At 40.3% G+C, this 72,089-nt stretch overlaps 1 protein-coding gene across 1 annotated transcript; it reads right to left on the bottom strand.

The window, feature by feature from the left end:
- Positions 1-19,630: 19,630 nt before the first annotated feature.
- LOC108435279 (POU class 2 homeobox associating factor 1) lies at positions 19,631-47,883 on the bottom strand. Its single transcript, XM_017711011.2, has 5 exons — positions 47,778-47,883; positions 28,013-28,128; positions 20,682-20,724; positions 20,222-20,505; positions 19,631-20,133 (listed from the first exon to the last, which is right to left on the bottom strand). Exons 1-5 carry the CDS (start codon positions 47,791-47,793, stop codon positions 19,810-19,812), a joined length of 783 nt encoding a protein of 260 aa, XP_017566500.1. The 5' UTR covers positions 47,794-47,883; the 3' UTR covers positions 19,631-19,809.
- Between the last annotated feature and the right edge of the window lie 24,206 nt (positions 47,884-72,089).

The raw sequence follows: 72,089 nt of genomic DNA, 5'->3' as shown, positions 1-72,089 counted from the left end.
TTATCAGTCTACTCAGACTTTAGCAGAGCTCAGTAACACTGAGATTAATAACCGATCACATTGATTTATCAGTCTACTCAGGCTTTAGCAGAGCTCAGTAGCGCTGAGATTAATAACCGATCACATTGATTTATCAGTCTACTCAGACTTTAGCAGAGCTCAGTAACACTGAGATTAATAACCGATCACATTGATTTATCAGTCTACTCAGGCTTTAGCAGAGCTCAGTAGCGCTGAGATTAATAACCGATCACATTGATTTATCAGTCTACTCAGGCTTTAGCAGTTTGTAACAATGCTATAATCACGGTCCTCTTTAGATTGTCTAGTAAGCATGTTTACTGATTTGTGTTTCTTTTGAGGTGATTTTTTAGTGGCTACATATATTAAAAGCATTCTAGTAAAATATGGATGTAATTGCTTTCTGAATTCTACCTTCAATTCTACCTTAAAAATTGACAGAAAACAGATACTTAATTTTTGCATTCTGATACAACCCAAAGCAGATTTATTATCATTATTATTATTATTATTATTATTATTATTATGTATCAACTGCTTCCTTTCTAGTTTCTGGCCTGTTTTGCTCTTGATAATGCACTCTTGAATGGTCCGATGTTGTTGTTATCAATATAATTATAATAAGTAACGTTAATTATAAAAATTATGATGTGACATAATTATAGGCTATTAATTTTATAATATGACAAGTATAATATATGCAGTTACGCACTGGAGTCTGTAATTTGGGTGGGCCAGTGTTAGTCATCAGTGCCGAGATTCCACTAGGTATTATGCAAGAGGGCACTGACTTCTAACTGATTTCATTTATCACAGTTTTAATAGTGATTGCTATGAACTATATTTTTTTTATATTTACTCTAAATATTTCTGTATATTCTGTATATTCTGTATATTATGTTCAGTGTTTTGTCTGATTCTCTGTGCTGTGATTCCCATTTTTGTAAAGCTGCTTTGTGACAACATCAGTTGTAAAAAGCGCTATATAAATAAATTTGATTTGATTTGATTTGAAATACATTATGTGTTTATTTAAATGGGAACAAAATCCTCACAATTATTATAACAAAGTGTCTTGGATTTGTCAGTCGATTGTTTGATTAATGACAGAGTAGACTGGGACATAGCAGTGAACATCTTTCATAAGTTCAGTGATTCTTCAAGGTTTCTGAGGTTTTTTGGGGGGAAGGGGTCAAATATGTGCATCACCCCTGATTTCACACAAGCAGGTCAGAGAAGACCTTCCATCTCTCATGATTGCAAATAAGGTTACATTTTTTTACTCAGTAAAAACACCTGTCTTCAATTAACTTTTACAAGTTAAAATTTATTCAGTTTAACTTTGTATGGGTTAATTCAATGAGTTAATTTTTAAACCTGATTTTACTTTGTACCCTCAGTCCTTATAAGGCTGAGGATGACTGTCCCTAATCCTCAGAGTTTCCTGTTAAAACCTCGCTCGGTTAAAATGAATGAAGAAATAGGTTCAGTGGACATGTTTCTTTCCTACTGCAACGTCTGCCTGAATTACTGAATGTCACCGAGAGGCAAAGTCACTCATAGTATGTTGATGTGAAACGGTTCATTGTAGAGAAACTTGCAGACTCTGGTTTCTTTACAGTGGTGGTGATAGGAACCAGGAGTCAAGAATTGTGAAAAAAGCTTATTTTTCATGCAATAATTTTTACTGTAATTTCTACTGTAATAAATGTAACAGCATTAAACTCCTAGGACATCTGGTTCTTCTCACCACTCTGAGTCACTAGATGTTTCTAGAACTGAGTATTTTATATTAAACCACTCTCAGGTGACAAAGTGAGAGAGGATGAGGTGAGAGAGAGTGAAGTGAGAGAAAGTGAGGTGAGAGAAGGTGAAGTGAGAGAGGGTGGAGTGAGAGAGGGTGAAGTGAATCATTAAAATAATAACCATTAATAACTGCTCATGACATTGATTTATCAGTCTACTCAGATTTTAGCAGAGCTCAGTAACACTGAGATTAATAACCGATCACATTGATTTATCAGTCTACTCAGGCTTTAGCAGAACTCAGTAACGCTGAGATTAATAACCGATCACATTGATTTATCAGTCTACTCAGGCTTTAGCAGAGCTCAGTAACACTGAGATTAATAACTGATCACATTGATTTATCAGTCTACTCAGGCTTTAGCAGAGCTCAGTAACACTGAGATTAATAACTGATCACATTGATTTATCAGTCTACTCAGGCTTTAGCAGAGCTCAGTAACACTGAGATTAATAACCGATCACATTGATTTATCAGTCTACTCAGACTTTAGCAGAGCTCAGTAACACTGAGATTAATAACCGATCACATTGATTTATCAGTCTACTCAGGCTTTAGCAGAGCTCAGTAACACTGAGATTAATAACCGATCACATTGATTTATCAGTCTACTCAGGCTTTAGCAGAGCTCAGTAACGCTGAGATTAATAACTGATCACATTGATTTATCAGTCTACTCAGGCTTTAGCAGAGCTCAGTAACGCTGAGATTAAAAACTGATCACATTGATTTATCAGTCTACTCAGGCTTTAGCAGAGCTCAGTAACGCTGAGATTAATAACTGATCACATTGATTTATCAGTCTACTCAGGCTTTAGCAGAGCTCAGTAACGCTGAGATTAATAACCGATCACATTGATTTATCAGTCTACTCAGGCTTTAGCAGAGCTCAGTAACGCTGAGATTAATAACCGATCACATTGATTTATCAGTCTACTCAGGCTTTAGCAGAGCTCAGTAACACTGAGATTAATAACCGATCACATTGATTTATCAGTCTACTCAGACTTTAGCAGAGCTCAGTAACACTGAGATTAATAACCGATCACATTGATTTATCAGTCTACTCAGACTTTAGCAGAGCTCAGTAACACTGAGATTAATAACTGATCACATTGATTTATCAGTCTACTCAGACTTTAGCAGAGCTCAGTAACACTGAGATTAATAACTGATCACATTGATTTATCAGTCTACTCAGACTTTAGCAGAGCTCAGTAACACTGAGATTAATAACCGATCACATTGATTTATCAGTCTACTCAGGCTTTAGCAGAGCTCAGTAACACTGAGATTAATAACTGATCACATTGATTTATCAGTCTACTCAGACTTTAGCAGAGCTCAGTAACGCTGAGATTAATAACTGATCACATTGATTTATCAGTCTACTCAGACTTTAGCAGAGCTCAGTAACGCTGAGATTAATAACTGATCACATTGATTTATCAGTCTACTCAGACTTTAGCAGAGCTCAGTAACACTGAGATTAATAACCGATCACATTGATTTATCAGTCTACTCAGGCTTTAGCAGAGCTCAGTAACACTGAGATTAATAACCGATCACATTGATTTATCAGTCTACTCAGGCTTTAGCAGAGCTCAGTAACACTGAGATTAATAACCGATCACATTGATTTATCAGTCTACTCAGGCTTTAGCAGAGCTCAGTAACGCTGAGATTAATAACTGATCACATTGATTTATCAGTCTACTCAGGCTTTAGCAGAGCTCAGTAACACTGAGATTAATAACCGATCACATTGATTTATCAGTCTACTCAGACTTTAGCAGAGCTCAGTAACACTGAGATTAATAACCGATCACATTGATTTATCAGTCTACTCAGGCTTTAGCAGAGCTCAGTAACACTGAGATTAATAACTGATCACATTGATTTATCAGTCTACTCAGGCTTTAGCAGAGCTCAGTAACGCTGAGATTAAAAACTGATCACATTGATTTATCAGTCTACTCAGGCTTTAGCAGAGCTCAGTAACGCTGAGATTAATAACCGATCACATTGATTTATCAGTCTACTCAGGCTTTAGCAGAGCTCAGTAACGCTGAGATTAATAACCGATCACATTGATTTATCAGTCTACTCAGGCTTTAGCAGAGCTCAGTAACGCTGAGATTAATAACCGATCACATTGATTTATCAGTCTACTCAGGCTTTAGCAGAGCTCAGTAACACTGAGATTAATAACCGATCACATTGATTTATCAGTCTACTCAGACTTTAGCAGAGCTCAGTAACACTGAGATTAATAACCGATCACATTGATTTATCAGTCTACTCAGGCTTTAGCAGAGCTCAGTAACACTGAGATTAATAACTGATCACATTGATTTATCAGTCTACTCAGGCTTTAGCAGAGCTCAGTAACACTGAGATTAATAACTGATCACATTGATTTATCAGTCTACTCAGACTTTAGCAGAGCTCAGTAACACTGAGATTAATAACCGATCACATTGATTTATCAGTCTACTCAGGCTTTAGCAGAGCTCAGTAACGCTGAGATTAATAACTGATCACATTGATTTATCAGTCTACTCAGACTTTAGCAGAGCTCAGTAACGCTGAGATTAATAACTGATCACATTGATTTATCAGTCTACTCAGACTTTTGCAGAGCTCAGTAACGCTGAGATTAATAACTGATCACATTGATTTATCAGTCTACTCAGACTTTAGCAGAGCTCAGTAACACTGAGATTAATAACCGATCACATTGATTTATCAGTCTACTCAGGCTTTAGCAGAGCTCAGTAACACTGAGATTAATAACCGATCACATTGATTTATCAGTCTACTCAGGCTTTAGCAGAGCTCAGTAACGCTGAGATTAATAACTGATCACATTGATTTATCAGTCTACTCAGGCTTTAGCAGAGCTCAGTAACGCTGAGATTAAAAACTGATCACATTGATTTATCAGTCTACTCAGGCTTTAGCAGAGCTCAGTAACGCTGAGATTAATAACTGATCACATTGATTTATCAGTCTACTCAGGCTTTAGCAGAGCTCAGTAACACTGAGATTAATAACCGATCACATTGATTTATCAGTCTACTCAGGCTTTAGCAGAGCTCAGTAACGCTGAGATTAATAACTGATCACATTGATTTATCAGTCTACTCAGGCTTTAGCAGAGCTCAGTAACACTGAGATTAATAACCGATCACATTGATTTATCAGTCTACTCAGACTTTAGCAGAGCTCAGTAACACTGAGATTAATAACCGATCACATTGATTTATCAGTCTACTCAGGCTTTAGCAGAGCTCAGTAACACTGAGATTAATAACTGATCACATTGATTTATCAGTCTACTCAGACTTTAGCAGAGCTCAGTAACACTGAGATTAATAACTGATCACATTGATTTATCAGTCTACTCAGACTTTAGCAGAGCTCAGTAACACTGAGATTAATAACCGATCACATTGATTTATCAGTCTACTCAGGCTTTAGCAGAGCTCAGTAACGCTGAGATTAATAACCGATCACATTGATTTATCAGTCTACTCAGGCTTTAGCAGAGCTCAGTAACGCTGAGATTAATAACTGATCACATTGATTTATCAGTCTACTCAGGCTTTAGCAGAGCTCAGTAACGCTGAGATTAATAACTGATCACATTGATTTATCCGTCTACTCAGGCTTTAGCAGAGCTCAGTAACGCTGAGATTAATAACTGATCACATTGATTTATCAGTCTACTCAGACTTTAGCAGAGCTCAGTAACACTGAGATTAATAACCGATCACATTGATTTATCAGTCTACTCAGGCTTTAGCAGAGCTCAGTAGCGCTGAGATTAATAACCGATCACATTGATTTATCAGTCTACTCAGACTTTAGCAGAGCTCAGTAACGCTGAGATTAATAACCGATCACATTGATTTATCAGTCTACTCAGGCTTTAGCAGAGCTCAGTAGCGCTGAGATTAATAACCGATCACATTGATTTATCAGTCTACTCAGGCTTTAGCAGAGCTCAGTAACGCTGAGATTAATAACCGATCACATTGATTTATCAGTCTACTCAGGCTTTAGCAGAGCTCAGTAGCGCTGAGATTAATAACCGATCACATTGATTTATCAGTCTACTCAGGCTTTAGCAGTTTGTAACAATGCTATAATCACGGTCCTCTTTAGATTGTCTAGTAAGCATGTTTACTGATTTGTGTTTCTTTTGAGGTGATTTTTTAGTGGCTACATATATTAAAAGCATTCTAGTAAAATATGGATGTAATTGCTTTCTGAATTCTACCTTCAATTCTACCTTAAAAATTGACAGAAAACAGATACTTAATTTTTGCATTCTGATACAACCCAAAGCAGATTTATTATCATTATTATTATTATTATTATTATTATTATTATGTATCAACTGCTTCCTTTCTAGTTTCTGGCCTGTTTTGCTCTTGATAATGCACTCTTGAATGGTCCGATGTTGTTGTTATCAATATAATTATAATAAGTAACGTTAATTATAAAAATTATGATGTGACATAATTATAGGCTATTAATTTTATAATATGACAAGTATAATATATGCAGTTACGCACTGGAGTCTGTAATTTGGGTGGGCCAGTGTTAGTCATCAGTGCCGAGATTCCACTAGGTATTATGCAAGAGGGCACTGACTTCTAACTGATTTCATTTATCACAGTTTTAATAGTGATTGCTATGAACTATATTTTTTTTATATTTACTCTAAATATTTCTGTATATTCTGTATATTCTGTATATTATGTTCAGTGTTTTGTCTGATTCTCTGTGCTGTGATTCCCATTTTTGTAAAGCTGCTTTGTGACAACATCAGTTGTAAAAAGCGCTATATAAATAAATTTGATTTGATTTGATTTGAAATACATTATGTGTTTATTTAAATGGGAACAAAATCCTCACAATTATTATAACAAAGTGTCTTGGATTTGTCAGTCGATTGTTTGATTAATGACAGAGTAGACTGGGACATAGCAGTGAACATCTTTCATAAGTTCAGTGATTCTTCAAGGTTTCTGAGGTTTTTTGGGGGGAAAGGGTCAAATATGTGCATCACCCCTGATTTCACACAAGCAGGTCAGAGAAGACCTTCCATCTCTCACGATTGCAAATAAGGTTACATTTTTTTACTCAGTAAAAACACCTGTCTTCAATTAACTTTTACAAGTTAAAATTTATTCAGTTTAACTTTGTATGGGTTAATTCAATGAGTTAATTTTTAAACCTGATTTTACTTTGTACCCTCAGTCCTTATAAGGCTGAGGATGACTGTCCCTAATCCTCAGAGTTTCCTGTTAAAACCTCGCTCGGTTAAAATGAATGAAGAAATAGGTTCAGTGGACATGTTTCTTTCCTACTGCAACGTCTGCCTGAATTACTGAATGTCACCGAGAGGCAAAGTCACTCATAGTATGTTGATGTGAAACGGTTCATTGTAGAGAAACTTGCAGACTCTGGTTTCTTTACAGTGGTGGTGATAGGAACCAGGAGTCAAGAATTGTGAAAAAAGCTTATTTTTCATGCAATAATTTTTACTGTAATTTCTACTGTAATAAATGTAACAGCATTAAACTCCTAGGACATCTGGTTCTTCTCACCACTCTGAGTCACTAGATGTTTCTAGAACTGAGTATTTTATATTAAACCACTCTCAGGTGACAAAGTGAGAGAGGATGAGGTGAGAGAGAGTGAAGTGAGAGAAAGTGAGGTGAGAGAAGGTGAAGTGAGAGAGGGTGGAGTGAGAGAGGGTGAAGTGAATCATTAAAATAATAACCATTAATAACTGCTCATGACATTGATTTATCAGTCTACTCAGATTTTAGCAGAGCTCAGTAACACTGAGATTAATAACCGATCACATTGATTTATCAGTCTACTCAGGCTTTAGCAGAACTCAGTAACGCTGAGATTAATAACCGATCACATTGATTTATCAGTCTACTCAGGCTTTAGCAGAGCTCAGTAACACTGAGATTAATAACTGATCACATTGATTTATCAGTCTACTCAGGCTTTAGCAGAGCTCAGTAACACTGAGATTAATAACTGATCACATTGATTTATCAGTCTACTCAGGCTTTAGCAGAGCTCAGTAACGCTGAGATTAATAACCGATCACATTGATTTATCACTCTACTCAGGCTTTAGTAGAGCTCAGTAACACTGAGATTAATAACTGATCACATTGATTTATCACTCTACTCAGGCTTTAGCAGAGCTCAGTAACGCTGAGATTAATAACTGATCACATTGATTTATCAGTCTACTCAGGCTTTAGCAGAGCTCAGTAACGCTGAGATTAATAACTGATCACATTGATTTATCAGTCTACTCAGGCTTTAGCAGAGCTCAGTAACACTGAGATTAATAACCGATCACATTGATTTATCAGTCTACTCAGGCTTTAGCAGAGCTCAGTAACACTGAGATTAATAACTGATCACATTGATTTATCAGTCTACTCAGGCTTTAGCAGAGCTCAGTAACACTGAGATTAATAACCGATCACATTGATTTATCAGTCTACTCAGGCTTTAGCAGAACTCAGTAACGCTGAGATTAATAACCGATCACATTGATTTATCAGTCTACTCAGGCTTTAGCAGAGCTCAGTAACACTGAGATTAATAACTGATCACATTGATTTATCAGTCTACTCAGGCTTTAGCAGAGCTCAGTAACACTGAGATTAATAACTGATCACATTGATTTATCAGTCTACTCAGGCTTTAGCAGAGCTCAGTAACGCTGAGATTAATAACCGATCACATTGATTTATCACTCTACTCAGGCTTTAGTAGAGCTCAGTAACACTGAGATTAATAACTGATCACATTGATTTATCACTCTACTCAGGCTTTAGCAGAGCTCAGTAACACTGAGATTAATAACTGATCACATTGATTTATCAGTCTACTCAGGCTTTAGCAGAGCTCAGTAACGCTGAGATTAATAACTGATCACATTGATTTATCAGTCTACTCAGGCTTTAGCAGAGCTCAGTAACACTGAGATTAATAACCGATCACATTGATTTATCAGTCTACTCAGGCTTTAGCAGAGCTCAGTAACGCTGAGATTAATAACCGATCACATTGATTTATCAGTCTACTCAGGCTTTAGCAGAGCTCAGTAACGCTGAGATTAATAACCGATCACATTGATTTATCAGTCTACTCAGGCTTTAGCAGAGCTCAGTAACGCTGAGATTAATAACCGATCACATTGATTTATCAGTCTACTCAGGCTTTAGCAGAGCTCAGTAACACTGAGATTAATAACTGATCACATTGATTTATCAGTCTACTCAGGCTTTAGCAGAGCTCAGTAACGCTGAGATTAATAACTGATCACATTGATTTATCAGTCTACTCGGGCTTTAGCAGAGCTCAGTAACGCTGAGATTAATAACTGATCACATTGATTTATCAGTCTACTCAGGCTTTAGCAGAGCTCAGTAACGCTGAGATTAATAACTGATCACATTGATTTATCAGTCTACTCAGGCTTTAGCAGAGCTCAGTAACACTGAGATTAATAACCGATCACATTGATTTATCAGTCTACTCAGGCTTTAGCAGAGCTCAGTAACACTGAGATTAATAACTGATCACATTGATTTATCAGTCTACTCAGGCTTTAGCAGAGCTCAGTAACACTGAGATTAATAACCGATCACATTGATTTATCAGTCTACTCAGGCTTTAGCAGAGCTCAGTAACACTGAGATTAATAACTGATCACATTGATTTATCAGTCTACTCAGGCTTTAGCAGAGCTCAGTATCACTGAGATTAATAACTGATCACATTGATTTATCAGTCTACTCAGGCTTTAGCAGAGCTCAGTAACACTGAGATTAATAACCGATCACATTGATTTATCAGTCTACTCAGGCTTTAGCAGAGCTCAGTAACGCTGAGATTAATAACCGATCACATTGATTTATCACTCTACTCAGGCTTTAGCGGAGCTCAGTAACGCTGAGATTAATAACCGATCACATTGATTTATCACTCTACTCAGGCTTTAGCAGAGCTCAGTAACACTGAGATTAATAACCGATCACATTGATTTAACAGTCTACTCAGGCTTTAGCAGAGCTCAGTAACACTGAGATTAATAACTGATCACATTGATTTATCAGTCTACTCAGACTTTAGCGGAGCTCAGTAACACTGAGATTAATAACCGATCACATTGATTTAACAGTCTACTCAGGCTTTAGCAGAAAGAGGATGAAGTGAGAGAAGGTGAGATGAGCGAATGTGAAGTGAGAGAGGGTGACGTGAGGTGAGAGAAGGTGAAGTGAGAGAGGATGGAGTGAGAGAGGGTGGAGTGAGAGAGGGTGGAGTGAGAGAGGGTGAAGTCACTGATGGAGAAGGCAGATAGTCTACTAGGCTGGGCCCACTGCTATTTCCAAACGCTGTCTTTTGTTGCGGGTAATGTGAACAGGAGATATGGAAGATATCTGATCATTCCTGTCTGACATTCCAATAAATTAGCAAGGTGGGATCATTAGTGCAAACAGAGGCAGGTTGAGCTGCACAGCTTAATAGAACAAATCAGCTGATTTGAAATAGCAATAGAATAAACAAACAGTATTAAACTAATGACTGAATATGAATTATTGTGCTGCATGAGTGCACTGGTTAGGTTACAGAACAAATACACACGTGTGTGAATAAGAGGGAGGCAGGTGGAAAGGTGAAGATGCAAGGAGTAGAGGTCGTAAAGGTGGACTTCAAATATCTTGGGTCAACCATCCAGAGCAATGGACAGTGTAGAAAAGAGGTGAAGAAGAGGGTGCAGGCAGGATGGAGTGGGTGGAGACGGGTGTCAGGGCTGATGTGTGACAGAAGGATAGCAGCAAGAGTGAAAGGGAAGGTTTACAAGACAGCAGTGCGTCCTGCTATGATGTTTGGTTTGGAGACTGTGGCTCTGTCTAAAAGACAGGAGGCTGAGCTGGAAGTGGCGGAGATGAAGATGCTGAGATTTTCATTGGGAGTGGACAAGATTAGAAATGAGCAGATCAGAGGGACGGTGAAGGTGGAGCAGTTTGGAGATAAAGCCAGAGAGGCCAGGTTGAGATGGTTTGGACATGTGTTGAGGAGGAATAGTGGATATATTGGTCAAAGGATGTTGGAGATGGAGCTGCCGGGTAGAAGGAGAAGAGGTAGACCTCAGAGAAGGTTTATGGATGTAGTGAAGGTGGACATGGAGATGGTTGGTGAGAAAGTAGAGGAGGCAGTGGATAGGGCAAGATGGAGGCAGATGATCCGCTGTGGCGACCCCTAAAGGGAGCAGCCGAAAGAAGAAGAAGAAGAAGATCTATTATTGTTTTGCAATCATTTGTTCATCTCTAGGGCCTGTCAGAAAGGTATTTGTGCAGAGTGCGAGGGCGAGTCGCAGCACGTGTTTTTATTTGCTTGCAGTTTAGGCATTTCTTTTACTTTTTCATTGTGTTACATTTTTTCTCACAGCTTTTTTTGCCAGGATGGATTGGCCTGAACCTGTTCGGAGTGCATTGAGAAATTTAAGCACGTTTCCTTCCTGCTTATCTGTCACTGCTGTTCCCTTTAAACACGTGTTCAACATTACTGGCTAGTAGACTGTAAAATGTACTATGTACATGTACTATGAACTACATGAAGCCAAGAAAGTGTTAAGGAGACTAATGGGAATTTAAGATTGCTCCATAAACAACACTGTGTAAGCTTTAGTCCACTCACGACTGTAGAATGGAAAGAGGTGGTCCGTGCGACAGGTCTGGTTCAGACTTCAAAAACATGTGGCTTTGTTGACAGTGAGGGCCAGTAAAATAGCAAGATCGCAGAATAGATGGATTTTATCTCTTTCCCACCTGTTTTCTGGCATCAAGTGCTAGGATTGGCTAGTAGGATGCTACTACTGACCAAGAAAAGGAGATGGCTTGTCGGAATAACAGTGGGAAAAATGTAATGAAAAATTTCTAAATGGCTAAATACTAAATATACTTAAACGTATTCAATACATAAAAAAAAACCCATTCAGAATTTTATTATTATTATTTTGCACTGTTCCTCACTGTTACTGATATAATTATTCTACTTCAGTCTACTGCTGCTCCCACAATCCCCTGAGCAGGAGTCCAGTACAATACTGATGCTAAATTTATCACTCATAAACATGTCAACTCCTATTTGGAAGTTTGAACATCCCCCAAAATAGCTCAGTAACGCTGAGATTAATAACTGATCACATTGATTTATCAGTCTACTCAGGCTTTAGCAGAGCTCAGTAACACTGAGATTAATAACTGATCACATTGATTTATCAGTCTACTCAGGCTTTAGCAGAGCTCAGTAACGCTGAGATTAATAACCGATCACATTGATTTATCAGTCTACTCAGGCTTTAGCAGAGCTCAGTAACGCTGAGATTAATAACTGATCACATTGATTTATCAGTCTACTCAGGCTTTAGCAGAGCTCAGTAACGCTGAGATTAATAACTGATCACATTGATTTATCAGTCTACTCAGGCTTTAGCAGAGCTCAGTAACGCTGAGATTAATAACTGATCACATTGATTTATCAGTCTACTCAGGCTTTAGCAGAGCTCAGTAACACTGAGATTAATAACTGATCACATTGATTTATCAGTCTACTCAGGCTTTAGCAGAGCTCAGTAACACTGAGATTAATAACTGATCACATTGATTTATCAGTCTACTCAGGCTTTAGCAGAGCTCAGTAACGCTGAGATTAATAACCGATCACATTGATTTATCAGTCTACTCAGGCTTTAGCAGAGCTCAGTAACACAGATTAATAACCGATCACATTGATTTATCAGTCTACTCAGGCTTTAGCAGAGCTCAGTAACACTGAGATTAATAACTGATCACATTGATTTATCAGTCTACTCAGGCTTTAGCAGAGCTCAGTAACACTGAGATTAATAACCGATCACATTGATTTATCAGTCTACTCAGGCTTTAGCAGAGCTCAGTAACGCTGAGATTAATAACTGATCACATTGATTTATCAGTCTACTCAGGCTTTAGCAGAGCTCAGTAACACTGAGATTAATAACTGATCACATTGATTTATCAGTCTACTCAGGCTTTAGCAGAGCTCATTAACGCTTAGATTAATAACTGATCACATTGATTTATCAGTCTACTCAGACTTTAGCAGAGCTCAGTAACACTGAGTTTAATAACCGATCACATTGATTTATCAGTCTACTCAGGCTTTAGCAGAGCTCAGTAACGCTGAGATTAATAACCGATCACATTGATTTATCAGTCTACTCAGGCTTTAGCAGAGCTCAGTAACACTGAGATTAATAACCGATCACATTGATTTATCAGTCTACTCAGGCTTTAGCAGAGCTCAGTAACACTGAGATTAATAACCGATCACATTGATTTATCAGTCTACTCAGGCTTTAGCAGAGCTCATTAACGCTGAGATTAATAACTGATCACATTGATTTATCAGTCTACTCAGAAATGGTGCAGTTGGTTTGTCAGTTCAGCACCAAACAAATAGGTATTCAGCCCAATTAACTTATAATGCAAAGCAAATTAAATGTCACATGCCAAAAAGCAATATATCAACATGTAATCATTCCACCATGTTAAATATATCAATTTACTGATCAGCTTTTACACTGACCACAGACAAGCTGCTTTTGAACTTCACATCAGAATTTCTGTCATTTTAATACATTGCAAATACCTACTTTCTAAGCTTAAGTTCACGAGCTGGGTTTTTCCGTCTGTCTTTTTTTTACCAGATAGACTGGTTTATTTCCTCTAAGAAAAAGAAAAATCCTGCTTTTTATTGCAACACGATATAAGTGCCTTGACCTCTGTCTTCAGTGTTAAATCTAAGTGTAACTCACAATAGGCACATTTTATTTGTCTAAGCTTTACGCTTCTTGCTGAGATTTGTCTTTTACGTCAGACTTTCTGATACAAAGTGAAGCGAAAAGGGAGAAGGTTGGCTGGACTGAAACACTGAAACCTATAAAAATCTTTCAGCTCAACTCTCAGATGTGAACGAGGGTAAAAAGCACAAACTCTGAGTCAGTGTCACAGCACCTTATCAGATTATACATCCTGCACCTGCATTCCATATTATCTGAAAACTACTCTCGGGGAGGTGTCCCTGCGATGTTTCAGGTGAGGCACAGAGTTTCACAGCACTCTTATACGATTAATTATTCATTTACTGGGGTTCAGTTCCTCCTCTGGGCCAGCACCCTACACTACACAAATAAGGCAATAAGTCCCTGGGCAAGACTCCTAACACTACTACCTACTAACTAACTTCTACCTGTGTAAAATGATCAAATCGCTGCTGTCAGAAGAAAACCTCATATCTCCATTTTTGTTGCTTTTCAGTTTTTGACATCATTTGAAAATATCTTTTACCCTTTATATTATATTTAAATTTTAAGATGCATGGACTAAAAGAAATGGCCCAATGTTACTTGGAAAAAAGTATGATTCCATTGACTTACATTAAAAAAAAGTAAAGTAGGATTTTTCCTTCTCCTAAAAGTTACCACTTTGGAGATACAAGGTTTTGTTCAGACAACAGTGAAATAGAAACAACTACCATAAATTTAAAAGTGCAAGACTGGGTTTCTCTAGTGGAATGTGCCCTTTGGTGGTCTGTGGGCCAGTACTGAGGAGAGCTGGTGGGCCTGAACAATATGAAGACAACAATTTATGTCCCTTGCTTCTAAAAACAAAACACTCTCAAGTGACCATTGAGATTGAACAAACACACAGAGTATCTAAAGATCTCTATTTTCTGATTGCTGGTCCCCCACCTCACCCAAAAAACAAAACAGGACTTTTCAATTCACTGCTGAAAGCACAAAACATTTCAAATAAATTCACCAATAATTTGTGGTTTATTGCCAGCATTATATTCAAGGGTGAATCATGAACTTCCCACCACTCATCCAACATAAGTCAAAGCCTTTGCACGAGATCTTTTCAGGTGTGAGGCATCAATGCGGTTGATGCGTCATACATCTTTTAATATCTCTCAAAAACACTACTAGCTCATCCCATCACAGTGAAAGTGGTTTAATGTAGGCTATCTAGGACTTAAGACTACTTAGACATTAGTGATACTTTTCAACAGGGTTAGCTCACGCAGCACGTTCTTCAAGCCACTTAAACAGGGATTTCATTCTAAGGGAGTTCAAAACTTCAAACCCGTGGCTCTTTGATCCCCTCATCCCAGGAGTGAGAGTGCCAGATCCTGGGCCCCTCCAGCACTGCCTTTCTAGGTTAGTTCTGGGCAGGAACATTTAGTTCCTCCCTTTCAGATTGAGTATGTGTGCAGACTTGCCTGGATCCTGTTGGCCTTAAGCTTGAAGAAACAGGAGCTGCATGGAGATGTCCTGGCAGTGCCGGACGCATGAAGGATCTTTTTACATCCATGTCAAGTTGAGCTGAAGTTGCAATTTCAACATGTTGCCGGGGTGCTGTTATCTACCATAACCCCTTAAAATCCATTCAACCTTCTGAAAAGATAGGAAACAGAGGTCATCTTCGAGTTATAACATCTCCTGATGTTCTAAACTCGTATCCTCTTTCTGCAGGTCCTGGCTATTATTCGTGGAGTGAAAATTGGCTTTGTTTTCAGTGAACATTCATAACATTTGTCCCTGTAAATTAGTTATGAGACAAACTACACACTTAAAAACGATGGTTCTTTAAGTTTTACTTAGTTTTATTTGGTAAAAACATTCAAAAAGACCCTTCAAAGAACCTTTCCATGAATGAAAGGTGCTTTGCATCATGAAAGGGTTCTTCAGATTGATGGAGAACATGTGACAATGTCAGGCTTGTTGCAATATAAGAACCCTTTTTGGTGCTAGATAGATCCTACATAAAAACATATACGATACATTCGACAGCAATCTGAAAAACTATTTCGCCATGCAAAGAACCATTTAAGCACGCAAATAGTTCTATATAGTACTTTTGATTCTGAACAGAACCATTTCTTTTATCGAAGAACCCTTGTAGAACAATCTGTGTACTAAAGTGTACACATTTCCTTCTAAACATATTCCATCATTGTTATCGAAGGGAAAATGCATAGTAACTGAGGAACCTCCTCGAAAACTGGCAGTAGCTGCATTTCACTGTCATTGGAACAAAACCTTGTATTTCCAAAATGCTAAGAACAGGAGAACAAACCTACTTTACTTTTAATGTAAGTCAATATAAGCAGACAAAAATGGGGATACGAGGTTTTGTTTTATAATTAATAGTTAATGTAAAAAGGGGTCAAGAATAAAGGCGCCAAAAAGGGTTCTTTGGAATGATGTGGGGTTTGTTCCCCTAAAGAACTCTTTAATATGTGGTTCTTCAAAGAACCTGTTTTGCACCCTGTAAAAAAACTGCTTGGTGAATTCAACCTAAAGGACATACATCATGTAGGAACAAGCAGTTTAACTGACTTCATTCAACTCAGGCAAGTACATTGAATGAAGCAATGCAGAAACAAAATAAATAGATGCGCTGAGCAAAAGCAGCATTTTTTGATGTTCAACGCTCAACACTTGAAAGCAAATTTTGCCTTTACAACTTTTTACAGTGTAAATGAGAGACTGAGTGTGAAGAAGACTTTTTAAAAGTTTCACAGTGCAAAGGTTGTGCACCAATTAAAGTTATTGAAGTTGTACGTTTGCCAGAACTGTAAAGATTTCAACAGTCCAGTGTCTGACAAGCAGCACATGAAACGTCTGATGGAATTTAACTGTCAAGAAATCTTTCGTTGGGTGAACTTGTGAGTTTAGACCCAAATGAATACAGATTAACAAGGCACAGCTTGCAATGAAAAGCTTAGGCTTGAGTGCCTCGTTCAGTGCGATGGCCTGAACCTTGGACATGGAGTTGGCCTACTGCAGTTAAAAATTGACCTAAATGGTTGGTTAGAAGGAACTCAGTACTCCATGGCACTTTTAGAAACACTAACATTAGCCAGCTGCAAAATGACAGACACACATTTGACACATTTGATTGTCACTATTTTCCTCCCAGAACATGATTTTACTCTGAGCTGATTTTATAGGACCAGCCAACAGGTTGTTCTGTTCATCCCTCCAGGCAAAGACGAGGCTATTACCTCACAGACAATGTTGTGCCATTTCAATGTGAATTGCCAGAGATTCAACTCATCCATGATGTTCTGACCTTTGTACTCAAGTTGTTATTCTAATAGCACACTGTTTTCCTGCCAAGTGACTTTTCTCTTAGCTTAATTCCACTTAAAACTCGGGACAGGAAGTCATAAATGGAACATTGTAGCCATAATTCTGTTCATAAAAAAATCACCTTGCTTTGCTCCCTGGGGCTCAGTCATGCTGGAACAGGAAAGGTCTTCCCTAAACTGTTTCCACAAAGTTGGAAGCATATAATTGTCTGCAATGTCTTGTTCGGCTGAAGCACTAAGATTTCCCTTCGCTAGGACTAAGGGACTTATCCCTCCTCCACAAAATTTACAGTTGGCGCAATGCAGTCAGGCAGGTAATGTTCTCCTGACATTCGCCAATCCCAGACTCATCCCTCAGAATGCCAGATCCCAGCATATTTTTGTGCTGATGTTAGTGCCAGAGGAGGTTTGGAACTCAGTTCAGAGACTCAGAGTCAGTGTGCGCCTCCAGAATCTGCAAACCTGTAACTTTACCTGGTCTGTCACTTTGTGGCCGAGTTGCTGTGGTTCCTAAACGATTCCACTACTCAATAACAGCCCTCACAGTGGATCGTGGAATATCTATGGGGAAGACATCTCACAAAGTGTCTTGTTGCAATGGTGACGTCCTATTGCAGTACAGCACTCGAATTCAGCGAGCTCCTTAGGACGACCTATTCTTTCACTAATGTTTGTAAAGGCAGGCTGCATTGATTTTATAGGCCTGTAGCAATAGGATTGAATACAACACCTGAATTCAATGATTAAGAGGAGTGTCCCTATACTTTTGTCCATATAGTCTATATTCAGCTGAAAATTACACAGAAGCCTCCATCACAACGCATGTATTTTACATTTAAAAACTATCCAAACTCATCCCAGGAGCCTAGTAAATTTCCTTCAGGATCTAAAATGGTAAGAAGATATTTGTGAGGAGATTAAATACTAAGTAATGTTTTGTTGACCAGTGCGTGTAAATTTGTAATTGAGGTTACTTGGATCTTGAAAAGTAGAAAATGTAACGTCTGAACTTCGGAAAAAATATAATTGAAGATTTTTATGAAAATCTTTATTATCTGTACTATAAACATCACCATGTTTGCTTCTAAGTCCTCTACAGTGAGTACTCAGTTATGTTGACAGCAGAAGAGCAGGTGTGGGGCAGATTAGTGCTGTTGGAACAGAAAGAAACACCACAGCCCCAAGGTAAAAGACAATAGCAGAGGCCAGATAAGAGATCAAATTCGGTGGTAACTCTCTCCACTCCACCCCACCCCACCCAACACTTACCTATAAGGCACCACATGCACTGGAATCCTCAGTGGATTCTCAGTGGATGCCTGAGGACCAGACACGAAAACTTCTCACAGGACAAGGTGAGGAAGAGAATATTTGACACAACGGGGCAGTGAAGGGAAACAGACCTCTCCTCCCTGTTCCGCTCTCGACTGCTCTCTAACTGAATCCTTCTGACACGTCAATCCACTCATGGAAACATGAAAATGTTTGACTTTGACACACAATCCTGTGTTTACAAAACATTCTTGTGTTCTTTTTAGCCTCATGAATCCCAAATAAGCTAAACAATCTAAAAGATACGCCCTGCCCCCACTCCCTGAAAACCTGCATTCAGAAAAACGTGTGATTTTATTTCTATTTACATAAAATAATAATATATGCACATGAACAAAATGATGTTTAGTAGAGGATTAATGGAAGAATCATAGTTTCAGATATTCTAAAAATGAACTCGTTAAACAGGGTCTAAGGACAGATCGGCAGTCACCGTGAACATTTTCCACAAGAATAAAATGCATTACATGAACCCAACTTAGTCTTTGAGATTACATTTGAGTTTATTTTGTGTTTGAATTTGTTGATTTAGTTTAATGCACCCTGTATTACGAGTAATTTTGCAACATTTCTTTTGGTCCATTTCACACAATGTAAAGGAGAGATGCTCTAATATATAGTATATAATATTGGAGCATCCCGCTACTGGCTCACGCAGCCATGGTAGTGCTGGAGGCGAGGCCATGCCAAATGCACAGGCTCTCGGGAGGCGCTGCGCTCGTGGCAGGAGAGACGTTTATTTTAAATAAGTTGTTCTTGTTAGCCTAAAGCTGGGCTGTGGAGTTAGCGCAGTGTTAGTATCTACTGTCAGGAGAAAAAACATAAGTGATACTTTTTTGATCCCACAAACGGGGAAATTCCACCTCCGCATTTAACCCATCCATGAAGTGAAACACCACATACACACTAGGGGCCAGTGAGCACACCTGCCCGGAGCAGTGGGCAGCCCAATCCACGGCACCCGGGGAGCAGTTGGGGGTTAGGTGTCTTGCTCAAGGACACCTCAGTCATGGACTGTCGGCGCTGGGGATCGAACCGGCAACCTTCCGCTCACAGGGCCAGATCCCTAACCTCCAGCCCACGACTGCCCCAAAACATGGCTAGAAGTGACCTGCCTGCGATCTCAGCCATTTCAGTTGGTTCTTGGTTCAGTTCGGTTCTCCCTTGCCGTCTCTTCAACTTTAAAGCGCAATGACTCCCGTTGCTCACTCTATGCTGATGCCACAATATGCTTTATTTAGGTGGAAATGATGTATACATTTAAATCAAGTTAAATCAAAATCATATAAAACATATAATACACATTAGTTACTAAATAGTTCATATTAGATGCTGGATAATAAACCTGAAGTTAATAAGCACAGAGTTTAAGAGACTTTAGACATAAGTATCCTAAATGTCTTGCGTAAACAGAGAAGGACTGCATGCATAGGACTCCTTTTGTTCCTCCTCCTCTTCCAGAAGCTTTTCCAAAGCTAGAGTGCCCTCTGAGGCCGGAGGGGGCTCCACCTGCTGGGGTTCTGGTTCCGACATGGGTGTGGACACAGGGGGCAGTGACACAGGCAGGAACTGGGGCGTGGCAATAGGTTGTGGGCAGGGGGGCCGCTGCATGACAGATCCAGGGAGTGTGGACAAGGGCTGGGCCCATGGAATGTATGCCAGCGAGCTGTCAGGAACATCCACCTGAGGCAGGGCTGAGCTGGAGGGCCCTATGGTCTGAAACAGACATTGGGCAAAAGAGATGGAGGTGGAGATAAAGAGTTTAGACTTGTCAGGTATTGTTATTCACCTTCAGGTGACTTACCCCGAGGTTGGTGAACAGAGGTGTGTGCGTCAGAGTCAGCATGGAGGATGGGCCCACCACTGTGTAGCTGGGACACATGGGCTGGACATACATGTCAGTGGTGAGGGAGGGGAGCGTTGCGATGCCTGGGTCATGGTGGAGATACTCCGGAGGAGCCCAGTGGCTGAGCGGCTGGAAAGCAGCCGAGCTGCTGGGCTGGGTGACCCAGCCTGGGCACAAGGCTCCAACGTCCACAGTCGACTCATTCTGGACACTCTGGTTGGTCCCCAGGAGTCCAGAAGGCCCTTCAGGGGTGAATCATACCATGAGAAATGTGCTACATATACACATAATGTTTACATAATGTGGAGGTTCTTTGAACTTCAACACACAATTCATTTAAAGAGCCATCCACTGAAAGCTTGTTTAGTGAACCTCTTTTGTTTTAAACAGTGGTCCATTTACATGAACAATTACTCACCAACATGTGTGTACGATGACAAGGAGTTGTTGGGAACCACGACCTGTTAAGAAGACGTATGTCAATAAAATCAAGTAACCTTGTGCATGTCTGGTCCATTCTGAACATTCACAAGAAAAGCAATTACAGAACTAGACTATGGGATAGCTTTCCACCAGGGGTCTCAGGAGACGTGCTGGAACTAACTGGACTTTTGATGAGGTTTAGCGTGCAAACCAATATTTCTGGTTTTAGGCAAACCTACATAATTCATGGTCACTGAAACCTTAACAAAAGTATCATACATGTAGAGTACAGTGTAATAGTCAGAGACCACCATTCATTTATATTAATTTATTTATGCACTTATTATTTACTGTCAAAACAGCCATTAAATGCAAGTTATTCATTTCTCAGGAGACGTTTCTGAGGAGATTAGATATAAGATAACCCACTTGCTTATGAAAGAGGAAAGCCAAAAGAGAGTTTCCAAAACTTGCACTGTGTATGTACAGGTACAAACAATGTAAATGTTCCCCCAAAGGTCCAACAGTGGTTTTGAGGTCCACTTGTATGCTTTAACTTAGTTTTTCCAGGTGAAAAGTATATATTTGTACCCTTTCATAACAGAATGTTTTAAAACAGAACAGTAAAATAAAAAGCCTGGAGATGAGACGGGGTGTGTGGAGTCAATACAACTTATTATTATGGTACGGTTACACAATATTTCCAAAAGTATTCGGTCGTCTGGCTTCACACGCATATGAACTTGAGTGACATCCCATTCTTAATCCATAGGGTTTAATATGTTGTCGGCCCGCCCTTTGCAGCTATAACAGTTTCAATTCTTCTGGGAAGGCTTTCCACAAGGTTTAGGAGTGTTTATGGGAATTTCTGACCGTTCTTCCAGAAGCGCATTTGTGAGGTCAGACACTGATGTTGGACGAGAAGGCCTGGCTCACAGTCTCCACTCTAATTCATCCCAAAGGTGTTCTATGGGGTTGAGGTCAGGACTCTGTGCAGGCCAGTCAAGTTCTTCCACACCAAACTGGCTCATACTTTTGGCAATATAGAGCATGTTCCCTGACTAAAGGCACTGAGATGTACCCTTGGGGGTACCACCCCAGTGAAAAGAGCGACAGTTTAAGAGTGTCAGGTGTCAAGGTGTCAAAACGCTGTCATTTAAAAAAGGAAAACTGCAAAGCAAACAAAAGCTACTAGTGTTTAGAACAATGGACCATCCATCCCAGAGTGCAACTAACTTATAGACTCAACTTCAGAGAAAAAGATCCTTGCAGATTTCTGCTGTAAATAAACTGGAACAAAAGGCAAAAAGCGAACAAACTAAATACTGAAAACAATTATATTTTACTTAATAGAACCCTCTGGTACCTTTATTTTGGAGTCTGCAACACCTTGCGTGTGCCTCTCCACCATGGCTGGATTTTAAAAATCACATTTTAGGCCAGGGACAGATCAAGGGGTGGGGCCATAGCATACCCAGTACAAAAACGGACTGGCCTCTTAAGTGCCCCCCTGTTGTCACTCACCACCTCTAAGCACACTACTGATTCATATGCAAACTTGCTGGCAATTCACTGTTTTGATTGCTGCCATTCAAGCGTAAATCTCAAATGACTTTAATTTGATCCCTGGTGTCAACAAAAAGGATTCTGTAGAAGACTCTCCTTCCCCAGCAGCACGTCAGCGATGTCTATTCACAAATAGTATCTTTAGAAGCCTGTAGATTATGTAGTTATGCAGACTGTCGTAACTACTGAAAGCTGAGTGACCGTCTAAAAATGACATAACAAGTGGCAATCATCGGGGTCCAAGCATTCACTGTTCAAGTCAGTCAAATCAAGTCAAGAGGCTTATTTTGTTATTCCACCTATGTACAAGTACACAGTGGAGTGAAATTATGTTCCTCCAAGGGACAATATGGAGCAACGTGAAACAGAATAAGCAGTGCAATGTGCAGACGTAAGTGTGCAAAAGAAATGAACTAGAAACAATACAATAAATATGATAAATAAAACAGATGTTAGACACAATAAACAGGCAGGACAGTGCAATGCAGACACAGCACTTATTTCTAAGCATGATGTAGGGTTGTGGAATAAGGTGCAAACATGCTGTGATCTGAGTTTATGCAGTCAGATAACGTGAGCACAGTAGTTCTTGAAGTAAGATATACACGGTGCTTGAGTAAACAAAGTATAAACACTGTATTAGCAGCAGGTTCCAGATAGTGTCAAAGCACATCAAAAGAGGAGTGTGTGTGAGTGTAGAATGTGTGTGTGAGGGGGCCTTTCAGTTCAGTCACTGTGAGTTCAAAAACCTGATTTGCTTGCAAAGCAAAGCTGTTGCAGAATCTGGCAGTGACATGGATGAGGTCGTTCATAATGCTGGTGGCTTTTTGGATGCAGCGTATGGTGTAGATGTCCATGATGGAAGAGAGAGAGACCCTGATGATCTTCTCAGCTGTCTTCACTATACTTGCTGGCAGAGGCGGTGCAATTTCCAAACCAGACGATGATGCAGCTGCTCAGGATGCTCTAAAGAGCCCCCCTGTAGAAAATGGTGAGGATGGGAGGGGGGAGATGAGCCTTTTTCAGTCTCCACAGGAAGTAGAGGCGCTGCTGGGCTCTCTTGGCTATGGAGTTGGTGTTCAGGGAACAAGTGAGGTTCTCTGGTTGTTGGTCCCGCACCAGCCTGTTAGTCTCTGCACCTCCTCTCTGTGTGCTGATTCATCATTCTTGCTGATCAGACCCACCACAGTCATGTCATCAGCAAACTTGATGATGTGGTTAGAGCTGTACTTTGCATTACAGTCATGAATCAGTAGAGTGAACAGTGCTCAGTGTGGTGGTTCTGAAGATGTTATTACCTATCCTTACTAATTGAGGTCTCTCAGTCAGGAAATCCAGGACCCAGTTACAAAGGGAGGCGTTCAGGCCCAGCAGGCTCAGTTTTCCAATGAGCTGCTGAGGAATGATGATGTTGAACGCTGAACTGAAGTCTATGAACTGCAGTCTGACATAGGTGTCTTTATTGTCCAGGTGGGAGAGAGCCAGGTGGAGTGTGGTGGAGATGGCGTCATCTGTTGAGGTCCAGTGAAGGAGGTAGCCAGTCTTTGATGTACCTCATGACAAGCCTCTTGAAGCACTTCATGATGATGGGAGTGAGTGCAACAGGACAGTAGTCATTGTGGCAGGACACTGGAGACTTCTTTGGCACAGGGATGATGATGGTGGACTTGAAGCACGTGGAATGACTGCAGTGCTCAGAGAGATGTTGAATATGTCTGTGAGAACATCAGCCAGCTGTTCAGCACAGTCTCTGAGCATTTGCCCAGTAAGCACAGTACCTGTTCATTTGGATGAGGTGTGGTTTTCCTCGATGTCACACTGTTCTGTGCTTCAAACTAAGCGTAGAAGTTGTTTAGCACATCTGGAAGGGAGGCATCAACGTCGCAAGTAGGTGGAGGTGTCTTGTAGTTGTAGTGATGGCCTGGATGCCCTGCCACATGCACCGTGTGTCTGTAGTGTCTTGAAAATGTTCATCGATTTTCTTTGAGTAGGTGCGCTTTGCCTCTCTGATGGCCCGGGAAAGCTTGCCTCTTGCTATCCTGAGGCTTGCCTTATCCCCTGACTTGTCGTGGGTTCTCAGCAGCATGCGCACCTCTGCAGTCATCCATGCCTTCTGGTTGGGGTGCATAGTGATGAGTTTGGAGACAGTAACATCATCAATGTACTTGCTGATGTAGCCAGTCACTGATTCCTAACACTCCTGGGTGTGTGTTTTGGAGATTGCTGATAGGGCTGAACAGCTCCTTCAGTACAGCGTTAGCATTAGCACTGAGAGCTACATACACTGCTACTATGTACGGCGTAGTTAGCTCTCCAGGCAAATAAAAAGGTCTGGTAAAAGCTCTGATAATCGCAAACTCCAAAAAGTGACTAGAGACTATAGTGCCGCGTTTTTACACCATTCAGTTTTGATGTAAATACACAGTTCCCCACTTCGAGTCTGACCACACAGCTCAACGTCTCTGTCCGTCCAGAAGCACAACGGGCCGTCGAGCTGAACGGCTAAGTCCAGAGTGGAGCTCCTCATCCACGTCTCCGTAAAAAATTAAAACACAGCAGTCTCCGAACTCACGCTGGGTAGCCCGCTGGATCCAGAGGTAGTCCAGTTTATTCTCCAAGGAACAAATGTTTGGAAGAAGAAGCGATGGAACGGCTGGTCGTTTGGAGTTAGCCATTAGCCTAGCTCAAGGGATTGAAGCAGGCTTAGTTTGCACAGCTCTTCCTGCAGTCTGCCTGGAGCTGTAGTAGGCTTTGGCGATGGAAGTTGATGGTGTTAGTTGTAACAGTCATGGTTCTTTAGAGTCGGGTTATAAAACGTATAGCAAAACAAAAAAAGCGAAAAAATCACTGTTTTGTTGTTCCCGAAGTGGCCGCTGCAGCTACACGCCATGCCACTGGAAATTAGGCTAAAATCTAATATTTGAAAGCTTTTGTAAAACAATGTCTAAGACATCAGGTAACATATTCATAACCATTTTTGCAATAAAGTTCCATAAAGCCACCTCATAGAAGGTTATTTTAGGATGTCTGGTTCCTATCACCATCATGAAAAATCTTCATTCTGTAAGTTTCTCTAGGATCGTGCATTTCATATCAGATCACATTGAAAGTCCCTGTTTACATCTTAACTATTGAATTTTGCAGAAACTTAAAACTTTAAAAAATAACACCCATTGAGTGTCCCATAAACGTCCCTAAGCAGACATTTATTTAGGAAGCAGTGTCTTTGGGAATTTTGGAAATATCAGTGTAAATGAACAATCATGTTAAAATGACATTTTGTAAATTTTTTAAGTGAAAGTAAGTAACACATCCTCTACAGGAAACACACACATTTTAACACACAATTAGTGTTTATTTGCTTATTTATTTCTTTACTTATTTGTTTATTTAAGTTACAAATAAACCCATAAAAACTCAAAAATAAACCCAAATAAATACATTTTGTGTGTGTCTGTTTGCATTTTTTTCCAATATGTTAAACCCAGCAAACAAATTGCTATTGTGGACTGAAATGTGCAGAAAATGCCATATTTACTCATTTTCACTTAGAAAATCAAGAATTGACCGTTGAAGGTGTGGAAACCTATAAAGACTGTGAAGTCCTCTCTGAATGCATTACATTTATTCCTTATTTCATCCAGAAAAGAACATCAGAACGTGGATCAAAGTAAAAAATACACGTGTCATGTTCGATCAGTATGTCAGTGAAGTAATACTGAGGTTTTAGATGGTGACGGTGTGAAAACATTCATCATGTGATGCAAAAGTTATGTGTAAATATAGACTATTTACAGTGTAACTACTTCACCGCAGAGTGCACATTCTTTCACACAGCGTCTTTCTTCGCAGCAAAGTTGCTCACTGATTGGAACTATTTTATCTTGCATGCTATTTTGCAATCTGTAAACACTTTGAGGGCAGTGGCAAGCTAAACAGTCCTGAACCTGCCATCGCCTTCCCAGGGCGATTGCCTAATTTTCCGTGCCATGTCCAAAGGAGTTTTGTTACTTTAAAAGCACTGGATCTAATCCTTTTTACTGGTAAAAGTGTGCTAATTACGTTTGGCAGAGGTACAGACCTCCTGTTTTTGAGAAACAGAAGATAATGCTGAAGTCCAATGTCCAAGAAGGCTGGAAGTAAGTTCATGCTGGCAGTGAAGACAAGGAGCATTCGACTCTGGCTTTTTATACAAACCTGATATGGCTGGCATCAGCGTTAAGCACTAGATTGGGCTGTGTCTGTGTTTTCACGTGTTGTCAGGTATAATAATGAGGTTGATAGGCAAGCTCCTTGGCAAGGCCGCCGAGTGATTTGCATGGGCCAGATGCCCTGCAGCAACATGGGGGAATGGTTTAACTGTCACGGAAAAACACCTGGATTATATAAGGACAAAATCCCCTTGGAGTTTGGCTGTTTTTTTGGCTGCCTTCCTCTGATCCAATCGGATCCAGTGTCCAGCCGGGACTCAAACAGCGCATATCCCAGAGTGAGCAAACATGAATAAAAATGGTCCTTTGTCCACGCCACTTCTTAAAGGCTTCATAACAATGCAGTCAATCTGACACTGGACAAACATTTTTTCTTCGTCCCTTCAACATGTTGTAATCCCTGGATTATCTGACGCAGGCCCATCCTCTTTCACATCTTTAAATGCTTTTTGGCTTTACTTTCATTGATGGTACAAGAGCAGGCAATCTGATAAGACATTAAAACAAGTAGGGGCTTGCAGCAGTAGAACAGTAGAGGAAAGGGCTGGAAGGCATAACGAAAACTGTGTGTGTGTGTGTGTGTGTGTGTGTGTGTGAATGGTGAGTGTGTATGCATGTAAGCATATATATATATATATATATATATATATATATACTGTATAAGTCAGAGACCCCAGTTTCTTTATTTCCTGTCAAACCGGCCATTAAGTACGATGTTAAATTCAGTAAATAAACAGTAATTGTCCAGTAAACTCTGCAAAGGATGTGTTCACTTGTTTTCATGAAGAAAATCAACAGAACACATCGTTTAGTCAGAGGTGTCCAAACCAGTGTGTTTAACAGAAAATCGCACAGAAGCCTCAACAATTAAATCAGCATTTGGTGTCTTTATTGCAGCTTCCATCCTTTTCGGGAGTCTTGCAGGGATGCTTTACCACATCTCCAAAGTTCAGTCTTAGGAATTGGTTACATTTTCTGCTTCTCACAAACCAAGTAATGCCAGACACATTCAGTGATGCTGAGGTCTGGCCTCTGAGGTGGTCAGTCCACTGCTTGAGAACATCAGCAGCTTCTTTGTTTGCTTTGCAAATGTTCTTTTTTTGTTTCCTTTGCTCAGTAAGGGTGTCTTCACAGTTAGTCATCCTTTCAGACGGATAGCGTTGCGTTGTCTTCTCACAGTGGAAGGATGGAGAAACATTTTCATATCTGAAGCAAGAGTGGAGCTTAACTGATGGTGATCAGCATTAGTCACTTGCGAGTGGACAATGACTGTATTAATAGGGCTTGTATTAATAGCATTCAGGTATTTTTTCACTGACTCTTATGACAAAGTGGCTTCACCGGCCCACCGGCTCACCCCAGTATTAGCCTGGAGACCACCAAGGGGTGCTTCTCTCATGGTTACATGGTTATTAGGGGTCCCATTTTCTCAGTCCCTTTGACTTCTTTCTGATAGTGAATTACTTTCTATCTAATCTCCTCAGTCGTATCTCCTGAAATATGAATAACTTGCGCAATACCGTACGTGTGTGTGGGGCTGTCTTCTCACCGCAGTTGGGGGCGCTGCTTTGGCTGTATTTCCTCTCTTCCTGCGCAGTAGCTCTTTTACAGGGTCTTTGACTCTGACACCCTGGTATGGTTTAGATGCCGGCTGCTCAGACAGTGCTGCGGACAAACACACAGAAAAGAGCACGAGAAGCATGACTGTGTAGGCCTACACCAAATCAAACAAACGTCAGAGAGGAAGGTATTTCAGGAGATTTTTCAGCTCCACAAGAGCCAACAGCAGCCACTCCACCACTATTCATGCTGTGTCTGAACATGGTGTGCAGTACCCTGCATGTTATGCTATTACTATTGCTTGCTTATTACTCAATCTACAGGCTTATTCACCCTAACATGACTTGATCTGATTAAATAGGGGAATTCCACCAAGTTTTCAAAATGTACGCATCATTCATAAGAGTCACTTTTTTATGCTGGTGGTGATCGAAACCAGTGGTTGACATATCTACAATGCAAATAAAGCCATTTTATTTACTGCACAAAACAACCACTGAACCTAAACATGTCTTCTTTGATTTTATACAGGGTAAAACTGGAAAATCTGGAAAACATGCATCTCTTTCAAAACTATTTTGCCTTATAACACCTTGCATGTGCAATACTGCACAAAAGTCAAAGACCACCCTTCATGTATTTCATTTACAGGCGAAATGACTGTTAAGTGCAGATATTTATGAGGAGATTATACACAAGATAATCCACTTACATAAGGAAGGAGAAAGTCAAAGGAAAAATAAGTAAAATAATCAGAGGTTTCAGAAAAGCAATTAAAAGCTAGAGAAAATGCCGCTCCTAACACCTGCCAGGCCACCAAAACTGTCACCATTAGTTAAACAGTAATTAAGGCTTTCATTTTTGACGGAGCATTTACACTGCTCTGCCGTGCCGACAGGCATGATCACATCCTCCCCTTCAGCTGGCTGCTTTGGGAATTATGCTGGAGTTCCCTGTAAAATTCCACTGAAATGCAGTCTTGCTAAGTCAATATTTATGCACAGTGCTGTGAAAAAGTATTTGCCCCTTCCCGATTTCTTCTATGTCTGCATGTCTGTCACACTTGAACATTATATTAGACAAACATAACCCAGGTAAACATAGAATGCTGTTTTTAAATGACGATCATTTATTTGAGAAAACATGCTGTTCTGCCCTACCTGGCCCCATGTGAAAAAGTTAGTGCCCCCTTAGTAAACCAAATTGAGTTGAAATCAAATCAAATCTAATCAAATTTATTTGTGTAGCGCTTTTTACAACGGATCTTGTCACAAAGCAGCTTCACAGAATTCCAGAAAAGACAGAGGTTTAACAAGAATGTAAAAAATGTAAGAATGGAAAAGCTTAAAAAACGTAAAAAACCTTAAATAATGAAAAACTCAAAGTTTACTATTGGGTTCAATGTTACGAGGCACGCCCAGGACCTGGATTACTTGTCACAACTGATGGTTGTCCATCCATCAGTTCATGGCCTGAAGCTCAAGTGCAGTTGGGGTTTGCAGCAAGACAATGATCTGAACCACACAAGCAAGTCCACCTCTGAATGTTTCAAGACATAAAATTAAGGCTTTTTTTAAAGTCCTGGCTTGAATCCCATTGAGACGCTGTGGCAAAACCTTACATGGGTAGTTCATACTTGAAAACCCCCCAATGCAGCTGAATTAAAACAAGTCTGCAAAGAAGAGTGGGCCAAAATTCCTTCACATTGGGGGGTTGGGGGGTTGGGGGTAATTACTTTTTCACACAGGTGATATATACACACACACACATTTTCTAAGCCACTTCTCCCTCAGGGTACGGGTGAGATATGTTTTGACTAAATCTTGATCTTCAGTTGATGGAATGATCATCTAAAAGCTGCACTTTGTGTTTACTCATGTTGTCTTTATCTTCTATTAACATTAGTTAGATGATCTGAGACTTTTATATGTGACAAATTAGCAAAAACATAAGGAATGTTTTATACTTTTTCACAGCATTGCAAATAATTCTTTTAAACAATCAGAACATCAGTGCAGTAAACATCCCCACACTGATATTTTCCAAAATGTTGTTTAGCTTAAACTCTGGCAGATTTTAGGATTCAGGTCGCCGATTTCCACCTCCGGTCAACATCACTTGTTTCAGTTTAATTGCTCTGTTTATCAGAAATGTTGTAGGTAAGTCAGGTAAGTCAGTCAGGAGGAGTGATCCGATCATACGTGGACAGTCAGACATACGGCCAGTTACACCTGCAGGAGTCTTGTATATGTCCTCAGTGACCCCTTGTGATTTGTGCCTGGAGGAAGGCACATGTTTACTGTTTGAGCCCACCAATGGGCCCAGAATGTATTACACTCTTTTATAGCCTAAGAACAGCTCAACCAGTTTGCACTGAAGCTGTAGTTACTGAATAATAAGACTTAGTATTTAATAAGCCTATTTTTTAAGGAGTTAAGTATTAGAAAGGTCCACATATGTTGCTTCTAAATGGGATCAAGAAGCAACTGGATTCTGAAAGAAAGCTATCAGTTATAGAATGAGACACAGAGGATCAAACAGAGGATCAAACACAGAGGATCAACATTTCACTGATATCATCTGCTTTGACAGCAAACTGTAATTGTTAAAATGTGTGTAATGTGTGTGTTGTAGAATCATTGGAGGTTCAAGGGTCTGGAGTGCTTTTAACATGCTTCATTAATTATAACTGCCTTTATGGTAATAAATACTTATCCTTCTGGGTTGCAGAGGGAGCTGGAGCCTCTCCCAGCAGTCATTGGGTGGAAGGCAATTTTTGACCATTTTTCCAGAAGCACATTTTGAGGTCAGACACTGACGTTGGACGAGAAGGCCTGGCTCACAGTCTCCACTACTAATTCATCCCAAAGGTGTTCTATTGTGTTGAGGGCAGGACTCTGTGAAGGCCAGTCAAGTTCTTCCATGCCAAACTGGCTCATCCACGTCTTTATGGACCTGCTTTCTGCACTGGTGCGCAGTCATGTTGGAACAGGAAGGGGCCGTCCCCAAACTGTTCCCACAAAGTTGGGAGCATGAAATTGTCCAAAATCTCTTGGTGCTGAAGCTTTAAGAGCTCCTTTCACTGGAACTAAGGGGCCGAGCCCAACTCCTGAAAAACAACCCCGCACCATGATCCCCCCTCCACCAAACTTTACACTCGGCACAATGCAGTCAGACAAGTACCGTCTCCTGGCAACCGCCAAACCCAGACTCATCCATCGGATTTCCAGACGGAAAAGCGTGATTGGTCACTCCAGAGAACACGTCTCCACTGCTCTAGAGTCCAGTGGCGGCGCTTTACACCACTGCATTCCACGCTTTGCATTGCGCTTGGTGATGTAAGGCTTGGATGCAGCTGCTCGGCCATGGAAACCCATTCCATGAAGCTCTCTACGCTGTTCTTGAGCTATTCTGAAGGCCACATGAAGTTTGGAGGTCTGTAGTGATTGACTCTGCAGAAAGTTGGTGACCTCTGCGCACTATGCCCCTCAGCATCCGCTGACCGCTCTGTCATTTTACGTGGCCAACCACTTCGTGGCTGAGCTGCTGTCGTTCCCAATCGCTTCCACTTTGTTATAATCCCACTGACAGTTGACTGTGGAATATTTAGTAGTGAGGAAATTTCACGACTGGACTTGTTGCACAGGTGGCGTCCGATCATGGTACCACGCTGGAATTCACTGAGCTCCTGAGAGTGACCCATTCTTTCACTAATGTCTGTAGAAGCAGTCTGCATATTTGCTTCAAATTACGTTGAAAAGCTGTATACCTTATTTACACATTTAAGCTAAAATTGGAAGTTCATCTGCATAATGTCCTGCTTTCCAGTATAATTACACCTTCAAACTCTGGTGAGACTCGAATGCAGGGGCGTGTTGTAAAACTATGCAGGTATATATATATATATATATATATATATATATAGCACAGTAATACCTAAGGCTTGCTTACTGTACACACTTAGAAAGAAGGTTCTTCACAGGTTCTTTTGTTAAAAAAACTTATGTATAGAACCATGAATACTCAAAGTGCCATAAAGAACCTTTTTCAAACAGGTTCCTCTCTTATGATGCCAGGCTTGTAATAGTAGAAGAACCCTTTTTGGTGCTGTATGGAACACTATAAGATGATTATAATCTGTAAGACATTTAGAAGTTGCATATCGTTTAACGCATGCTGTTTAATTTTTCATCTTTATTTTGCTCACTGGTCGGCTGGGAGGCCATTGGTGGTTTAGGCATTAAACTGATTTCTTTGTGTGTATATTCAGGTTGAAACATGCACAACTTGGGCTCATTTGTGGTTGTGAAATTTATAATGGCACACATAGCAGCTCCAGTTCTAAACTACAGAAGCAAAATTTGGACCCTAAGCATGTTTGGACTGATTGGCTGCCTTTGGAGCAAGTGAAAAATCATGTAATTTTTTTCTGTTTGTTTTTTTTTTTTGCCAAACTATCCCTTCAATCTGCAGAAACCCTACTTTTAAAGTGTAGACACAGTTGCATAGGTTTCCTCAAGTGTAAAACTCTGACCTCGGCTCATCCGAGGAAGCTTCACCGTAGTGTGCTGGTGACGCATACTAGACTGTTCTGGATCTCAGTAAACCTTATTCACCAATAACGTCCTGAGTTTTTCTTAAATGTGTTCTTGGGAAAGGTCCTAAGAAAAAGCCTGCGTCAGATTCATGATGTGTTCTTAAAGCGCAGAACAGTTTGAGTCTTTGTGCTCTTGAGTGTGTGTAGATTCTGAACGAACCCCAAAAATAGAAAGCATCTATAAATTAATCAGAAAGTATCTACAAAACTACATAAGTGGGATTTCAACAGAAATGTCAGAAATGTTGATGAATGAGGCCCAATGTTACTATCATATTTTGGCCAAGGAATTCTTAATAAGCCCTTTTACTGGATGTTATGAAATCTTAGTTACTGAGCCAGACAAACAACAGGCATCAGCAACTCCTGATAAGGAATTCTAATGTAACTTGGCAAGAGTTCGCTGTGTGTACTCAAGGCGGGGTAGCGGCTTTGTGATATCTGAGACTCGAGAGCAGATGTGACCACCTTTCTCTGAAAAAAATGTAGAAGCATTTGGCATATCCAGTTGGCCTGACTGCAGGTCTTTGGACTGTGGGAGGAAACTTACACAGACTTGGGGAGAAAGTGTATACTCCACACAGAAAGGTCACTGGTCGCCCGGTCAGGGAATCAACCACAGGTTCTTCTTGCTGTGAGGCCACAGCCCTATCCGCTGCAGCACCTTTTGGCAAGCTCAGAGAGACATAGTTCTCTGTTTATAGTCATTTCTGGAAAACATTCACTAGCTAATATCAAACTAAGATTAATAGACCCTTATTAGTCCCACAACAGGGAAATTCCACCCCTGCATTTAACCCATCCGTGAAGTGAAACACCACATACACACTAGTGAGCACACACACGCTAGGGGTGCAGTGAGCACACTTGCCCGGAGCGGTGGGCAGCCCAATCCACAGCGCCCGGGGAGCAGTTGGGGGTTAGGTGTCTTGCTCAAGGACACCTCAGTCATGTGCTGTCGGCTCTGGGGATCGAACCGGCGACCTTCCGGCCACGAGGCTGGTTCCCTAACCTCCAACCCACGACTGCCCCATGCAGTTATGAGAGATTGGAAGAGAAGACCCACTGATGGATCCTTAAGGCTGGTTTCCCAGACCTAGATTAGACTGTTGATCATGGTAATTAGATGTTTCGCTGAGCTGTTCCTTTAAATAACCATACTGTCGGTGTCGATGTTACAGTATGGTTATTTAAAGGAACAGCTCAGCGAAACATCTAACTGCCATGATTGTGCATCTACCCCAAAAGCAGTCGATCAGCCAAGACATGTTTGCTGTCCAAAGTTTCCTTCTTTAATTCACAACTGAACCTGCTAAGCTAATGGCACTAACAAACATTGAAAGTCTTTAGTCCATAGTTTCCAAATCTTCATGTATTTGCTTCAAATCATGTTGAAAAGCTGTATAACTTATTGACACATTTAAGGTAAAACTGAAGCTACGTTATCATCTGCACAATGTCCTGCTTTCCGGTACAATCACACCTTTAAACTCTGGTGAGGCTTGGTGAGTTCAGGGGCATGTTACTTCAGCACAGTAATATCTAAGGCTTGCTTACTCTCTTAAAAAACGTTGGTTCTTCACAGGTTCTTTTGTACAGAAAAAGGTTCCATGTAGAACTATATACAACACATTCTCCATTAACATGAAAAAACATTTCATGATACCAACAAGCCTTTGATCATGCAATGAAATGGTTCTTCAGATTGATGGAGAACGTGCTGCATATGGTTCTATGCAGAACCTTGTTAAAAAGGGTTAAATATAGTACCAAAAAGGGTTCATTTGTTACCATTTCAAGCTTATAACAATAGAAGAATGCTTTTTGGCACTGTATAAAATCCTAAAAGACATCTAAAACCTGTAAAACATTTAGAAGTCGCATATCAAATGGCTGGTTCATTTTTCTTCATCCTTATTTTGCTCATATGTCGGCTTAGTGGGTGTCTGGTGGTTTAAGCATCCAACTGTTGCAATTCTTTATGAGTGTATTCAGGTTCAAACATAGAGAGTTTAGGCTCATTTATTCAGAAAATGTGGTTTTCAAATTTATAATTGTATTGTATTGTATTGTATTGTATTGTATTGTATTGCTCAGCTTCTCTATCTACATTACCCTACAGTGCGTCTGTGTTGTGAATTCCCTGAGCTCTGTCTTTGGCCAACTTGTGCGGAATGATACCAAGCTGTGCTCAGGAAAAAATGGTCCCAGTTTTCCTAAATGGCTGCCCTACTTTTAGTTAAACAGAGAATTTTTATAATTATTTTTATAGTTCATAATAATATCCACGTTCAGAGAAGCCAGTTGAGGTGGTTCGGGCATCTGGTAAGGATGGCCTCTAGATGCTTCCCTAGGGAAGTATTCCAGACATGTCCAACGGGGAGGAGACCCTGGGGAAGACCCAGGACACGTTGGAGGGATTATATCTCTTGACCGTCTTGGGAATGCCTCGGAATCCCTCCAGAAGAGCTGGAGGAGGTGGCGGTGGAGAGGGAGGCCTGGGCCTCTTTGCTTAGGCTGCTGTCCCCGCTAGCCAGGCTCGAATAAGCGGATGCCGATGGATGGATGGACAGTTCATAATAAGTCCCACTGTGTACTAAACCACACTGACCTGTCTGAACTAATGGAATTAAGACCTGCACACAGTTTGAGCAGGATAAGAGAAGTTTTGGGCGTGTATTTATGAAAACGGGTTTCTGTGACTATTGACTTCCAGTGTTTGTTAGCAAGCTCTGGTTTTAATCACGGTTTCATAGGTTTTCTCAAGTGTAAAACTCTGGTCTTGGCTTATCTCCGAAAGCCTTACTGAACCATATTGTGCTGGAAACACATATTAGACTGTTCTGGATCTCAGTGAACCTGTTTTTTCTTAACTGTGTTCTTGAGAAATGTTTTTAAACCACAGAATTGTTCAGAACTTTGTGCTCCAGAGTGTCCGTTCTTACCTACAAACGAATCCAAAATTAGAAAACATCGGCATCTTTGCAAAACTGCATAAGTGGGTTTTCAAGCAGAAATGTCTTTTTAAGAGCAGTTGGTGAACGAGGCCCAATGTTAGTATCGGATTCTAGCGAAGAAATTCTTAATAAGCCCTTTTACTGGATATAATGAAATCTTAGTTACCGAGCCAGACAAACAACAGCCATCAGAAACTCCTGATAAGGAATTCTAGTGTAACTTGGCAAGAGTTCGCTGTGTGTACTCAAGGCGGGGTAGCGGCTTTGTGATATCTGAGACTCGAGAGTAGATGAGAACACCTTTCTCTGAAAGATAAAAAATGTAGAAGCATTAATGAAAAGGACTTTCCACTCTTTCTTCAGTCCCTACACGAAACATTAGCAGGCACATTCGCTCACAGGCATCCGTTCATAATCAGTATTTGTGTTTAATGAAAAAGCAGTTCTTCGTAGTGATTTAAATTGCAATCACTCTGTGAGTCATTGTTTGTGGAACGCTGTTTCCTGCAGTAGTAAAACTCACTCTTTCCCACCCTAGTAAGGAATCTCAGTGGGTCAACATTTGCCTCCTTATACTCACGATCAAATAAATGCATATCATTTCTATCGGAAGCAAAACTAGCGCCGGTGCTACAGGTGGCTGGGGTGGGCACTGCTGCCCCGATTTCCACTCTGTCCCTGTTTGTATAGTAGAGAATGATATAGAAAATCAGATTTTGTCAGTAATCAGATCAACGCATTTACACGCACTCAAGTAATCAGATAACGGGGAAACGAACGCCAAGACACTTTTTTTAATACATCGCACCACTTTACCTAAAAATGAAGAATATTTAAATCTTTCATTTTGTCAAGCACATAGTTGGTTTCAGCTTTGCTCCAAAAGTGTGTTAAACTCTGCTTGCTCTGTCTCCAAATTTTATTCGAATATTATTAAGACATATCAACACTAGTACAGAGTCTATTAAGCATCTGTGGGAAAATGAGTTGGGAATGGAAATAGAAAATGATGTGTGGCAGTTCTGTCTGCAGAATATACATAATTGCTCAATAAATGTAAGACATAATGAAAAAAATATTATTTTTTCCCCCATATATTTCCCCCTTATGTAACAAATGTAATACAATGGAAGGTACACTGATACATTTGTTATGGACATGTGGCGAGCTACAGGTATTTTGGGGCAGTATATTTAATTGCTTGTCGAAAGCATTTGGAAAGGACTGGAAACCTAATCCACTTTGGGCTGTGTTGGGAACAACTAATGACTTGGTAACCGTAGAGAAACATGAACGCCAGGCTATTCTTTTTAGTATGGATATTACAAAAAAAAAAAAAAAAAAAAAAAAAAAAAAAAAAATATATATATATATATATATATACTACACTTGGGCTGGCACGGTGGTGGGTAGCGCTGTCGCCTCACAGTGAGGAGGGCCTGGGTTCGATTCCCCGGCAGGGCAACCAGGGTCCTCTCTGTGTGGAGTTTGCATGTTCTCCCTGTGTCTGCGTGTCCAAAAGACATGCAGTCAGGCCAGTTGGACGTGCTAAATTGCCCCTAGGTGTGAGTGACTGTCTGTGTCTGTCTGTCTGCCCTGCGATGGACTGGCGACCTGTCCAGGGTGTATCCTGCCTTTCGCTGGGACTGCTGGGATAGGCTCCAGCACCCCCCTGCGACCCTGACGGAGAAGCGGCTTAGAAAATGGATGGATGGATGGATGGATATACTACAATTGTGGAAACAAGAGTCAGTACCAACATATGAAATAATATGGATAAAGGAGCTAATCAATACATTGCATTTGGAGAAGCTGTGATCTTTATAGAATATGGGGTCCTCTGTTTGCCTATTTTCAAAAAGGAACAAGACTGACCTGGTTCAACTTGTGAGATGCCTGTTGTTGTGTGTCGTTGTATGTTTAAAAGATAACAGCCTCAATTGTACAATTTAATTTAATTTTAATTCTTTACTTTTCTTTTCTTTTCTCCTGTACGATGTAACCCTCCTGCACCTTTGATGTTATTTGTTATTAATTTTAAAATGAAAATAAATGCTTAAAAAAAAAACCACTGCTTGCTTATTTTCGGTAACGTGGTCTGTTTTTACACAGAAATCTGAAAGAAATCTAAGTAAGGGGACACATGCACTGAGAAATCACTGTTTGGTCCTGAGCTAAACTCCAGCTCTAATCAGATTTCTAGACCTGACTCTGATCTAAGAAATTGGGGTATGCTTTTTACATTACCATCTGAATAATCAAGTTATTGAGGGCATGTAAACACATTCATTGTCTCTGGGCTCGATGTGACTCAGATTGAAACCATGTGTTTTATAATTCTTTATGATTAATGTACTCTCTTAAAATAAAAGTGGCAAAATGATTCTTTGAAGCAATTTTATGGAGTAACGCTGTAATGAAAAAAAAAGTCACCAATTAAACCAGTTAAAACTAAAACCATTAAAGGTTTTTCCTAGAAGCTCTCGTCTAAGCCAAGAAGCACTCTCATTTTTAAGAGTGTGGTTAAATGTCTGACTACACAGCAAGAATGTATAAATCTTTCTTCACACTCCTGGATAATGATAGTAACTTGGGCATTGCTTTCACCTCCCACAGGGAAAGTTCAGCATTCCTGTGCATTAAAGGGAATTACATTCACATTCATTCATGGTGGTTTGGTGTGAATTGCAGAGAAACCGCTACTCATATTTCTTAACAACAGCAGTAATAGGGGCAAGGTGCATATTACAGCGGGTCGTGGGGGATCAGGGGTTCCCTAATGGAACTCTTGGACTGTCTGAATGTCTCAAAATTAAAAAAAAAAAAAAAAAATTATAATGTTATGTCATCATTGTTTATCATCACTCACTATCAGCGAGCTGCAGCCTATTCTTGACTAACTAGAGATGCAGCTCTGATCTCCCTCAGGGTGGCGTTGTAGCAAATTGGTTCACCCTGTTAGATTGTTCATAGCCTAGAAACTGTACCTATGCCCGTGATACCTCTGTAAAATTTTTAAATATCCTGTAATATTTGTCAATCTGAAAACTTGCTCAGTTTTCCCAAGAGATTAGTGGACATCTGAAAAAAATAAGAGTTCTTTGAGGGACTACAACTCCCTGCATGAATGCCATAAATGTGTTTAAAACATATTTGCCAGTCCAAAGTTTATCTCAAAACTATCGTAAGATATTGTCTCAGGCATCAGTCATTGGCTTCATAAATATTTCATGTAATAACTTTCTGTGAGGGAGCTTAAAGAGGCATTAAACACTTCAGACATTTGGTTCCTATCACAACCACTATAAGCAATTATGACTTTGTAAATTTCTCCAGAATGGAGCATTCACAACTCTGAAACAATCTGTCCTTTTAAGATTAAAACCAGACAAATGCATGATTTCAACTGACTATCATAAAGTTAGTAAACCAAATCTGAGAAAATGTTCTTTGATGTTTATTGACAGCGGAATATCTAGAGTTAAAATTGATCTAAGCTTATATTTTTCCATGAGCCTCCTTAGTACGGCAGCATATTCTGTACTTTGTCTAAGTTCTGATGCAAATTTGAAAATTCTGATTCAATCATGTATTTACAATTGCATTTCCCATTTTAGAGGCATAATTCAAACTCAAATGCAAAATGCAAAACATGTATCTGTACTTCTGTGAAGAATGCCTCGAAAGTTCATCTGGAGAAGCAAAGTGCTGTTGATGTTATATTTCTATTTCTTAATGGACATATTAACAGTTGCCTATTTGCAACTGCAGTTCGTCATCGTCGCGCTGCAGCTCTGCCAGTATTAAACTGTGTTTGCAGCCCTGTTTCTAATTGCATATTCACTGTCAACAAGGTTTCCTGTCAGTCAAACCCTGGGTGGGATGTGGGGAAGGGCTTTTTTAAGGAAGTGACAAAAAAATCTTGCCGGTACTGCAGCATTCGCAACCACTACTAGTGAGATTTTAACACTTGCCAACCAGGCCAAGGAGAATTCTGTGGAAAGTGATGTCTTCTTGTTTTGTGTGAAAGTGATTCTTGACTGGATGCACAAGCAGCAATGTTAGTGACAATGTGACTGGAAGCTTGCAGGATGGTCGGACAAACATGGCCCGGCACATTTTGGTGCAAACAGGCAGCGGTTGTTAACGAGTTGGGCCTGGTGATGATTTTAACGGTTGCAGTAGTGGTAGGGAGAGTGTTCACTGCAATGCTTGCACTACCATTTACCACTTAAACCATTTTACTACTTTGTGCTAAGATCCTTCAGGAAAACCTAGTTCTGATTAGTTGAATCAGGTGTGTTAAGAGCAGTTAAAACCATAAAAACGTGCAGGGCGGTGTTCCTCCAGGAGCAGGGTTGGGATGCACGGGGCGAACCCACATTGGCCCAGCATATGCATAATCGGAATATCCATCATTGGCTGTACAGGTCCTCCTAAAGTCCTGCAAGCCTCTGCCCAAAGCCAGTCACTATGTCACTAACATTGGTGCTTGTTCAGCCACAAGCTCTCTTAGTCGGTCAAGAACCGCTTTCCACAGAACTCTCCTCAGCCTGGTCAGCGAGCATTAAAATGCTAACTGCCAAAGTTTAGACTTTTCCGTCACTTGGTCACACACCTCCAGAAGTCCCGCCCACAGCGCTTGATTAACAGGAAGCCTTATCGACTGTGAAAATGTAATTGCAAACAGCTGCACATAAATTTTCATTTTGACAGCTGGAGTGCAATGATTGTAAACGGGTGTTTGTTATGCATTTTTTTTTAATATGTCAGAGTCAGACTATTAAGACGTCAATTAAAATGTCAAAACCACCTGTTAACCTTGTCTAGCCATGATACAGAAATGCAAATCCATATTTTGCATTTGCATTTGAATTCTCTCCTTAATAATGTACACTCACCTGGGAAATGTAATCGTAAATACACAACCGAATTAACATTTTCACATTTGCATTTGTGTTAGAAGAAGTCCAGAATATGTTGCCATATCTTAGGACTCATTTCCTTACTGTTTATGTGTGGTGAGAAACATCTGTCTATCTCCTTCTCTCCATATTACAGAGTGGTCTAATGTAATCAATTTTTTTATTGCATTAAGTGTCTTTCAGATGTGGGCTATGTAAATCCTTAATGCCCTGGAGGAAAATTGAGGTTTTGAATTGTGGTAGTTAAACCAGTACAGTTTCTAGACTCCTCCTTTGTCTGCCATACATCTAGAACCTGTTCAATAAAGCACAAGTGGATGTTGTAGGACTTCACACGATCCTTCAGAACTACAACAGTAATTCCCAATCCAAGCTCTGGAGATCCCGTGCTCTTATACATGGCATGGTTTCTCTGATCTAATGGTTGTAGTTCATACAGAGCATGAATTATTGTATCATTTAAAAGACAACATGCATGTTTTCCTGCTATTTTCCATCATTTGAAGCCTGAGTATAAAGAATTTAATAACGGCCTCCTCAACAGCAGCCAAAAAAGCTGATTAAACGTTCCACTCAGAGCCAAGCGTCTCATTAAAATCAACATTTTTGCCGAGCCTTATTGAGGTTGCTTCATCCTGGGATAGAAAAATTTGGAGCTATTATTTCTCCTTCAGACCAAGTAACTTGCTTCAAACCTATTCTTGGAACCTACAGAGCACCCCACTTAAGCACTTTCAGAAGAAATGGTCTGCAGATCCTTCACTGTTAGAAATAAAGGCACTCTGCAGGTTCCTCCTCTCTGTTCATTTAGAACATCAACTCTGTACTGCACAACTTCTCACCTCAACGCACGAGTGATGCACTTCATCAAGGGCATGTATGCATTCTTAATAAACACGGCTCTTCAAGGCTTCTTTAGAAGAGGCAATGGTTCTATTCAGAACCATGAGTTCTCTGTAGAACAATTCTATGCTTAAATGGTTCTTTGAACAGCAAAGTAGTTCTTCAGCATGATGGAGAATGTGTTGTACACTCTTAAAAACGATGGTTCTTCAAGGGTTCTTTAGTAAAAGAAATGATTCTATGTAGAACCATGAACACTCAGAGAACTGTTTGCATGATTAAAGAGTTCTTTGCATGATGAAAGTGGTCTTCAGATTAATGATAAAATGTGCTGTGCATGGAGAACCTTTCTAAAAAAGCACTAAAAGTTCTTCTATTGTTACAATGTCAAGCTTGCGGTAATAGAAGAACCCTTTTGGTGCTATATAGAACCCTTTTCAAAAAGGTTCTGTGCAGAACAATCTACAGCACATTCTCTATCCCTTTCAGGACGCAAAGCACCCTTTAATCATGCAAAGGGTTCTTTGAGTTTTCATGGTTCTATAAAGAACCACTTTCTTAATTAAAGAACCCTTGAAGAATACTTTTTAAGAGGGTAGTTTTGGAAATTCTATATGGCAAAAAAAAGGGTTGTTCTGTTGTTACAAGCTTGACATCATAACAATAACAAAACCCTATACAGAACCATATACAACACATTCCCCATCAATATGAAGAACCATTTCAAGAATATTTCAAGAAAGAAACATATTTTACAACTAATACTGTGAACAAGGACTTGCCCCAGGGGAAGGGGAAAGGACTTGCCCCAGGGGAAGGGGAAAGGACTTGCCCCAGGGGAAGGGGAAAGGACTTGCCCCAGGTGGAGGAGTTTAAGTATCTCAGGGTCTTGTTCACGATTGATGGGAAGATGGATGGTGAGATCAGCCGCAGGCTGGGACAGGCGGCAGCAGTAATGTGGTCACTGTACCGGACTGTAGTGGTGAAGAGGGAGTTGAGCCAAAAGGCGAAGCTCTCTGTTTACCGGTCGGTCTACATCCCGACCCTCACCTATGGTCATGAGCTGGGGGTAATGACCGAAAGAATGAGATTGTGAATACAAGCGGCAGAAATGAGCTTTCTCCGTAGGACAGCTGGCTACACTCTACTGACAGGGTGAGGAGCTCGGCCATCCAGGAGGAGCTCGGAGTAGAGCCGCTACTCCTCCGCATTGAGAGGAGCCAGCTGAGGCGGTTCAGGCATCTGATTTGGATGCCCCCTGGACACCTCCCGGTGGGGGTGTACCAGGCACGGCCTACCAGGATAAGACCCTGGACCCGCTGGAGGGATTACATCTCCAAGTTGGCCTGGGAGTGGCTTGGGGTCCCCAGAAATAAACTGGAAGTTGCAGGAGACAGGGTCATCTGGGATTCTCTGCTCTCCCAACTGCTACCGCGACCCTATCTGGATTAAGCGGTCAATGACGATGATGATGATGATGATGATGATGACTGTTAACAAATAAGCGATTTCATTTTGGATAAATGGAATGCAAGCCTGATTCACGATCCTCATAAACAACATCTCCAGGCCCTCCAGGCTTAGTTTTCCATGGTCTCTGTTGAATGCAGGTTCCCCTTCACCACAGAGTTCACCATCAGAGTTCAAACATCCTCTACAGTACAAAAATCTTGGAACTGCAGTGCACATCCATCACTGGCTTATTAGCTGGTGCACAAGACTAGATTAGTGGTTATCCGTTTCTCTTATGAAACTGAGAGATTTTGTTATGTTTCAGTTGCAGTTGAACAGATAAGCAGGGTCATGTCTAAACTAAACATGTCTAAATGTGAAATGAAATTCTACATTTTCTAAAAATGACTCCCTCTCAGCTCCCACGCTTCCACACTCGTAGGAGTGAAACAGTCCCTTTTGGACTACATTAGTATGAAGATGCATTTTTGTGTAATTCTACTCAGCTGTCTCACAAATCATCAGATCGAGATGGACATGTTGTAACAGTGGGCGAACCGGAGTAATTAAAATGTATATTAGAATGTGAACAGTGTCTAGAGAAGTTAATCAAGCTGTCTTGTTTCATGTCAAATATCCAAATATCCATCCGCAGGATCCATAGATGTTAACTGTCTTTTTCCATGTCAGCTGGCTAAGTTCTCTCTTTCCATAGAATAACCGTTCCTCTCCAGCATTTTCGTCACCGTAGAACTTTGCCACTTTAGGGGCGAGTGGGGGGTCTTCAGTTGCCCCCATGTTAGTTTAGCCCCTTCTTCCCACGTAAGTGTAGGCTAGTATGCCAATCATATCTAAATGATATGATAAAACTCGGCTCACTGGCGTCACTCAGTCATTTTAAACTTTTAATATCAAACCACCTTCAGACAGCCTGCACCTGTTTTACTTAATCATATTTATTTGTAACTTTTATTTTTGTGTTAGTTCTCCTTAGTTCTTCATCTCTTTTGATTTATTTATTTATTTCCTCTCATTTTATTTTTAATAGTTTTTTTATCATTACTTTTTTAATTTGTGATATTGTATTATTAACGTACTAATTTCTTATCGACTTTTGATCTTAATTTCTTATCGTTTAAATCTCAAGTTCTATTTTTATCTACTTTTATCTTTTATTCACTGTTATTTTAAATTTTCTTTTAATTTAAAATGATTAAATGTTATTATTTTCTTTGTCATGTCAATCTCTGTTTTTGTAAATGCTCGGCTACACTGAAAATGAGGGTTGTCCTCAATGTACTTCCGAGTCAAAATAAAGGTTGATTGATTGATTGATTGATTGATATCAGAGCTCGTGAGATGTAAACCAATCATATCAGACCTGGGGGAGGGACTTTGGGTTTTCATTGCAAAGTAACTTCTAACCGCTGAAGCTGAGAACAGGATTAGTGGCTAAAAACTCACTAAGATAAACATTAGACATTATCCAAAAGCTATAATGTACACAGTGAAATAGTAACCAGTTACAGAGTGAATATATCGCTGCTGTCGGAAGAAAACCTTGTATCTCCATTTTTTTTACATTTTTCAGTTTTTGACATCATTTGAAAACACATGCTACTCTTTACACTGTGTGTAAATTTCATGATGAATGGACTAAAGAAAATGACTTAAAATGGCTTGGAAAAAATTCTGGTTCCATTGACTTACATTAAAAGTGAAGTAGGTTTTTTCCTTGTCCTGTAAAGTTACCATTTAGGAGATACGAGGTTTTCTTCTGACAACAGCGATATCCACCCACAATATGGACTTGAGGCAAATTATGGTCAGTATAGCTGGATATCCGTTTTTTTACTCGGTTGCTTGTTAACTAACCAGCTAGGGCAGGTTAGGCTAGGCTAACAGGCTAGGCTAACACTAGCCTTGGCTAATTAACTGACAAGCCAACTAGCTTAACCTCGTTTCATTGTGAGACTGTGAAAGTTCGAGAGCACGAGAGGTAGAAAAAGTGTTACTGAGAGGAACCAGGGAACCAGGGAAACCAGCATTTGCCATTTATTATTGTTCACAGTAAGTGTCTTGTGAAAATAGTGAATTTGGCTTCTTGTTGAAGTTTTTGAAGTTCTGTGCTGCCAGAATGTTACTGCTGCAGCATTTAAGGTGGACCGGGAAATTTGAAGAAGCTGACGAGAGCTTTGTGTGTATGTGTGTGTGTGTGTGTGTGTGTGTGTGTGTGTGTGTGTGTGTGTGTGTCATGTAGCTAGGATAGTGTTGATCAGAACGCACTTTTATATCCCTCAGTCGCTCAACCTGTAGATGGAAATTAAGAGGCGACGGCCTTGGTCGTTTGACGGCCAGTCAGACGAGATGAGTTTTACTTGTTTAAACAAAAAATTCAAATTCTTTTAAATCTAATAAAATACTGTATTCCAAAATACAAGAGAAGATGGAGAGAAAAAAGCTGACAGGACTGAAGGAGCAGACCTAATGGACGTTAGTGATAAAGAAGAAAGTGAATTAGAGTTAAAGCTTTTAAGTATAACCTTTCAATCAAAATGAATGTTACATTTACTTGAACTTAAGTGAGAGACAGTAAAATCACACTCTTTCTGCACCAACTGAGAATGAACTACACCAACTTAGGGTGAACTGATCTGTAATCTGTGTATAATATATTTAGGACTTTGCAGCTTATCTAACAGAGATGAGATAGTATCGCTTGACTTCAGTACCTTTGCTTGATCTGTGCCTGTTGTAAGTAGATGAATAAAGTGTTTGTGTCAAGCACAGGGCTTGTATGGCAATCTACAAAGAGGCAGGTCTACTGTGTGCCAGTTTGACCAGATAGACATTTTTTGATACATTTTCTGGCTGTTCCTACTCTAAAAGTTCATAATAAGTTAAGTGATACTTTATTAGTCCCACAAACGGGGAAATTCCACCTCCGCATTTAATCCATTCGTGAAGTGAAACACCACATACACACTAGTGAACACACACACTAGGGGGCAGTGAGCACACTTGCCCGGAGCGGTGGGCAGCCCAATCCACAGCGCCCGGGGAGCAGTTGGGGGTTAGGTGTCTTGCTCAAGGACACCTCAGTCACGTGCTGTCAGCCCTGGGGATTGAACCGGCAACCTTCCGGTCACAGGGCCAGGGCCTCCAGCCCACAACTGCCCCAAATGATAATAATGAACATTTTCCACAGTGTACATCCAGTGCTAAACAGTCTGGGGTAAGTTAGCCCAGTTTGCTGTTGGAGGAGCAGACGTCAGATTGTAATGAGTTAAAGAGTGACGAGGCAAAAGAGAGTGGAATGAAAAGTTGGTATCTGGGTTAGCTGTTAGCCTTGCTTGGAGACCAGCCTCCGCTCGGCCGGCTGCTTTAGACGATGAGACTACAAGCTGAGATCCTCCACAGCTCCTCAGCTAACACTGAGCCTATGGCCTATGGCTTGTAATATTTACCAAATTCCAGGAGTGTCTGATAGAAGATTGTGTGTAAGAGATGCAAATACGAGAGAAATGACTTGAGAAATGTAAATGTAAAACAACAGAGAAGCACTTTATCTCATTACAGTAAGAGACCGGTACTGACAGCAGTCTATAAGTCTATACAGTACTGACAGCAGTCTATAAATTCACTTGTCTTTACTGTTTTGCCGCTATATAAACATTTTGGATTTACTTCAGTTGTAAAATATGGCTCTTATTGAAAGTGCAAGTACATCTCACAGTAATATGGCACTGTTAAACAAAAAAAGGGAGTCTACTTAAGCATCCAAAATGTTTTTATTTGATAATTAAGATTTCTGATTTTTTTCAGTATAAATACGCTACACCATATAAATATACTGAAAATGTCAGAAATCTTAATTTTACAGTAATCAAAGTTTTTGGCCCATAATGCCCACTTCTAATGTGTTGCTTGTGTTTCAATCTCATATCAAATAAACAAACAAATAAAAACCAAAACAAAGCAACATTCTCAGTTGGGAACCAACAGTTGCACCAAATAACATCGTGGTGAGCTGCACAATACAAGCACAGCAGGATTTCAGGGGTTCAAAAAGAGGAAGCTTTGCAGCTGTGAAGGCTTCTTTTTTTGTGCAGGAGAGGGGGTTAATTGTGCTGTTTTGCATACCAAGATCAAGCCACCAACCCCCCAAACACAAGATGAGGCCGGTAAATAGTCTTTTCTAGTGAATATTGGGTCTCCCAAATGATAAGCTCATTACTGTACACTGTTTTATTATCATACGACAATAAAACACTGTAAACCAATGAGTCTGTCAAAATCCTTCAAACCAGAGAAGCACTTCCACAATTCCACTTAGTTAATAATTACTCCTAAACAGATAACAGGAGCACCCTGCCCATCTGGACGCCGTAAAAATAACATATAAAACAGCTGTTACAGGCTTTTCTGATGGTATGTGAATCTGATGCACAAAATCACCCATGCATTTTGTGAAGATGCATCATATCAGTGTTTAAAATTAAAATGTACATGCAAAAGATAAACCCGCCAAAGTCCATCAGTGCCCTATCTTTACGACATCTGACCACACAGCCTGCAGGACCAGCATGAAAATGAAAGCCAAGAGCAGAGGAATCATGATCATATTTCCATGTACATAATGGACAGTATCTGCTTCAATCTGATCTCCTGACTTTCAGTCGTTTAAATCTGTACCTGTAATCAAAATTACACGTGCGTCAAGTAAGACTGCATTATAAGACAAGATTTTCCAGCAATATCAACACAGCATCATTCTAATAATAACAGACAATTTCTCAGCAGGATCCTGAGACCTGCTCACACTGACTGGTGTTGCTTTCAGCCTTAAGTTTAAATGTACTTTGCTGAGGAGAGACTTGCCAATTGTATCAGACTTATTTCCTTTAGAAGTGTCTAAAATCTGTTTGGAAATTGCACAATATTTAAGGGTCATGATGAGAAAGCAGAAACTGTACTTACATTTTCCCATGTGCATAGACTGATTTGTAACAATTAGTTATAGATTTGAGCTTGCAGACTTTTCTAAAAGAAAAAAAATTGTCCTACTTCGCCTCACAAATGTACATCGATTGCTTGAGTGAGCCGCCTTATAAAAGCAACAGCAATGCAGTTTCAAGTGATGTCACCAAGATGCAGAACCACTGGTTTCCCGCTTCATTTAAATGTCACTTGTTGGCTTTTTAGAGTGCTTGGGTTTTTGACTTAACGTTGCACATACGACAGGGAACTAAATATACTTCTCAAGTCTAATGACTGCAGAGAAATTCACTGCAGGAACATGTTACTGGGCATCTTCTGGATGTAGAATAAATTTAACAACAACTCAAAGTAACTTTGGTCATTTGATGCAATGTGCTTCAAGAATCGATATCGCATTATGGCATTGTAACTTTAGGAGATTTGAATTATGCACCGTCTAGACCAAGCTTTAAACCAAGCATATCAGAATAAGCCATATATCTGCCGAGTAAGAGTGAGGGCAGGAGTAAAGCTGGGAAGCCCCGTGGTTGTTGGCGCCATCGGAGCAAGTCCCAGCTGCATTATACTGACAGGACACGTGCTAGACGGTTGTAGCCCGACTTCATCTGCATCATCTGATAACAGTGTCAGTGCAGGGGTGCCTGACCTTAGTCTTTTCTTCTGGATCACAGACTTGCATAACAAGCTCTGAATTGCCGCTCACCACTCTAAACCAACTTTAAACACGATTTCTAAGATTTCTAGCAAAAAATGATCTGGAAATGTAAGTGGTGATGCTCTTCTCAGACCTTGACCAACTTGAAATGTGTTCCCTTTTTTATTTCTGCAAGAACATTTTTGAGAACCTATTTTTTTTTGGGGGGGGGGGGGGGGTGGCGGGGGTGGGGGGGGGTGAAGAAGCTTAAATCTGGAGCCTAAGTTATGTTTGTGAGAGTTTTCGGACCCAGCCGAAACTGCCACGCAAGTCAGTTCATCAGCGTCGAAAAGGAAGCACCTGCTCACATTTTGAGGTTCATTGACCATCCGAGCACTTCAATGCTCCTCGCTTCCTTTCTCAGTAATTTTCACTGTTAATTTAGCAGCGATAAACAGGACACGGCTTAAGAAGCGCAAAATAATAGTCAGTGCGAATACATTATCAATCCAATGCACCATAAGCACCTTTAGCAGACCTTTTATGCTAAGCACTTTAAACAGAACTTAAACATCACAGAGTTGATGTCAAAAGTGAGCATAGTTGTTTCCATGGCAGCAAGTTCACTCGCCTAATAATGATTAGCCTGGCCAAACGCTCAGAAAAACACAAGAAAGGCAAGGAATGCAAGACTTACTGTAATCTATCAGTGCATGAAAAACAGCCCTTTTCCACCCAGCACTCACATCAAATGCACTACAGTACTAAACAACTGATGCACTTGAACATTGTCTAATGCAAACTACAGTAGAGGCCCAATGCAAAGAGGCAATTTTCACAGGCCTCAGTGAACACGGGCTCTAGCAGTTCAGCAAAGTGCAGTACTATCTTGTCACAGCGTTAAGAGTGACATTGTGCTTTATAAAGTAGTGTTTGCCTTTCAGTATGTTTTCTGTGGTGGTGGGCCGTCAATTAACGGGCAGCTGTAAGGTCAAGCGCTCAGTGACCCACACTCGGTCTCCTGACCTCATCGGGAACTGTACGTCACTATAAAATTCCCGATGTTTTACTCAGAGCGCTGAAGCATCGAGAGCAGAAAGGGAGAGTTCCTATAACCACAAGCATTCGCTCGTAGGTGGCCTCCATACAGGAACATTGCTCGTACTTCCAGGAGTGTGTGCAGAGAGCAAGGATTCCACATTCCACAGCCCAGAGCTGCATCTGATCTCGTTCTGACAGTGTTGAGTGGCAAAGTGAAACACAGGTTTAGGTGCAGGTAATATATGGTGCAGGTAATATATGGTGCAGGTAATATACTGCCTTCAAAGATTAGAAAGAGATTAAGAAGTGAAAGCCCCCTTTAGGGCACTCGGGGAGACGGTTGTTGTTTGTGTCTTTTTTGTTTTTGTTTTCTTTTCTTCAAAAAGCTTAAGAGATTACTTAAGAAAAGTCATCTGTGCTGATCTGTACCGCAAATTACATAATTAAGATGTATCCATTTAAACGTATAGAGAACGTGCAAGTGTCATCCAAAATGAACTAATACTGATTACCTACTGATAAATAAACTTACCGATTCAAAATTGTTCACAGTGGTGGTGGAACCAGACGTCGGAAGAGTTTAATGCCTCTAAAACTTTGCTCGCTTAAAGTAATTACATGAAATGTTAACGTGGTGCCTGAGACTTTGTTCTCCAATGGTTTTGGCCTGAAAAGTATTTTTTAAAACATATTTTTGGCAGAGGAACACAAAATAGGGGGCAAAATAGACCCACAGAACACATTTTTTGGATCTTCTACAATTTTATCATTATCAATGTTATATATAATAATTCAGAATACAGTGTAGGGTCACTGGTTGTTTTGGATAATAAATAAAATGGCTATATTTGCATCATGACCCTTGGTTTCTATTACCATCATCATAATAGGTTTCTTTACAATGAACCTTTTCATATAAAACCACTTGGAATGACGTTGTTTACATCTCAGCTATTGAATTCTGCAGAAATTGTGAGAAATCAGTCAAAAAAACACAATCAAGTATGAATCGGTGCTGCTAAAAACATTCACGCTCCTGCAAAACAATATCAATAAAAAAATATATATACCAGCGACAACAACACTGCATGCCCGCAGGTTGTGGTTGAAAGTACTGCACCCCTTTAAGCTTACTGATGTGTGGCTGGTGGACTGGGTGTGAAAATAAGGAAGAATCAGCTTCTGTTCAAAAGCCAATGCACAACAGGAAATTTTGCCCCATTATTGAACAAACTTCACTAAAGGGGCGCTTGAACTAGAAGACCATCCCATTTGCTGCTGGAAATTCACGCAAGGTTATTGCTTTTGCCCCAAAGCGTTTTGTAACCTGGTGAACGTTTCGTCATTTTTCATCACATTATCACTGCTGTCAGACCGTGCTGAGGTTTTGCTTTATCAGCAGAACCCATTCATCGCTACAACCTTGACCTCCTCCACCATCTTCACCAGAAAAAACAAAAACATGTAACGGAAATTAGCCACATATCTATGTTGTAGTTCATGGGTGCAGTTAGAAAAAAAAAAACAAATCAATAATCAATAGACAGTCCAACACTCATCAGCGCTCAGAACTTTAAGCCACTTTTGGGTCATAAGAGGAGTTTTTTCACAGACACCTGGTTTTCAAAGACGGATGCAAATCCTTGGCAATAAAAGTTGTGATAGAGTTTTTAATTCCTTTCAGAGTCGGGTGGAAGTTTTGACATAGCTGGATCGATGGTCCTCTGGTCAGCAGCAGCTACAAAAAGGCAGAAAATGGGTGGAAACATGTAATATGATTTTCCCTTTCAACTCTATAGAAGCCAAAGTGCTTCCATACGCTGGCTGAGGGGTCAGCAACATGCAGCTCTTTTACTGGCCAGTTGCAGTTTCACGCCCGAATTAGATTTCTAGGTAAAAAAATAAAATAATCTTTGTTCGCAGTCAAATTAAGTTCTGCTGATCGTTCAAGCACAGTCTTAACAATTAATTGCCTAAACGCTGGAATGAATGTAGCCTGTAACTGCCAGATCGCCTAATAGTAGCTAAAGAAAAAGGCAAAAGATTTAAGCCACAAAGTCGCCGGCATTGTGGACGACCCCATCCATCCCTCACACAGACTTTAGGCAGAAGGTACCGGAGCATCCGTGCCATCACTGCCAGACCTGCAACAGCTTTGTTCCGCAAGCAAATCAGGTTTTTGAACTCACAGTGACTGAACTGAAAGGCCCCCTCACACACACATTCTAGACCCACACACACTCCTCTTTTGATGCTCTTTGACACGATCTGGAACCTGCTGCTAATACAGTGTTTATACTTTGTTTACTCAAGCACCGTGTATGTCTTACCTCAAGAACTGCTGTGCTCACGTTATCTGACTGCATAAACTCAGATCACAGCATGTTAGATGTCGGCACTGCGCTGTCCTGTCTGTTTACTGTGTCTAATGTCTGTTTTATTTATCAATATTTATTGTATTGTTTTTTGCACACTTACGTCTGCACGTTGCACTTTGTACTGCTTATTCTGTTTCATGTTGCACCATGTTGTTTCTTGGAGGAACGTCATTTCCCTCCACTGTGTATTTGTACACAGGTGGAACGGCAGCAAAAGCCTCTTGACTCGACTTGACATTCAGAATTTGGAGACAAATAGGCTTACATGCATTCATAATCACTCAACTGGTTTCCTGATGCATTTAAATCTGCAACGAGGCTCCGTCAAACACTGAAAACACCGTTTCAGCTGAAGTCAGTTTCTTATTCTCCAGCTTCTTGTTAGAATTTTCCTGTTAGACTTGCCAAAGTGTGTGGTAGAACGCTAAATCAAAGACATTAGTTGAGTTAGCAGTGTATTGACTCTAAGTGAGTTTAACCCACCAACAATAATGTACTTTATTTTCAAATAGAAAGCACAGTGTGCTGCAGTCTTCTGCCTCAGTGTTAGTTCACATGCATGTGTGTGATTATTATTATGTTTTTTAATAAAAGCTTTAGTAGAACAGACAAGAAGACTAGTGTGCTTATGCATTTCACTTAATTACCTGTTTATTCATTTACTGAATTATCACTTTCCTCCATTGTACAGACCTGTGCGGAACACAGTCATTGGGCTTCACTGGTCACTTTCCTTCACCGTTACACATTTGGCTGCCTTGCCATACTTACAGGTTTTTATATATTGACCATTAATGGCGCTTTTCTTTTAATTGCTCTGTCTTTAACTATTCCTTTATATATCCCTCCAAGTAAAGTGGTAATCTTTACCACTAATTATACTATCAACTCATGATTAAGGAATGACTAGTTACTGATATCCTATTCGCTTTTTATAGTGCTGTGCAAAAGTTAGAACAGCCATTATGTACATGTTGTTCATTTTGCAGTGTCAGGGGAAAAACAATACATAGATAGCCAGCCATCCATCCATCCATCCATCCATCCATCCATTTTCTAAGCCGCTTCTCCGTCAGGGTCGCGGGGGGATGCTGAGCCTATCCCAGCTGTCATCAGGCGGAGGGCAGGATACACCCTGGACAGGTCGCCAGTCCATCGCAGGGCAGACAGACAGACACAGACAGTCACTCACACCTAGGGGCAATTTAACACGTCCAATTGGCCTGACTGCATGTCTTTGGACTGTGGGAGGAAACCGGAGAACCCGGAGGAAACCCACGCAGACACGGGGAGAGCATGCAAACTCCACACAGGCCAGGGAATCGAACCCAGGCCCTCCTCGCAGTGAGGCGACAGCGCTACCCACCACGCCACCGTGCAAGCAGGTTTATGTTAATAAATCCGCAGGGATATTTTTCCACACCTCCAAAGTTCGGTCTTAGAAGTTGGTTGTATTTTCTGCTTTGCACAGTCCAGATAATGGACGGAAACGTGTGGATTTTTTCCAGGGCCCAGCAGCAGGCCCCACGTTTTATTGTACACTTGTATAACCTAACGAGCTTATCTTAATTAATTAATGAGAATGAGCCGGTTATAAATGTAGGCCACAGTTTGAACTTTGTTACCACCCTGAAACTGGGAATGTCTAGCTGCGGATATATCACCTTCAGCTTCTGTCAGCCCTTGGGGCAGACGAATACACAAAACACAAGTGCTGACCCTTCAAGAAGAATGAACGTACTGGGTTTGGAGGCCTTCAGTGTTAGCAGTAGAAATATTCCATATCTGGCATGTTAGTACTACAAATCCTTGTCACCAGGACACACCTCACTCACATGTTCACATTTGAACAAACAAGCATTGTGACTATGTGAAAAACTCATGCCAGCCCACAGTCAACACTGTTACAAGTAACGGCACGTTTGCTTCCATCAAACATGCCCCTGTTCCTTGCCTACAGCAAGATGAAAAGAGCTTGTGAGGACAGCTGAACATGTCAAACACTGTAAAAATCACCCTGAAGAGGAAAGAGTAGAGAACGCTTCGGTTATTCAGCCTTTTGTTCATGTATTTGTTTGGCTGATATTTATGAGTGCATTATTTAGCTGTTGGCATATATAATAGAAACTTACACAGTAACTTTCTGACCTGCCTCTTGCGCAGCGTTGTGTACGTACAGTGTGTCCCAAGCTCAACTGCAACTTGTATGTGCATGCTGCATGTTTCACAACCAAACCTGCCCCAAATCTCTCAATCTCCCACACCATCCTCTTTCTCAGTATCAACCAGCTAATCAAAGGGTATTGTTGTAGTCTACACCAGAGTTTCTCAGTCTTGCCTCTGACGACCCCCAGCGCTGCACGGTTTCAGGTATTTCTTGTTTTAACACACCTGATCCAGATCAGAATCAGTTGATGATCTGGATCAGTGAGTTGAATCATGGAATCATTGAATCTGCAGCTTTGGGTCGCAGGGAGCAAGATTGGGGCTGAACTTCAAACGGCTCCCTGCTCCCTATATAGAGCACTATGTAAGGAATGAAATTCTTGCTTCTACATAGATTTGTGCACACGTGGTTGAATCCCAAATGGTTTTTTTGTTAGACATTTTATATGTTGGAGCCAGTCTGTTTATTATCCATACAAAGTGCAGTATGTACTGCACTGGGAGTAAAAATGGAGCCATTGGAGATTTAGCTTAAGAAACACTACTCACTTTTAGCAGAGGTGAGACCAAAGCTGCATCCAAAACAGCAAACTACTCTACTAAAAAGTACCAAAAATAATACACCACTATTCATTAATTCACTAGTATAGCAGAGATGATATGGGAAAGGGGTATTTTTGTACACATCCTGAGTCAAGAAAGAAACCTGGTCAAATCAAGTCCTGGTCATGACCAAGTCTACCACCAAGGTTTATTCAGAAACAGAAAAAGAAGAAGGAAGAAAATGTAGAAGGAAGAGCGAATAAAAGAAGAAGAATTCGCTTTGTGACTACTTGTCGCACTCCAGCCAATGCACAGGTCTGTTAGCTTCCATCGGTGGCTCACCTGATTTAACCTACTGAAGGATTGATGAGCTAATCTAGCCTATTAGTATCGGATACTGTGTAAAAGTCCAAGACCAGTGTGCACTCATTTAATTTCCATAAATAAGCACAAATTGTTTATTTATCAGCATTAGGAGTAGAAAACATATGTTTAACAGAAATTTTACAGAAGCCTCAACAACTAAATATCATTGCTGTCCAAAGAAAAACGTCTCCATCATTTCTACATTTGAGCATGGCAGCTGTCCTCTACAGGGTGTGAGGACTTTGTGGTGAAAGGACCAGCAGAAACGCTCTGAAACCGCTTGGAACTTCACATTAACTTCCACTGTTACAGTTCAACTTACACTGAAAGAGAAGAACATTATTACCCTCTTCTGACAACTTATTGTTGTGGAAAACATTGACACTTTTTGAGGCTTTTGTTTGGACAGCACCAATATAACAATATAATATTTATAATATTTTTTCAGTGTTTAGTGTCTTTATGTTCTAATAGTCATATTGTTCCACTCCTCCAGAGTTCAGTCTTAGAAGTTGGTTGCATTCTTACTTTTCATAATGCGCCTTCAGTTTTTGTGGTGTACCAGCTCTTCCTTGGTTGTTAGGTTTTTATATATATATATATATATATATATATATACTGTATATATGTGTGTGTATATAGATAGATAGATAGATAGATAGATAGATAGATAGATAGATAGATAGATCACTTTGTTAATCCCAGAGGGAAATTATTCTATTGCAGTACAAATCAGGGTAAATAAAATATAGTAATAAAAATACACTAAAAATAATAAACAATTAAAATAGTGTGCAGCACACAAAAAAAAACTAAACTGCATAAATACTACATGGTTAACAATGCAGTGGTGCATGTCCCCTAGAGTGAATGAACAAGTAGCTATATAAATATATATATACTACATAAATATGTCACTGTTGTCAGAACAAAACCTTGCATCTCCATTTTTGTCAGTTTTTGACCTTTGGCCTTCATATTGTCTGTAAATTTCATGAAGTGTGGACTAAAATAAATGACCAAGAACGACTTGGAAAAACTCTGGTTCCATTGAGAAACAAGGTTTTGTTCCGACAGCAGCTACACACACCTAATAACTGCACATTATTAATGTGCTGTATAGATTTGCACCCAGGGCTCCACAGTAAGGCGCTGAGTGCCCTCTACTGGCTCCTGCAGGCTCAATCCCGCTGTTTAATCCTCATAGCTTTAGTTCTGTGTAATTTTGCCAGAATTGAGAGAAAACTTTCACAGTTGCTCTCACAATGAAGTTTGATCTAAAATATTTGTCATCACCGTGGAATTAATCACTGAATGCTAGATGTGTGATCTGTTTCATAATACCTTCCCCCGATTTTACCTTTTGACCTCATCTCACTTTTCTCCCTAGTAAACACAACAAAAGCTTTAATCCGTGGGATTAACGAAGGTAAATGAATGTGTCAGGAATACCAATCCGAGCAGTTTCAGTGCGAGTGTGAAGGCAGTCATGTTGCCCCCGCTTTCAAAGCAAACCACTCCTCAAACTGGCATCTTCCCTGAGTTAACACTAATAACGGTGCAGTTAGAGCTTGTGCTGTTATGGAGTTATAATTACAGCTGCTTATATCAGAAAGTACACATTGCATTTTAAATGAATTTCTATGGTAATTTTTTGTTATTTTAAGTGTGCTTACACTTTACACGGGGCTCTAAAGGGGATTTTTTTGGGCCAAAAGAAAGACAGACTTCCTCTTTTTGCAGCAAAACAACGGCTGGCACACTGCCAGGTTTTTTTTTCTCCTTATGCTTATCTAGATTAAACAACAGTTTTGAATTAAGCCATGCATCCCTTCCAATGCAGTCCATCATCACGCAACGCTCAGACATGGTCTCTTACGGAGGACTCTGTTGTACAGCTTTTTTATGGTTTGTTTACAGAGTCTGAGACTTCCGCAATTGTATTTAGGCAGTAGTGCTTTGTCTTTCTCCGTTTCTGCAGAACTGGAAATGATGCACTGACACGAGTGGACAATGTAACTGTAACTTACAAGAATATGGGGCAGAGAACTTTTAAAAATGCTTTAAATAAACGAGCAGCCTTGCTTTGTTCATTTGTAATGACTTAAAAGTATTAAACACAAAGCTGCTGACTTTGCAAAAACTGCAAAACTCACTGTAACACACACGTCAACAACTGAGGAGAGTGCTCCCTTGGGAATAACGCCAAACCCAACACATTTTATCCTCTTGTTTTGTCAGCGCTCATCAGCACTCAAACGTTTAAGCTGTTGGAACCTTTCAGATCTTTTGCCCAAAATGGTTTCAGTGCGATATTTTTATGATACCTTAGAAAAGAAAGCAGTCAAAACATTATTTAGACAAAATCTGCTCTTCATGCCAAGAAACAAACGTAAGTGTTGCAAAATCTACTCAATACAAGTAGATTTTCTGTGTTAGCAAATCCGTTGCAGGCATGTTTTCTTATTGATAAAAAAAAAAGAATAACAGTGAAAATCAAACCTTGCTTGGAAAATTTCTAAGGAAGGCAAAATTGCCCAAATATTGATGGTCAGCATCATGACTGATTTAATATACAACATATGCAAGCTTTTTATTCATATCTGTAAATAGAGCTTGAACATCAGTTGACAAACATTGGTACTTTGTTACACAGTAAAAGTGCAAAAGTCTTTGACAGGCATAAGAAAATCCTTAAAAATGTCTTTATTTCAGCAGTAAGTGTAGTTTCTCTATAAAAACAACATAATAAATACAATATGAATATAAACAGAGTAGAAGTAACACGTTTTCATTTGTTTTTTCTGTTAAAATGTTATTATTTTAGTTGAAAGAATACAGAAGAACACAGTATACTTTGGGAAGTAAAATGTTCTGGGGCAGATATTAAATTATGTTAAATGCATAGCTTTCACAAAAGTCGTGGTGCTTTAACCAGCTGCTGTTGGCCTCAGCCACGCCATACGTTTCTCTTCAGCTTGCTCTGCCAGGTTAGTGGGCAAAAATCCAATAATAATGATAATACAAGGAAGGGTATACCCATCGAATCACAAAAGTGTTGCAATTACCAAATGAACCTGCTGCTTTGGTTTGTTTATGTTGCCATGGTTACAATCCCTGCAGTTTAAATCAAACACAGTCTTGATCATGCAGAGAAGTGGAGTTATAGCTTTGAATTTGGTTAATGATCATCAAGGCACATTTCTTAATAATTCGATATTTACAGTCAGGCTGCCAGCACCTTTTACAAACTGGCCATGAAAAAGACAGGAAAGATTAAGGTAGGCCACATAGATTCCTTTATTTGGACAACATCAATTATTCGGTCACGTTCAGATTTATTTCTCCCTTTTTGTTATATTTCGCATAATGTTAACTTACTAAGTGAGTTTGTACAACCCCAATTCCAGTGAAGTTGGGACGTGGTGTAGAACATAAATAAAAACAGAATACGATGATTTGCAAATCCTTTTCAACCCATATTCAATTGAATCCACTACAAAGACGAGATATTTAATGTTCAAACTGACAAACTTTATTGTTTTTTGCAAATATTTATTCATTTTGAATTTGATGCCTGCAACACATTCCAAAGAAGTTGGGACAGGGGCAACAACAGACTGGGAAAGTTGATGGATGCTCAAAAAACACCTGTTTGGAACATTCCACAGGTGAGCAGGTTAATTGGAAACAGGTGAGTGTCATGATTGGGTATAAAGGGAGCATCACTGAAAGGCTCAGTCGTTCACAAGCAAGGACGGGCGAGGTTCACCACTTTGTGAACAACTGCGTGAGAAAATAGTCCAACAGTTTAAGAACAACGTTTCTCAACGTGCAACTGCAGGAATTTAGGGATTTCATCATCTACAGTCCATAATATCATCAGAAGATTCAGAGAATCTGGAGAAATCTCTGCAAGTAAGCGGCAAGGCAGAAAACCAACATTGAATGCCGTGACCTTCGACCCCTCAGGCGGCACTGCATTAAAAACCCACATCATTCTGTAACGGATATTCCCACATGATCTCAGGAACACTTCAGAAAACCACTGTGAGTGAACTCAGTTCGTCGCTTCGTCTACAAGTGCAGGTTAAAACTCTGCCATGCAAAGCGAAGCCACATATCAACACCACCCAGAAACGCCGCCGGCTTCTCTGGGCCGAGCTCATCTGAGATGGACTGACGCAGAGTGGAAAAGTGTCCTGTGGTCTGACGCGTCCACATTTCACACTGTTTCTGGAAATCATGGACGTCGTGTCCTCCGGGCCAAAGAGGAAAAGGACTGTCCGGATTGTTTTCAGTGCAAAGTTCAAAAGCCAGCATCTCTGATGGTGTGGGGGGGTGTTAGAGCCCATGGCAGGGGTAACCTGCACATCTGTGAAGGCACCATTAATGCTGAAAGGTCCATACAGGTTTTGGAGCAACATCTGCTGCCATCCAAGCAGCGTCTGTTTCAGGGACGTCCTGCTTATTTCAGCAAGACGATGCCGAGCCACATTCTGCACGTGTTACAACAGCGTGGCTTCGTAGTGAAAGAGTGCGGGGACTAGACTGACCTGCCTGCAGTCCAGACCGTCTCCCATTGAAAATGTGTGGCGCATTATGAAGCGCAAAACACGACAGCGGAGCCCCCCGGACTGCTGAGCAGCTGAAGCTGTACATCAAGCAGGAATGGGAAAGAATTCCACCTACAAAGCTTCAACAATCAGTGTCCTCAGCTCCCAAACGCTTATTGAGTGTTAAAGGAAAGGTGATGTAACACAGTGGTGAACACGCCCCTGTCCCAACTTCTCTGGAACGTGTTGCAGGCATCAAATTCAAAATGAGTGAATATTTACAAAAAACAATAAAGTTTATCAGTTTGAACATTAAATATCTCGTCTTTGTAGTTTATTCCATTGAATATCGGTTGAAAAGGATTTGCAAATCATCGTATTCTGTTTTTATTTATGTTTTACACAACGTCCCAACTTCATTGGAATTGGGGTTGTATGAAGTAATTAATATGACTACCAGACAAATATCTCATATAAAATAAAATCAGAGCAATCTAAATGTTGGTGTTGTTGCTAATGATTTTAATGGTAAAGATGTACTACATGGATATCCATGAATTTATACAGTTTGGAGGTTGTGAAAATCAGAGTATCTGCAAATCTTTGCTGATGACACTCTTTCAGGCCTGTACTCGTAGCTCTAGCTCTTCACGTCTTTAGTCATATACACTTCATTAGGTCTGAAGTCTAGTGAAGCAGTCAAGAATGTTCTGACTGTGGAAGATTCCAGGGCCGCGTGTTTTCACCCACTGTCTTTCATCGTGACAAATGGCTTTTTGATGAGTTCCAAGGCAGTTGACTGCTAAAAGTGTTCTTTGGATCGATGTCAGATCACCACTCTGAGTTTCATGAAGAACATTTTAGTGGAAATGTTCTTCTGCACACTATGAGGTCTCCACATCCACAAATCTTATATAATGCAGCTTTAAAGAAGGAGATGAATCTATTACCGTGGACTAGAGGATTTTTGTTAAACCGCTACAGTCGTATGCAAAAGTTTGGTTGAATTTCATTTTCTTTAAAAAACAAAAAAGTCACATCCTTTACTGGGAACAAGCTTGACATTTGGCATTTTTCAGCAAACAAAAATTTGCAAACATTAACAAAACGAACAATATAAAATTTTGGACAAGCCACATTTTAAGATTTTTTTTCCCCCCAATTTATTTCCTTCACAAAAAAAATTAAGATGTGCAGTGTGTTTTCTGTGGAGTAGATGTGTCAGCATTAAGTCCTTGTGGGTCAAAACACTGCAGCCCAGTGCTTCAGCACACTGCCCCATTAAACACCTGATTTTAGCTCATTAGCTAATTAGCAAGGCCTTCATGATCTGAATTTAGGTCATCTCATTTTACATTTACGGCATTACAATTTGATGATTTATTTACACAGGTAGGCGAAAGCTTTGTTAGGAGTCTTGCCCAAGGACCCTTATTGGTATAGTGTAGTGTGCTGACCCAGGTGGGGATTGAACTCCAGTCTACAGCAGAGAAGGCAGAGGTGTTACCCACTACACTAACCAACCATCCCCACAGCACTGTGGCCCGGACGGTCCCCAGTTTGACATGCCCGCTGTAGAGGTATGTTAACTTATTTTCACTTAGAAAATCGACAAAACATGTCATTTGACCAAAGGCACTCAACGTTTTATGAGCTAAACCTGGTGAATTGAGTACCACACTATGCAGTGCAAGGACAGTCAAGAAGAAATCTATGAAACGATATCTAATGTTTTAGATCTAATGTAAGATTTAGGGCCCATATCCTTTTTTTTCTTGTATTTGATCTTTTTCCCTGAGGTCCAGTTATAATATTGTGTGGCTATATGAACCACAAACAGTTCTAATTCATTTTTACAATAACATTTTCTAACCTAACCTCTCTCAACTCCCGAGACTTAAACAGCTGGTTTTGTTACTGTGCCTTTAAGGTACATGTGATTGCCATTCATTACAGTGGTGCAGCTTTGTTTGGATGGGATGAGAAACACTGTAAGAACTGAAAACGGAAGCCAACAGTTTCTGCAGAGGTCAGATGGAGTACAGTGTGCACTTGTAAGTATGTCTATATGGCCAACTGCAGTTGCAAGCGCAGGCATGTCAAGCCCCGTACCCTTCAATTATAGCCCACTCAGCAAGAGCGTGAGTATAGCTGTCAGAGAGAAGGGGCTGCTGAGCTCAGCACTGTCTTTCTGTTTTTCTTTCTTTTTTTTTATGACATTCTTTTTGGAAATAGCCTCACAGCTGTGGTTTGTATAGATAACATTTGGTGTCCTTAAAAGTTTGGAATATATGGCCAGCATTTTGCAAAAACTAATTGACTCAGCTATGGAGCCCTCACTTTAAGCACGTCAGCTTGTTCGTCAGCTTTTTGGAATGAATTGCCAACTTGTTGAGTGTGTTTGAAGGCTAATACTTTCATTTCTGTTCAAGATTATTTGTGAGGAATCTGTTTTACCCAGTTATTCTTAGTTATTACCATTTAGTCACTCCTTTGTGTTTTAATTGGATTATGTTTCATTCTTATTGCTTTGTGTTCGGTCCCAACTCTCACTTTTATCAACCTTCGAGACTAAGAGTGCGTAAAAAGGAACAGGACCAAACAAACTTTGGTTTCTCTGCCGACAGAGTTGTTCAATGTGAAATTTTAGAGATACCAACTTCTTCTTTACAGTGGTGGTATTCGAAACTAGGGGTCACGATGGCTGCGGTGCAAATACAGCCATTCCATTTACTACCTGCAGGTCTGCTGAATTTTTATATGGTGATCTTAGTAAAATTATGGTGGGGGTTGTGTATTGTGGAGGTTCTTGAGGCTATCCCAGCGGTCACTGGGCAGCAAGAACCTTTCAAGCAGGTGCATATATACTTCAACATGAATTGTTTTCTGGGTACATTACTGGGTGGTACTGGAATGTTAACTGTGCTCATATTGATTGTGATCAGCATGTGCTGTAGGCATCATTGCCAACATCAGTCAAGAAACAGTAAAACCAGCTTTGTAGGCAAGACACCCAACAGCCATGCTTTCAAGGAACTGGGTGAGATTACTCAATGGCTAGTGCATGTTCAGAGAGGGGGAATACTAGAAAAGGAAGTTTTCCCCCAGCACATGTTGCTCAGGGGTTTTTTCCCTTCATGATGGTGTTCCAGGTGAAAGGGCCGTATCAGTCAATCAGTTCTGTTGCCGCCCCTCGACCCTGAGACACAGTGTTTTAAAATGAATTTCACGCTTCAGGACTCCTGTGAGATGTCAGTGTCAGCTTTGCACAGATCCTCTGCTATAACCTGGGTGTGAGCACTGCTATCAGAGAGCGAGGCCGTGTTTATTCTCCCAGTAGAAAAATGATCAATTACGTCCCATAAGCTACAGAAAAATCATTTGCCCTACAGAGAGAGAGTAAATCTTTGCTCCCACGTCATCGCTGATTAATCCAGAGCATGCAGCGGTGCTGGGTGTGTCACTCTCCCTCTGCTGCAGATTTAGTTAATCTTTATGAGCAAATATTTCAGCCTGATTTCCCTGCACCCATCAGACCTGTTCAACCGTTTCTAGCTAAATGTGATTACGTTTCAGGGGAATTCAGAGCCAGGATCTCGACTTGAAGTCCAAGGGCAAAGAACCAAGGAACAAATTGTACCACGTTAAAGTCTGATCTGCTGGACACAGACCAAAACTTCCATGTCCATAGGGAATCTCCAGTGGGAATTCTTTTTAATCCAGGGTTTCGCTTAAACTAGATCAGGGATCAAGCATGGTCCTGGACTTCATTCTCCTATCAGTGAATGCTGGATGGTCCATGATCAGATTAGTTAATACGCTAATCCAAAAGGGAGTTTGTTAGTGGGATTTGGTTTATATGAACAGTTCTCTTTTACATAAACAGTGCACTGAATAGGGGGCAGGGAGCCATTGGAGACTTAAGCATGTATACGAGACTAACAGTGTCTTAAAGTTGATCTGAAATGAGGGCTTATGACCCTAAAGGCCTTCAAGGAACTAAGTGAATCATAAATGTCTTGAGATTTTAGTGTATCATGGGGATAAAATCAAAACAAAATACATGAATTGTTTTTCTCCTCTTTGCTGCAAACAGAATGTCCCACACATTTTGCAGACCAGTGTTAACCTTAACTAAAAAAGCCCAATTTTCTGAGGAGCTGCAAAGACATTTGCATAAAAGGAGCAAAGAATTTATCACCAAAACAGAATGGATAAATCTGGATCTGCAGGATGCCAGTAGAATGCTGCCTACCAGAACACATAGTGTCAATGGTAAAGTTTGGTGGAGGAGGGATAATGGTCTTGGACTTGGCCCCTTAGATCCAGTGATGGGTAATATTAATGCTACAGCATACTGTGACGACCCCTTTTGCACCCTCTGCTGGCTGAACAGTGAAGGGTAAGGCCAGTGGGTGGAGTTGGAGCTATACTTGGCTACACCTGTGGGCAATTGGGAGAGGAGCTATAAGTAGGGCTTGAGAGTTGTGTTTAGGGCCACATGTTGAGAGGACATCTTGCCTTGTGGTTCCTCTCTCTTTGTGTCCCTTTCTCTGTCTCTCTCACCTTTTCCTATTGTAGGATTTTGTTCCTCCCTGGGAACTGGTTATGTCCGGTTTGGAGTCACCTTTATCCTTAATTCGACATTACTCTAAATCTTTCCCCTAGACAACCTTCCTTAACATTTTTAATACTTAAAGCTTGAACAAAGATACTTATATTTTGTTATAAGTCTGTGGTCTGTCTCCTCTTTATGTTGCGGTCATATCAAGCTGGCCGTAACAATACAAAGAGATTTTAAACAACTGTAGCAGCAGTTTGAGGAAGACCCTTTCCTGTTCCAGTATGACTGTGTTCCACAAATACATGGCTTGATGAGTTTCATGCAGAGAAACAATTGGGAAGATGATGTAACACAGTGGGAAACACGCCCCTGTCCCAACTTCTTTGGAACGTGTGCAGGCATCAAATTCAAAATGACTGAATATTTGCAAAAAACTATTAAGTTTATCCGTTTGAACATTAAATATCTCGTCTTTGTAGTGTATTCAATTGAATATAGGCTGAAAAGGATTTGCAAATCATCGTATTCTGTTTTTATTTATGTTTTACACAACGTCCCAACTTCACTGGAATTGGGGTTGTACAAACATAACAGACAAAACCTTGGGCAATAACAGTGAAATCTTTTTGTGTTATGAATGTACCTCCGTTTTCCCATTTTCCAGCTTTCAAAAGCACGTAGAGCTTATAAGTAGTGTAAAAGCCAGTGCTAAATACTGTCTTAGGTGACACGTGCAACTAGAGACAATTGAGTGAATCATTGACTCTTCCAGATGAAGGTGAAGTTACCAAGCACTGTTGCATCACCAATGCATGCACCAGAATGGTAACTAGGGGTATGTTGGTGTGTTGATTGCTGTTTCTGAATGAAGAGAAGTGAGAAAGTCTGAGTGCACGAGAGCAGAACCGAGCAGTGCGTTGTTTCATATCGGCCAATAGGTTAAGCTAACTACCAAGCACGGATGATAATTGGACAGATGCTTCAAAGTGCTAAAAAGTGTCCAAGAAAAGAAAATGAAATCACTATTTATAGTTTTTTCCAAAAGGTCAAGCTGTTTTTTTAAGCAGGTGGAAGTTCAACTAGAGCCATAAGTTTAGTTGGTACATGTATGAGTGAGTTCTTGTTTTTTGTATGTGTATAAAATTGAATTATAGCATGGAACTTTCTGGAAGTCCCCTCGTTAACAATTTGTATTACCATTACCTGTTTCATTACAATGGGTAAATGGATTTACACACCAGTCAGTCACTTCATTAAGCACCCCTACTTAGATCTACACTGTGTCCGTTTAGTCAATACCCTGAAGATTTTTGGGTTCAAGATTAAAATATGAATATAAGATCATAGATCAGAATTGTAGCTTTTAGTTTCTGATATTTGATATATCTGATGTATCTAGATGTGTCAAACAACTTAGAACATAACACCTTTAGTTTGGGCCTTGTCATTTTTTTAGTTGAGCAAAAATATTGGAACACTGACCGACAAGTGTTTCTTGTTGCCCAGCTATGCCCTGTTAGACTGACCGTTTAAACACTGAATAGCTTAGTGGGTCCACTCTTGGTTCGAGCTGTGGATTTTGCCTGTGAGAACTGCACTTGTTGTTTAGAAGAATAAACCAACGTAAAGGCCAGAGAGCTTCTATGGGACAAAGGCACACCAATTTGAAGAAAAGAAGGAAAATCAATCAGATTGCACTTTGCACAAACGTTGGACAGCAAATTTCATGCAAAAGAAATGAATGAGTGGTATGCCAGTGACAAAAAAGCAAAAAAAACAGCAGTGATTAGTGGATGAGATGAGAAATATTGTAACAACTGAAAACAGGGTGAATGAAGGCCAGCAAAGTCTACAGAAATCAGATGGACTACAGTGTGTAACTGTAAAAAGTTTGTCTGTATGGCCAGTTGCAGTTGCAAGCGCAGGCATGTCGAGCCCGTATCCTGTAATTATAGCCCATTCAACAAGGGTGTGAGCACTGCTATCAGAGAGCGAGGCCGTGTTTATTCTCCCAGTAGAAAAATGATCAATTACGTCCCATAAGCTACAGAAAAATCATTTGCCCTACAGAGAGAGAGTAAATCTTTGCTCCCGCATCATCGTTTATTAATCCAGAGCATGCAGCGGTGCTGGGTGTGTCACTCTCCCTCTGCTGCAGATTTAGTTAATCTTTATGATCAAATATTTCAGCCTGATTTCCCTGCACCCATCAGACCTGTTCAACCGTTTCTAGCTAAATGTGATTACGTTTCAGGGGAATTCAGAGCCAGGATCTCGACTTGAAGTCCAAGGGCAAAGAACCAAGGAACAAATTGTACCACGTTAAAGTCTGATCTGCTGGACACAGACCAAAACTTCCATGTCCATAGGGAATCGCGAGTGGGAATTCTTTTTAATCCAGGGTTTCGCTTAAACTAGATCAGGGATCAAGCATAGTCCTGGACTTCATTCTCCTATCAGTGAATGCTGGATGGTCCATGATCATATTAGTTAATACGTTAAACCAAAAGGGAGTTTGGCACTGCTACTCTTCTGATTTACATAAGATGCTAGAACATTGCTGTGAGGATTTGATTGTATTCAGCTACAAGATCATTAGTGAGATCAGGTAGTGAGTCTGTAATTGTAAAAATTTGTCTGTATGGCCAGTTGTAGTTGCAAGCGCAGGCATGTCGAGCCCGTATCCTTCAATTATAGCCGATTCAACAAGGGTGTGAGCACTGCTATCGGAGAGCAAGGCCGTGTTTATTCTCCCACTAGAAAAATGATCAATTACGTCCCATAAGCTACAGAAAATTCATTTGCCCTACAGAGAGAGAGTAAATCTTTGCTCCCGCATCATCGTTTATTAATCCAGAGCATGCAGCGGTGCTGGGTGTGTCACTCTCCCTCTGCTGCAGATTTAGTTAATCTTTATGATCAAATATTTCAGCCTGATTTCCCTGCACCCATCAGACCTGTTCAAGGGTTTCATTTAAACTAGATCAGGGATCAAGCATGGTCCTGGACTTCATTCTCCTATCAGTGAATGCTGGATGGTCCATGATCATATTAATTAATACGTTAAACCAAAAGGGAGTTTGGCACTACTACCCTTCTGATTTACACAAGATGCTAGAACATTGCTGTGAACATTTGATTGTATTCAGCTACAAGATCATTAGTGAGATCAGGTAGTGGGATTTGGTTTATATGAACAGTTCTCTTTTACATAAACAGTGCACTGAATAGGGGGCAGGGAGCCGTTGGAGACTTAAGCATGTATACGAGACTAACAGTGTCTTAAAGTTGATCAGAAATGAGGGCTTATGACCCTAAAGGCCTTCAAGGAACTAAGTGAATCATAAATGTCTTGAGATTTTAGTGTATCATGGGGATAAAATCAAAACAAAATACATGAATTGTTTTTCTCCTCTTTGCTGCAAACATAATGTCCCACACATTTTGCAGACCAGTGTTAATCTTAACTAAAATAGCCTAATTTTTTGAGGAGCTGCAAAGACATTTGCATAAAAGGAGCAATGAATTTATCACCAAAACAGAATGGATAAATCTGGATCTGCCGGATGCCAGTACAATGCTGCCTAGCAGAACACATAGTGTCAATGGTAAAGTTTGGTGGAGGAGGGATAATGGTCTTGGACTTGGCCCCTTAGTTCCAATGAAGGGTAATATTAATGCTACAGCATACAAAGACATTTTAAACAACTTTGTAGCAGCAGTTTGAGGAAGACCCTTTCCTTTTCCAGTATGGCTGTGCTCCATAAAGACATGGTTTGAGTTTTGTGCAGAGAAACAATTGACAACAAATATAAACATAACAGACAAAACCTTGGGCAATAACAGTGAAATCTTTTTGTGTTATGAATGTACCTCCATTTTCCCATTTTCCAGCTTTAAAAATCACATAGAGCTTATAAGTAGTGTAAAAGCCAGTGATAAATACTCTGTCTTTGGTGACACGTGCAACTGAAGACAATTTAGTGAATCATTTACTCTTCCAGATGAAGGTGAAGTCACCAATCACTGTTACATCACCAGTGCATGCACCAGAACTCTTGATGCTTCAGCACCAAGAGATTTTGGACAATTTCATGCTCCCAACTTTGTGGGAACAGTTTGGGGACGGCCCCTTCCTGATCCAACATGACTGCGTACCAGTGCGCAAAGCAAAATCCATGAAGACATGGATGAGCAAGTTTGGTGTGGAAGACCTTGACTGGATTACAGAGTCCTGACCTCAACCTGATAGAACACCTTTGGGCTGAATTAGAGCGGAGACTGTGAGCCAGGCCTTCTCGTCCAACATCACTGTCTGACCTCACAAATGCACTTCTGGAAGAACGGTAAAACGTTCCCATAAACACATTCCTAAAGCTTGTGGAAAGCCGTCCCATAAGAGTTGAAGCTGTTATAGCTGCAAAGGGTGGGCGGACATCATATTAAACCCTCTGGATTAAGAATGGGATGTCACTAAAGTTCATATGCGTATGACGCCAGACAAGCAAGTTCCTTTGGAAATATTTGTGTGTGTGTGTGTGTGTGTGTGTGTGTGTGTGTGTGTGTGTGTGTGTGTGTATGGCTTAAAGTATGCAGACACTTTTTGGATGACCTATTCCAAAACCATGGGCATTGATATGAAATTGGCTGCCCCTTGTGAAGTCAGGCACTGATGTTAGACAAGAAGACCTGGCACACAATTGATGTTCCAGTTCATCCCAACAGTGGTGTTCTGGTCAGGGCTCTCTGCAGACCACTGGAGTTCCTCCACACCAAACTCATCAAACCATGTTGTTATGGAGCTCGGTGTGAGTTTGTGTGACTACCATTTTGTGGCTGAGCTGTTGTTGCTCCTCGATGCTTCCATTTCACAATATCACTTACAGTTGACTGTAGCAGATCTAGCAGGGCTTACATTTTACATACTGACTTGTAGTAAGGTGACAGTGCCATGTTTAAAGTCACAGAGCTTTTCAGATAACCTGTTCTACTGTCAATATTTGTCTGTACAAATAGTGTAAATGTACATATGCATTGCATTTACTCTAAAGTCAACTGTTTTTTATACACATTTTACTATGTACAAATTATAGAACATGATTATTTGACACACAATTACCCTACCACCATGTTTTACAGATGTTTTTGTGGCTACAAAACACAAACAATACACTTTGAATTTTGGCTCTGCATGTAAAAAGTGCTTTATACATAGTAAATTTAAAGGCAAAGCTTGGAGGCAAATAAGGAGGGCACTGTATATCTATCTATCTATCTATCTATCTATCTATCTATCTATCTATCTATCTATCTATCTATCTATCATATATATATATATATATATATATATATCTCATTCAGATTTGTTTAGTTACAAACATAATGCATTTATGTTAATTAAATAATTAGAGGGGGGACAAAGGTTTTCTTCAAGATCAAATGTACAACTTATTCCAGGACCTAAAAAAACTGTTAATGCTCCTGAATAAAGAACTGCTTGGGAATCTGAAGGGCCAGGTGTTCTTGAAAGGTGTTCAACCCATTGAGCAGTCCTACCCCACATGTACATATCAGGGTTGGACTGTAATGGACAACAAGTATTCTAAAAGCAAATTCAGAAAAGAGGAATTTGGAAAGAGAAAACAAATTCAGAATAGAGAAATCTGTATTCAGTCCAATTTATAATGTGTAAAGGCAGTATTTAGAACACAGGTGATCGGTTATTAATCTCAGCGTTACTGAGCTCTGCTAAAGCCTGAGTAGACTGATAAATCAATGTGATCAGTTATTAATCTCAGCGTTACTGAGCTCTGCTAAAGCCTGAGTAGACTGATAAATCAATGTGATCGGTTATTAATCTCAGCGTTACTGAGCTCTGCTAAAGCCTGAGTAGACTGATAAATCAATGTGATCGGTTATTAATCTCAGCGTTACTGAGCTCTGCTAAAGCCTGAGTAGACTGATAAATCAATGTGATCAGTTATTAATCTCAGCGTTACTGAGCTCTGCTAAAGCCTGAGTAGACTGATAAATCAATGTGATCAGTTATTAATCTCAGCGTTACTGAGCTCTGCTAAAGCCTGAGTAGACTGATAAATCAATGTGATCAGTTATTAATCTCAGTGTTACTGAGCTCTGCTAAAGCCTGAGTAGACTGATAAATCAATGTGATCAGTTATTAATCTCAGCGTTACTGAGCTCTGCTAAAGCCTGAGTAGACTTATAAATCAATATATCAATAAATCAAAATAATGTTTAGATTGTTGAAACTTCATTTTAAAAAGAGAATTTTCATGAAACACACAGAAACACAAGATGTACATGGAAATGGTCAGCCAGTAATAATGAGGTGTAAATTCAATACAGCAGAGTTTATCCATGAGTTTTATAAATATGTATTTTAATGTATTTTTATGTATTGTGATATAATGCATTACTGAATACAGTGTAGCTTTCTACCCAGCTCTTTATATAGTTCATATAATACAATAACTTGTGTGTCACAAAGAGCTCCTTAGTTCAGTGGTTATGTCCGAAAGATTGTATTTACAAGATCTACAAATCTAATCAGAAAAGCTTTGTTTTTTCCCGCATGTCTATCATGTGTCCGACCAAAACCACTTGAACACAAGTAAGTCGTATTTACAACCTCCTTACAAAATTTGCCATCTTCTCCGGTTTCCTCCCACAGTCCAAAGACATGCAGTCAGGCCAAATGGACATGTTACACTGCCCCTAGGTGTGAGTGTGTGAGTGACTGTCTGTCTGTCTGTCTGCCCTGCGATGGACTGGCGACCTGTCCAGGGTGTATCCTGCCTTTCGCTCGAAGACTGCTGGGATAGGCTCCAGCATCCCCCCGCGACCCTGACGGAGAAGCGGCTTAGAAAATGGATGGATGGATGGATGGATGAAGATGTATGAATTCTTTAGATGCACTTGTAGGACTCAAGTAGGGAGGAGGCTCACAGAGCATGAATACACCTGTCCATCCTACATGGGAGGCTTTTGCTGTTGCACATGTCTGTGATACAATATTCTCCTCCCTTTCTTTTATAATGGATGATATCAGTGAACAGGAAAGTTTAATGAAGTTTAATGAAATTTTAAATTGGGGCAGTCGTGGGCTGGAGGTCAGGGAACTGGCCCTGTGACCGGAAGGTTGCCAGTTTGATCCCCAGCACCGCCAGTTCATGACTGAGGTGTCCTTGAGCAAGACACCTAACCCTCAATTGCTCCCCGGGCGCCGTGGATAGGGCTGCCCACCGCTCTGGGCATGTGTGCTCACTGCCCCCTAGTGTGTGTGTATTCACTAGTGTGTATGTGGTGTTTCACTTCACGGATGGGTTAAACACGGAGGTGGAATTTCCCTGCTGTGGGATTAAAAATGTAACACTTAACTTAATAAAATGATTGCTATATGTGAATTTCAGTAAATCATGCTGATGTGAAAAGTGAGTTGGTAATAGGATCTAAGTGTTTATTATGGGCAAATCTTTTAAGCCTCGAAGCAGCCAATAAAAGTAACGACAGAGTGAAGGATGTTTCATTCGGTAAATGGTGCAAGTGGGTAGTAGTTTTGTCCTAGAAAGAACTCCTTCACCCCGAAACGCACATTCATGTGGTTTATGTGGGAGATAAACAGAACGCAGAGGGTGTGAAACGGGTGTTTATAGTTTATTGGCAATTTACTTTATAATCACAGTTTATGTTTGTTCATTTTGGCTATTAGGGCATTCAAGTGGTGCCTCCTAGTGGGAGGCCACAGAGACCAGCATGATGGAATCTCACTCAGAACACCTAGATTATTGTTTAGCATGCAGGAACTAACTAGTTTTTAATCTCCTCAGAGTTTTAGCCTTATATTTTGGAAAGTAAAGATATATTAGTTACTAAGACATGTTACAAGCAACTGAGAGAGAAAAAAAGATTAGGACTGATATAAAATGCTGTTGCTGACACTGCTAGATTGGTTAAAGCTGTATAATTTATGGTATTTGTGTAAAAAGATTTACTGAACTAGTTCACAAAGGATAATGAAAAAAA

Source organism: Pygocentrus nattereri, chromosome 17 (assembly GCF_015220715.1).
Source record: "Pygocentrus nattereri isolate fPygNat1 chromosome 17, fPygNat1.pri, whole genome shotgun sequence".
Classification (NCBI taxonomy): domain Eukaryota; kingdom Metazoa; phylum Chordata; class Actinopteri; order Characiformes; family Serrasalmidae; genus Pygocentrus; species Pygocentrus nattereri.
The sequence above is the reverse complement of the archived record's forward strand: the minus strand, read 5'-3'. Positions and strand labels throughout refer to the sequence as shown.

What these genes read in the sequence shown, in the direction of transcription:
- LOC108435279 (XM_017711011.2), bottom strand. An exon ending in GTCATCGTACACACATGTTG is followed by an intron (nt 20,506 to 20,681) that starts GTGAGTAATTGT and finishes TCACCCCTGAAG; the next exon opens with GGCCTTCTGGACTCCTGGGG. An exon ending in CTCTGTTCACCAACCTCGGG is followed by an intron (nt 20,134 to 20,221) that starts GTAAGTCACCTG and finishes TGTCTGTTTCAG; the next exon opens with ACCATAGGGCCCTCCAGCTC.